This window comes from Bidens hawaiensis, unplaced genomic scaffold, assembly GCF_021521415.1.
Source record: "Bidens hawaiensis isolate Kalapana, Puna unplaced genomic scaffold, B.hawaiensis_p1.1 tig00026613_1, whole genome shotgun sequence".
NCBI classification, from domain to species: Eukaryota; Viridiplantae; Streptophyta; class Magnoliopsida; order Asterales; family Asteraceae; genus Bidens; species Bidens hawaiensis.
Genome location: NW_027494278.1, coordinates 122,546 through 194,634, shown reverse-complemented (window position 1 = coordinate 194,634; position 72,089 = coordinate 122,546). Strand labels below are relative to the sequence as shown.

The following is a 72,089-nucleotide window of genomic DNA, read 5'->3' as shown; positions in this document are numbered from 1 at the left end:
AATTAGAAGATTTATATTAGGTTTAAACAACTTATTAGTTAAAATGGGTAAAAATATAATACGTGTTTATTATAAATTATTGAGAAATTTAGTGACATTACAAATTAAAAAAAAAATGAACATACATAACCAAATTTAAAACGGTGAATATAAAAGAAAATTATGCTTCGGGTGTGGAATCTCATAATCAATTGAATCTACTATAAATAATAAAAATAAGAAATTAATATGTGATTAATTTAATTTTTGAAAAACAAAGTGAAATGTATATTAATAATTCATTGAAATAACTTACATGGTTGTAGCGAAAATATTGAAATTTGGATGGTTATGATGGAATATCAATGAATAATACGATATCGAATGGTAAACTTATAAGTGACCGAAATTTAAGTTTAAATTTGGTCTTCCATGTAAACATAGAAATAATTTGAAATATCTTGATTCGTGGGAATAATAATATTAATAAATTATGAAAAAGTGTAATGTTTAATATTATTCACTAAATCATATGTGCCGAATAATATTTAAAAATGATGATAAAGCGGTTATTTAATTTATGATATATTAAATATTGATTATTAGAAATTATGTCAATTTGAATATTGTGTTCTAAAATAACGCGGTTATTATTTTAGTATTAATTAATAATTAATATTCACGTAAATTAAAGTAAGATTACATTACAATTATGGTAAGTATTTTTAGTTTAACAATCAGTTTTTTGAATATTAAAATGATAACTTATTCTAGTTAATGCCAAATCACAAAAATTAAAATCAAATCGGTTTTAATTTTACTAATATGACTAATTAATTTAGAAATAATTACAAAAATGAAAACCAAATCGATTAATTTGAAAACTTCAAAAAATCATGAAAAGATTTTGAAATGAGTTTAAAATTATGGAGAGTATTAAAACCTTTAAAAATTTGTTGAAAGATTGGTCAATTTCCGAATTTAAAAGGAGTTTAAAATGTTAATTAAATTTTGTAGTTTTAAGCTTAAATTTGGTATTCCATGTAAAGATAGAAATAATTTTAAATATCTTGATTAATGGGAATAATAATATTAATAAAATATTAAAAGTTGTCATGTTTAATAATATTCACTAAATCATGTGTGCCGAATAATATTTATAAATGATGATATAGCGGTTATTTAATTTATGATATATTAAGTGTTGATTATTAGAAATTATGTCAATTAGAATATTGGGTTCTAAAATAACGCGGTTATTTTTTTAGTATTAATTAGTAATTAATATTCACGTAAATTAATGTAAGATTACATTAAAATTATGGCAAGTATTTTTAGTTTGACAATCAGTTTTTTGAATATTAAAATGATAACTTATTCTAGTTAATGCCAAATCACAAAAATTAAAATCAAATTGGTTTTAATTTTACTAATATGACTAATTACTTATGGAAAATGAAAATCAAATCGGTTAATTTGAAAACTTCAAAAAATTATGTAAAGATTTTGAAATGAATTTAAAATTATGGAGAGTATTAAAACATTTTAAAACTTTGTTGAAAGATTGGTTAAATTTCGAATTTAGAAGCCATTTAAATGTGTTAATTATATTGTATTAAACCATTAATACAATTTATTGAGTTTTGACTATCCTTATTAGTTATTTAAACAAATAAGGATAGTCAAACTCAATAAATTGTATTAATTAGATACTTAAATGTGTAATTTATGTATACTAAGGCATGCCGGAATAAAAATATACATAAAGGTATCTCTGATATATATCAATATATTATTTTATCTATAAATAATGAATATAATTGAATATTCAAAAAAAGAAATATACATCAATATAAAAAATACATCTTATAAAGTAAATCTCAATCCATGAAAATTAGCTTGTATCAGTCGGGACATTAACCTGAAATTATAAAGTAGAATATTAATATTGATATTATAGAAAATTTAATAATTAATTTATAACCGGAAACACTGAATTTCTTACCGGAAAAAATAATATAATGATAATAACCATGGTATCTCACATTTAGATTTAGGAGGTAAACTGAAATATTACGTAAATCAATCGGATAAATAATCTGAAATATAAAGTTTTGTTATAACATTGATATTATGGAAGATTATAATTATAATTTATAACCGGATATATTAATTGTGTCTTACCGGAAAATTGAAATAATGATATTTTCCATTGATGAAGGTGATTTTTATTTAGAACCTAGAAAAACAACATGTAAAACAAAAAAACAGGAAAGAAAAATATAAAACTTCATATAAATATAAAACAACCATTGTTATAGGTATAACAAATAACCGGAAAAACTTAACGGAAAAACGTAAATACGTCCACATATTAGCTTCATCGCCTTTTTTTGATTTACAACCTAAACTGATTTTAAAAAAATCAGTTAACAATGAAAATAAAGATAAAAAAATTAGATCTACAATAACCGGAAGAAAATATGATGTTGCCGGAAAAAGATATAACCTTGCCGGAAAATCATATAACATTGTTGGCTATTAGAGTATAATATATAACCTTACCTGAAAACGATTAATCTCGATATAAAATACCGAAATATAGAAGATGGTGGATGGTAGAGTTAGTAAGCCGAGATAGAGAGAGAGAGAGATTAAAATGATTAGGGTGGAAAATTTTAGGCTTTAAATAGTGTGTGAGATGACACATGGCAGAATATTAGAGCACATGAGAATGGAAACATGCTGACTGGATTGCACATGTGGACAGACTAGAAGAAGGCCATGTGTTCACATTGTATTGCTTTAATAGTATTTAAAGATCTGAGAATGAAAAATTTGCTGACTGGATTGCCTATGTGGACAGCCTAGTAGAAGGCCATGTGAAGGAATGGTATTGCTTTAATAGTATGTATAGATTTGTTTATTTTTATTTTTGTAATGCCTTTACCTTTAGACATACTCTTCTATTTGTTGTCACGTTAAAGATTACTATAGGGTCTAGCCTGTGTGACAATATTAATGACGTCACTAAAGAAATATGGATACGGAAATGAATCTGTGTTCCCCGACAAGAAAGCCATGGCTGAAGGATTAATCGATGAAATCAAGTTGACGGGGTATTTGTGGGTGAAAATTGATCTAGAATGCAAAGTTTAGAGTGAAAAGATCGACGCAACTTTAATATTTATGTACCTAAATATAGTTTGCTGTTCTCATCTAGCTTTGTTGCCAGCTTGTCCGCGTTTCATTAATAGAATTTTGTTGCCGTTAAATCCATAAATAAATCATTGTCGTAAATTATTATCCACAAATATGTCCTAAATAATCAGTGTTTTTTGGTACATACATATGGAAAAATATCAATTCAAATACCTAAATCCACAGTAACTTGTATAAAATTTTTAACCACGACCATTCCATTGTAAAGAACTTAAGACGATGCTAGCTAAGTTCAAACAAGATATAATTAGAGAAAGAAAAAAAGGGGATCGACACCATTATTAACCAACTCAAACAATAGAATTAGACTTAATTTTAATACAATTAAGCGACATGCGCTTGATTTTTTCCATTGTCTTTAACGGGAAGCGAGTACCTTTTCTGAATCATAAGTTAATCATAAAATCATGATTAGAGGAATCGTAGAGCAATGTTTAGGCTCCAAACACCCATCAAAATGAGAAAGAGATCCAATGTAACTTTCTTAATAATGGTTGTCAAAAGTCCCACCGCGAATCGTGGTTTATCTTTTTACGCGTACTTTTCATTTGTTTTAGCTTTCAAAGGCCATGTCGTAAAGTGTGGGTCCACAGAAGGTAAACTTGCCTCATCTACACACGTGTTCGATATTTACGTTGTAGCGTTACTTTTTTTAGTTAACCCTGACAGCACGTGAGACTTAATACTAGTTTGTAACAATTGCTAAAATATAGATAAGTAAACTATTCAAGATCGTGTACTCAAATGTTTACAAATATTGTATAATAAAATAAAAAAAAAAAACATAAAACAATGAAGACTTTAAAATAAAAGAGTCAATTCAATGTGATTTAGTAATTCAAGGGTGTTTATCGTAGGACCCATGTTGATATTGAATACCGGGATAAAAAATAATATCGACTTATACACTTATACGGTTATACCAAGTGATTTCAACACAAATAAATACAATATATTATATGATTATATTCAATCTACTTTAACATTCGATCATTTAAATTAATACCTTAATTTTTAAATCTACATCTTATCTTACTACTCTAACAAAAAACTACTATATTTTGTCACCTGTCATCCTCTCATCACTCCTCACTTTTTTAACCCATATTTACTAATTTAACCCATATTCACTAAAATGATATTAATTCAAATCAACCCGCCCAACTAATATTATCCGGATCCGTATATTTTTCAATCAATTTGTTTCCCCTTCCAAATAAAAAAACCCTACGCTACAGACCCTCAATCAGGCATCGTGACCCCTTCCTTGACAATCCACCATTACTTCGTTGCCTTCTCCCTTATCTAATTAAACCTACGGGACTGCTCATCTCCACCGCTGCTATCGTTCATCTCCGTCGTTGCTTCAGATTGTTCCATTGTCTCTTACTGTTAGGTAAATTTACACAACCCGACTTTATAACTGTTGGTGCCTACCGTGAATTATGGGGTGGGATTAAAAGAAGAGAAAAATGACATTTGAATTTGATTTGGTGGAGTTATCTAAATGTTTGGTTGATGTTGATTGTTATCGAATATGTTTTTAATTAATATATTATCTTCACATATCTTTTTAATTAATATGTATATAGTGTCCGTTCTGATGCTTTTTGTCATCATGATATCATGTTTGTTAATAATAAAGTTATTTAAATTATAACTATAATCAAGATTTCGGATGTTGGTGAGTGGACTATCCATCTGTGGATTCACAGCAATGGCAATTCACTATCAGATGCTGATCAGCTTCGTGGAGTATCCATTCCCGATATTCATTATGTTGGGTAACCTAACCACAACATTTTCTTATTTTTTAAGAGATAGGTTTACTTTTTTTCCCCTATGGTTTAACTACTTTAGTACCCAGCCTGATCAATAACCACTTGAATAACTCTGTTAGATTTTTCAATTAAGCAGAAGGGCATTGTTGTTATATTTATTATTTAAAGGAATGTTTGGGTTAAATATACTTAACTTTTATTATTATGATACTCAAGTAGTTAAACCTTAGATTTATGATTTCCGTTATCAAACGTGCAGTTGCTTTGAACTTCTCGATTGGGTCAACTGTCAACTCATGTTTGGATCGAAAAATTCGCGTTTGACGATAATTTATTTATGAAACTATATTCATCATTCACTCACAAACCAACCCAGCACGAGCCACTCATTTTTACCAGTTTATTAGTTCTTGATGTGTTGAGCTTTCATATTTTTGTTTCAATAATAACTAACTTCTTTTGATAAATTTTTAATTTCCATTTTGCATTATGCATCTACGTAAACATGATGATATTCATTTTATTTTTTATATTGTTTATGAGATTTAGTAGCGCAAGGTACATCAATATATAGATGTTCATCATTTTTGCAACTACACAATTTCCATGGAGATTACTTCAATGCAGATCCCAACAACACTTTGCGCAACATGATCTTCAAATGGTAGATAAGGTACACGAACTTATGGTTTCTAACCAATAAAAAAACTTATTTCTTACAAGCATTTAAAACTTCATACCAATGCATCAAAATATAATGATTTGTTTACTATGACTTTCAGTTATAGCTATATAACAACAATACTTTGCATACATGATCTTCAAATGGTAGATAAGGTATATGAACGATCTATTGATAATGGATCAATAGAATGATGACATGTATCCAAAAAGATGTTGTTTTAATAGTATAGGTAGATTTGTGTAATCTAAGTTATGTAATTCTGTAATTTTAATGTAAATTGCAACTGCATAAAATATATGATCATTTTGTTAACTATATTTCACTTAATGATTAAAGTATAAAGTTTTCATCAATTACCCGTGTAATACACGGGCCTCAAACTAGTTTACATATATTTATTTTATTCTAATAAAGTAAAATAATTATTACGCGTGTCAGTTTATGGATAATCCACACAATTTTTCCCTTCCAAAATTAACATATGACATATATCAATAATTATTCACTTTCCTTTTACACTCCATTTATATTATATCTAATTAAAATTATTCATTTTTCTTTAAACTCTATTTGTATTATATCTATACACATTTATACAAATAAGTATTTACATATTATACTAATGTACATTGTTAGAATATACTTCACAACATATTTGTTGAAATCTAAAAATCTACAACAAACCATGTTTATTAGATATTGAAAAGAATATAATTTTAAATTTTATCATTAACATATTATTGTAAGGCCCCGTTACCGGTGCCTCACTTTAACGTCGGATTTACTCATAAACACAGTTCTACAAATTAGAGTTAATTAAAACTTTCGCGGATATAAAACTTTAACCGTTTATTACAAAACATTTAATCTTTTCTTTAAAACCATAACATAAAATATCATATTTAAAACATCGCTCCTTCCATCTTCAGATGCCAGCCGTTCAATCCATTCCATGTGCCATCATCATACTAGCTCTTATACTCACCTGCGTGCATACTAAAAGTCAGCTACGCTGAGTGAGTTCTAGTTAATCAAGCAACTTATCATACAACCACTGCATGCATCATATACGTATCCGAAGACACGTAGCCCACTATCTGACCTGCTCACCTTACCACTTAACCTCTTATTTACCCCTACCACTTAGCCACTTTAATAACGAATAACGTTATGCCACTTTGCCACTTTAATAACGTACAATGTTATGCCACTTTGCCACTTTAATAACGAAGTCACGTATAGGCTTACCCTACCACGTACTATCGTCATGCCACTAACACTCTTACTAGTCTCTTACCACTTCTAACACACTCTAACTCTACTTATCTACATCACACTTCATATTATTACATCATTTACATAATAGCCAAGTTACATCATAACATTTACACACTTAATACCACTTAGAGACCATTTCCCTTGCCGACACGTGCAATATCCGAAGATCGTTCACGCCCCGGCAAGCATTTTTAATAGCTACCTCGTATAACATCTATAGCATACATTTACCACTTAAGGTAAATGTATTCACGCTTCACATCGAGTATGCACACAGCCCCGAAAACATAACAAAGAAAATGGGGCTAGAAACTCACCTGAATGCGGTTACGTTCACCGTTAATCGAAATCCCTTTCTTGAGTTGTGCACGGCTAACTGTATAATATTTACATGTATCAATTTACTATTACTACTCATATACTACTCATATCGTAATTCTATCTTTATATAACCCACAACGAACGGGGGTCCGGGGCAGCGCCCCTGGCAGCGGGTTCTAGGGGCGGCAGCCCCTAGCAGGGTCCAAGGGCAGAGCCCCTGGCTGGGGTTAAGCTGCCAGGTCAGCTTGGAAAAATTTTATTTTCGTTAACTGTCTTAACGTATTTTTCATTAGGATTTTAAGTTATTATTTTAACTCTCCTGTATTCGCAAGCGGTCATAAATATAAGCGGACATATGTGTAAGCGAACTTAACTTAAGCGAACTTATACATAAGCGAACTTACATATTGAGCGAACTTATATATGGCGAAGTTATCTCGACGAACTTGGCCGCAAGCGAAGTTGCTTTGACGAACATGCTGGCCGGCGAACTTGTCGCAGCGAACTGTTGCTGTGCAGGTTCGTTTATCGGTCCAAAACGCACATTTAGCGACCCTAAATCCCCTTATTATAGTTCGGCCTTAACCACAAGCGTTCCCTTGTCCGTTTGCGGTGAAAACTTGGCCCGTTTGTAACATAAAACATGAACCTTTAAGGCTAAACGTTTAAAACTAGATCTAGGGTTCGTTTTAAACGAGTCGTACCTTGTTTGCAGGTGCATTATGTTCGTTTTAGCATCAAGTTTACAACTTTACTTTTCGTTTATACCCGATCTATCCTCACTTTAAGTTTCAAGACTATACGTTAATAGAAATGTAAACTTTAAGATCAAAACATACCTTCGTTTGGACCTCGCTTAGCTTGACTATGATCTTTAAAGCTTGTATCTATTTTGCTTATCAAGGATCTATTAATATTCAACGTGCCCTAGACCTCAGATCTTCTTCTTCTCGGCCGTAAATGTATATGGTGGTTTTGTGTGTGTTTTAAGGTGTGGAGAGAATAAGATGAAAAATATTGATGGAATTGGAAAGGATTAAGGTTTAAGGGGTATTTATACTCCCTTAAGGCCCATCATTCCTTTTGGTCCATAACTAATCCCATCTAATTATCCTACTTACTCTTCATATTTTATTATTATTATTATTATTATTATTATTATTATTATTATCGTTCCACTAACTCGTTTATTTCACACGACGCAAATAATATATTAAATATTATTTTAGAAATTTCTGGATGTTACAATTATACTATGTATATTGCTGAAGATTGTAAATTAAAAAAAAACACTAAAATGCTTTCAGTTTACAAAGTAATTTTTAATCATTAAATTATCATATAAATTTATCAATTGGTTTTTTTTGTACATTGTCATATAAATTTATAAATTAAAAATATATTTTTTAAATCTATCTATTTAATTTTTCGGTTAATTTAGTAACTATACATATATGTGTTAAATTATAAGTATCATATATACCAATCACTTTCAAATATAATAAAGTTTATCATATTTAGTTTCTTGGGGTTTTTTTATCAATGATTGCTTCGAGTTTTTGGTGAAACTTAAATTCGTTTGTTACGGGTTAAATGTTGATAAATAGATCATTTAGTACAAATTAAAAACATTTGGCTCAAATTTGTTACGTGTAAAAAAGTGGTAATCTGAATATTTTAAAAATTTTGAGAATGCAAATATATTTATCGTCAAACTTGTTACGGGTTCAAATTTTTGACTTGAAAATGTAAAACAAATGAAAGTTAGAATTTTAAAAGTGACTGAGTTTCGAATTTATTTTTAATAACATTTTTGGAAATAGTCAAAAGTTTCAGGATTTTGCACATTGAATATTTTTCACATGACTATCAATACTTATAACTTTTATCAATATTTTTAGAAACATTTGTGTCAGCATTGACTTTTTCTTGAATATTGATCAGAATGTTGTATGTGAAGCATGTCGTACAAAATTATGATTAAATAAAACAAAACATTCACAAAATTGAACGGGTTAACCTGTTATTTTTTTTGTCAATTGGTAAAGTCGAGAAGTCTCTCAAACTTATCAAAATATTTTTAATGGTGTAGCTCAAAACTATTATTATATGAGAAGTATTCTCCGAAATTGGTTCATAACCAAATTTCTTTCAATTATACATACATGATACTGAGAATAAATTTTCAATAGACAGAATATTCTTGTGTATGTTTTTGCACGTGCATTATTTTTTTTATTAAGTTGAATTTTTTTTAGAAAAATAATTTTATGATATAAATAAAATCAATTTATGTATAATGATACAAGCATAGATGTAATACATTTTTCTATATACATTATGTATTGTTTTATTTGTAACTTAATTATTTAGATCATCCTGTGTGTTATACGGGCACTAAAGCTAGTGATTATAATATTAGAAATAAGCTACCAAATCTACGAATAAAACTTTTTTTAACTACTAAAGTTTTTTCCACCCATTTAACCTCATGTCTTAAATAAGCATAGAAATCACAATCATTTAATTGTAAGTCACATATCTTTGTCACTAGACTAAACTAGTAAAACAAACCTTTAATATAAGTTCATAACTAATGAAAACATATATTTTATAATAATAAGTCTGGAGACTCAAAATAACTAAAGCATTTATAAACTTATTTATTTTAGTGTATTTAGGGAGTACTTAGATATGATAAAATATAAAGAAAATTAATTTTGTTTGATATTATATATTTGTTAAAACTTAAAATGTCGTTAAAACTTAAAATCCATTCTTTTGAAGTATTATATGTCTTACGTATTTATTTAATAGAAAACAATAGAAGCAATATTAATAATAATTAATTAATAAAAGGTGATAATATATAATTAATCATGGCTTTTATTTTATCGTATGTTACGTTAAAGAGTGTTGTTATCGTGACAACACGATGAATGTTAAGTGGTAGCCAACAATATGGGTTGACAGGGAAACACCCAAAACATACTATGAAATCAACGTGCGCCTGATTAACACAACATGGTCTAACCTTGATGGAGGCATCGTGACTCTCTAATCTGGGGGGTGTTGTGGCTTAAAAAACACAAGAAATTTGCCGGTCTAAAAAATAATATTATATATATATATATTGGTGATTTAACATACAATAGGTACGCTAGTATGTTCAAGTTCAAAAAAAAAAAAAACAAATTCGTTCAAATCAAATTCCAAAACCTAAAACGTTTAATGATAAACCCCACTACTTTTAAGGTTAAAAACCTAAAGCGTTCAAGGTTAAAACCTAAAACGTTTAAGCTTAAAACCTTATACTTTCAAGGTTAAAACCAATTATTCTCAAGTCAAAAATTAATTCGATTGAAGATCCAGATGTGTTTGTTCGGATGAATTGATTAATTTTACATATATTGATGATTCCGAGATCATGTGATGTGATTCATGGATCAGTAGCAAAAGGTTTACGTGTCGTTTACCATTCTGATGTGAGGCACACATCGAACATCACTGAAACATAAACTGATATGGAAAATAGATCAATTACTTGGAGAATTAGTTCAAAGCTTGAACGATGATGAATTTCAACCCCAGGTGATGAGACAATGATGATGATGAAGTTTAGGGTCACGTGGTTTTTAGCATCGAAGGGTGTTGGTAGTTGCGCACGTTATGTATGATAAGGGATTATTGTATTGGATCTTATATATATGGTGAGGCTACTGTACAATAATTGTTTAATGTACGGTAGGTACGCGAGACGCTCAAAGACAAAAATTCTAAAACGCTCAGCCAAAACTAAAACGTTCAGCAAAAAACCTAACATCCTCAAAAACGATTTTGGCGAAAAAAAGTAAAAAATTGATCGATTAACAATCCAAAATTGTTTTTTATTTCTGTGAACCAATGATTAAATGGATATGAGTTGACGATTCCGAGATGTTGCGATGTGATTTCTGGATTGATTTTGTGAATATAGGGTATTTACATACCTATTGTACATTAATGTATTATTGTATTCTATCCTCTCTCTCTCTCTCTCTATATATATATATATATATATATATATATAACTAATATTTGATCGCCGCGTTGCGGGGGTGTTTAAAATTGTTTATTCACACATCCACTTTACTCGAAAACATGAAGACGTCACCACCACCATCGTCATCCCTCATCGTCTCCTCTCGCACGACAAGTACTTTTCATTAACCATTAAGAAAACCGAATGAAAAGTAAATGTAAAACGTTGCACCGTGCACGAAGTGTCATATTGACCAATAACATAAGAAAAACAATCTGGAAAAAAAAAACTAAATTTATTATAGTTTTTATACCGTATTAACTTTTATAAAGAAAGTTCAAAGAAAACAAAATGAATTTAATAAAATTTAATAGATGTTATATTGAACATTTGCATTTAGAAATAACACACATAAACCAAACTATCAAAGGGTCAAACTTGAGACATACAACTTCACATTTGATTAAGGGGGTGTTTGGGAATCCTTAATTTTATCAACTTATAACTTATAAACATTTTGAAAAGTTAATAAGGTGTATAAGGTGTTTGGCAAATCATAAGGCCTTATGGGTTTTAACTTATGGGCAAGACAAAATAAAGGGGTTTTGAAAAGTTAGGAATCTCTAACTTATTAACTTAACATGTTTGATTTACCTATTACACCCTTCTAACTCTCAAAACCTATTACACTTCTTTTAAAAAAAGTGTCATTTTTAGTCATTTAGGTTTTCTCCAACATATAAGCTGATCAAAACATTTTTTTAAGACTTCTTATAAAAAATTCATAAGTTAATAAGGTTTTTTAATAAGAAGTCTTTTTTCATTTAAGTAAGGAATCCCAAACACACCCTAACCGGCAAAATCAGGTATACCCTAACCGGTATATACTATTTATGTGTTATTTAATAATGAATATGTGAATTATGATGCGTTTATACGAGTATGTATGATTCATAGTACGAATTATACTCGATTATACAGTAAATCGTATTGGAAATACGATTAACCGATTAACGGTTATTGAAGCCCGAACGATCGGGGATTGCATTATAGACGAAATATATATTATTTAGTGATGTTTACGAAGTATTAAAGCTTCGGGATAAGTGAATTAAAGCACAGAAAAAGGATTTCGATTTAATGATACGTCGGTACGTTAAACGAAACCTTTAATACCAAACCAAGCAAGAGACGATCGATCAAGCCGAAAAAGATGCACAATTATTAATACTATGATGTTTTAAGTTAATAAATGTCATGGTTTAAGTTTTAAATCGGTTTTATATAAATTTCATTTTTAAGCCGAAAAACGACCGTTTTAGCCTCGTTTTAAGCCGAATTAAACGTTTAACCGAAAAACGAACTGAACCAGATTATCCAAAACATTATCCAGATTACAAGAATCTGAATATGTGGCCACAAATGAAGTTGTGAGCCCCACCCCACCCATCCATTAGGTCCGATCGGACCATCTAACCCCAACAACACTTCATTTTCTTTTTTTCATAACACAATTCAACAATATTCATATTCTCTCAAGATCTAGAACCAAAAACCAAGCTTTTTAACAAGAAAAACCGAGGTAAAATCTTGTTATGTACGTGTTTAAGTTCGTTTCTTGAGTGTTCTTGCAAGGAAATGAGGTTTCCAAGTGAAAAAGGGTTAAAACCCGAGATGGAACCGATTCTTGCACGATCAAGTGATGTATACGGGTTATACAAGGGATCTTGGTCCAAGAAAGGAGTTAAACGAACCAAAAACGAATTTTTACGGTTAAATCGTTGTTTTTATATCGTAACCGAAACCATGAAAGAAATGGCTTGATTGTGGGTGTAACTTGCTTGGTGTGGTGTTATTGTGCTTGTAGGTGTTGTATCTAGTTGCTTGCAAGGGCTAGAAAGCGAGATTCTTGCGGTTTGAAGCTAGAAACTCAAGGTAGTTCGGTTTTTGTATAAGGGTTGTGATTTGGACAGATTGTGTTTCGTGTAGAGTTATGTCATGAAATTTTACAGAGATGATCTACACATGAAAATATGAGTTCTGTGAATTTTTGGTAATTTTTGGATAAAGGATGAATATTTGGTGAATTTAATGCTCGGTTTTGGCCAAAAATGGTGAAAAATAGTTAAATATCATGAAAAATTCATGAAAATTTCAGATAAGCGTTTTATAACATGTATAAGTCACACAAAAAATTTGAGGTCATTTGGAGAAGTCTAAGTAGGCTTTTCGGTTAAACGAGTTCTAGAGTTTTCTAGCTCGGTTTTAGTGAAAATGGCATTTAAAAAGGGATTTTGTTCTGGAAAAATTACAGGGGACTATGGAGATGGCAGGGGTCATCCAGGAAAAATTTGGTATTTTTCTAAGATTGTTTGGTATTTACGACATATTTAGTGTTTAAATGGTGTTTAAAAATAGATAAATAAATGTTAAATATAAAAATTAATTCTGGAAATATTTTTATAAAATTCCCCACTGTCAAAAAGTGATTTGTGCAAAATTTCAAGATCCGAGGCTAAACGGATAATTATTTGTGCTAAAACAAACTTTTAAAGCTTAAAACGCGTAAACCGGTAAAGTTCGCATAAGCGAGCTGACTGATGTATAAAAACCCTAAAAATGAACTATTTTCATATAATTGAGTTAATCAAGTAAAAATGAATCATCCGAAAATAATTCGGATGATTTGAGTGTTTTTAACCTATTTAACAGTTTCCGGTACGATAATGACGGAAACGGGTCCCGCGGCCAATCGGGACATCTAAACCGAGCCCTAATTTCACAACTTAGTTAAATTATCAATTAACAACTATTTTCGGGTCGTGTGTGACCAAACTAATTTTTGAAACATAAAAATGGATAACCGTGCTAGACACGCAAAACGGGAAAAATGACTAATAGTAAATCTGACTAGTGAACTCTAAACGATATCACAATCTGAGTCCGGTGAAGTGTTTCTGGGTTAACATTGCCCCCAGAACGGGTACAGTTTGGGTTAACTGTGTCCCCAGATGTACCGGTTAACACGGTTAAAGTTATGTTAATAGTGATTGTATAGTAACGAACTTAGGGATCGTATTACAGATTTGGACTAGTAGCTGGAGTATTGTATTACTAAATTGCCTACGATAAGGTGAGTTTCACGAGCCCCTTTTTCTGAATTGTTTTCAAATATTTTCCCGGGGTGGAAAGCATGTTATTATTTAAATGTTTAAGTACATACTGAACGCATGGATTTGCGTGTATTTATAAATATTTGATTGTACGGGAATCGTATGGAATGGGTACATTACTAGGTTAACAGTGTCCCCAGATGTCCCTGAAAGTGTTTCTGGGTTAACATTGCCCCCGGAATGGGTACATTACTGGGTTAACAGTGTCCCCAGATGTCCCTGAAAGTGTTTCTGGGTTAACATTGCCCCCGGAATGGATACAGTACTGGGTTAACAGTGTCCCCAGATGTCTCTAGAAGTGTTTCTGGGTTAACATTGCCCCCGGAATGGGTACAGTACTGGGTTAACAGTGTCCCCAGATGTCTCTAATATATGATTATCATAATGATTTATCACTGTTTATTTAAATTAGTGAAACTCACCAACTATTCGTAGTTGACCCGTTTTCTTTACATGCTTTCTAGGTACTCCCAAACTGGAGTAAGTGCTACATGCTTGATGATGCTTGCTATTTGTGGAAGTTTAGTGATCATTTTGTATTAAATATGATAATGTAATGTTGGTAAAACTTACGTGCTATCGCCTAGACGGGAACTAAACTCGGAACAATGTAATATGATGTAAATTAATGTAGTGGTTTTTCTTTATAAGCAATGCTGTTGATATCAGATGTGTCTGTTGCATCCCGTTTACGTTTCCGCTGCGGTTACGGGGTGTTACAGAACTTGGTATCAGAGCCATTGGTTATAAATGAATTAGGATGTCTTTAAAAGATACCTAAAATATAACCGGTAGCTCAAGTATTATAGGATCTGAATATCAACTAATAATATATAGTGACGAGATCTGGATGAACTTGGATGGACAAGTGAGTTATTATGGTCCGAAACATAATAACAGACTTGTCTGCACGAGGGAATTCAGGGGAAGTCACGGGGAACATTAATAGGTAAAATCGGCAACATATGTGTAAGTATATGATAGTATTTTTATGTGACAAGGTTGTATAAATGTGTGTATATTAATTTAATTATGATTTACATTATGGAAGGAACTATATGTTTGCTAACTTGTGTACAGGTAAGGATGTCAAGATCTCGAAGGTTATCAGTAGAGGAGGACCCGAAGGAGGCCAGTTCCGGGGACTCTAGGAGTGTACGTTTAGCTTCCAGCACAGAGCCTACTGAGACTAGCCATAGGAGTGCTAGCTTGTCCTCCCCTGCTAGGGTTACCAGATCCCCCACCCCACTCGCACCACAGGTCACCCTCACCCCTCCCAGACCCGGTCCCCCCCTCACGGCGCGGATCAGTGTCCCTTACGTCCCACCTACCTTTACCCCACCCAGATCCACTTACTATAGGGGCGAGTCCTCCCGCCCCCAGCCCGGGCCTGTGCCTCCACCCGTGTGGGGTACCCCCAGGCCGGTGAGGGATGAGCGTCCCTCCGCCGAGGCTGCGTGGCTCCGAGTGCTCACCGAGCAGATGAATGAGCACACCACCGCCTTGACAGTGGGTATTCAGAGGAGGAATCACTTGGCGGATTGCATACTGGACAGCTAGCATGCGATCGCTCAGCTGAGGAGGGAGGACGCATACTCCCAGTGGATGATTGACCGGATGGAAACACGGATCCGGGGTTTGATGGCAGTGTTAGTGGGGATGGTGGCAGTGTTGGTGTGGTTGGTATACCACCGTGTTTAGATCATGTTAGGGTGGTAGTAGTCATGGGCCGCTTTTTGATACTCTGTGTTAGCAGTTAGTGACGATGCTAACATAGAGTGAATCTTGGGTAGTTATAGTACAGTCACTAGACCATAGGGGGTCTTTTTTTTTTGGGGATACCATTGTAGATATTTTGATGTATCATTCAAGCACTGACCCATAGCGGGTTATGTCGAAATGATGCCGATGTAGGACTGATGTATGAAAACTTAATCTATGGGCTGACGTTAATGTAATGTGTACTGATGATTATGTAAAATGTACTAATGTTTAGTAATGAATGGAATATGTGTTGTGTATCGAGATTGGAATTTGTATTAATTATATATATTTTTCTTAATGTTGTGTAGAATGGCACCTAAACGGTCAGCTCAAATGTCAGAAGTGGATGTGAGTCGTCTGATTGCTCGACAGTTAGAGGCGGCGATACCGGATATAGTATCACGCATCGCCGCCAGTATTAACAATACGACCAATCCAGACCCTGCGAGCAATCAAACGACCACCAATAATGCTGGGGAACAAAATGTTAATCCTCCACCGAATGGTAACTCGATTCCGAATAATGACGCGCCGCCTAGGGTGGTCGTTACAGACAGTAATGGCCCTATACCCAGTGTAGAAACGAACCGCACTGAACCGACTCCTGCAACAAGGGGATGTTCAATTAAAGATTTTATGTTGTGCAAGCCCCTAGAATTTAGCGGGTCTGAGGGACCCAATGGGTTGGTTAAGTGGATTGAGAAAATAGAGTCGGTTGTGAACATCAGTAACTGCCCTGAGGAATACATTGTTAAGTATGCTACCTGCACGTTCACGGACCATGCCTTGACATGGTGGAACACAATAGTGCAAACTCGCGGTCAGGCAGCGACAAACCGCATGACTTGGACAGAACTCAAAGCCCTTGTACTGGAACATTTCTGCCCGAAAAACGAACTGCAGAAGTTAGAAAACGAGTTGTGGAACTTGGAGATGCAGGGGGCAGACCACTTGGGTTATACAAATCGATTTAATGAATTGTCGCGATTGGTGCCGTGGTTGGTCACCCCTGAGTCAAAGAGGGTGGAGCGTTATATATGGGGACTAACTCCAGTAGTAAGGAGTATAGTCAACGCTGGGGGACACCAGACGTTTGAGGGTGCGGTGACGCAAGCTGGTATTGTCACATACGATTTCGTGAGGAGTGGGTCACTGAAGGTGGCAGGAGAGTCTGCCGGAGGAAAGCGAGGTACGTATGATAATAGGACCCCGGGGAAGCAGCAAGACAAACGTGCTAGGCCCGCTGCCCAGAACTACGCCATGACTAGTTCAGGCGGAAGGCAAGAAGGGAACGTTTCCTAAGTGTGGGAAATGCGGTTACCAGCATGGTGGCGAGTGCAAGGGGGTAGTGTGCCACCGGTGTGGCAGGATTGGGCACTACGCACCGAGTTGTAGGACAAACCTGAACAACCTGAACCGACAACCGCAACCTATCCGTGCGCAGCCATTTAGGACCCAACCAACCCGACAACAAAACCCACAAGGAAACCAAATGATGACCACTAGCCGTGCTTGCTTTGAATGCGGCAGCACAGATCACTTCAAGAGATACTGTCCGAGACTGAACCAGGGAGGAATTGGGAGGCAAACCATGGGTCAGGCATCGTCGTCCAATCCGGCGAGAGGCCGAGCTTTTGTGATGGGGGCGAACGAAGCACGCCAGGACCCCAGCGTAGTGACAGGTACATTCCTCGTCTCTGATCATTACGCTTCTATATTATTTGATACAGGCGCCGATAGAAGTTTTGTTTCTGTTAAATTCCTATCGATAGCAAACCTTCCGATTAGTGAACCCATAGAACCTTATACCGTAGAAGTCGCTAACGGTAAAACCATGATAGTTAATCAGATAGTTCGGAATTGCCCTTTTATTCTGAACGATCAATCCTTTCTGATTGACTTATTACCGGTAGAATTAGGTAGTTTTGACGTGATAGTGGGAATGGATTGGTTAGCACGTAACAAAGTGGAAATAAACTGTGAAAAGAAAATCTTCAAGATCCGGGTATCGGATGACGAAGAGGTGTTAGTGCAAGGAGAGAAGTCGGGCACAATGATACCATTTATATCCCACCTCAAGGTGTTAAAATATATACGCCAGGGATGCGTGGCGTATCTAGCAAGCTTGACGGCCACAGATTCTGATGAGAAACGGGTGGATGATATCCCGGTAGTACGCGAGTTTCCACAAGTATTTCCAGAAGAACTTCCTGGATTACCGCCAACCCGACATGTCGAATTCAGAATCGATCTATTACCTCAAGCTGGCCCTATTGCTAAAGCACCCTACCGACTTGCACCGTCCGAGATGCAAGAATTATCCAATCAGTTGCAGGAATTATTGGATAAAGGATTTATACGTCCTAGTTATTCCCCGTGTGGTGCACCTGTATTATTCGTGAAAAAGAAGGACGGGAGCCTTAGAATGTGCATTGATTACAGGGAGTTGAACAAGTTAACAATCAAAAATAGGTACCCTCTTCCTCGAATTGATGACCTGTTTGACCAGCTGCAAGGTGCGAGCTATTTCTCAAAAATCGATCTTAGATCGGGATACCACCAGGTTAGAATTCAGGAATAAGATATCCCAAAAACCGCATTCCGGACTCGCTACGGCCATTACGAGTTCTTAGTTATGCCTTTCGGGCTAACAAATGCGCCGGCAGTGTTCATGGACCTCATGAATCGAGTCTGTAAACCCTACCTCGACAAATTCGTCATCGTGTTTATTGACGACATTCTGATCTACTCGAAAAGTAAAGAAGAGCACGAGCAACACTTAAGAATAATTTTAGAGCTTCTGGATCAGGAGAAGTTGTATGCAAAATTCTCCAAGTGTAACTTCTGGTTACAGGAAGTGCAGTTCCTCGGTCACGTTGTAAACCATCAAGGAATACACGTTGATCCGAGTAAAATTGAAGCAATTAAGAATTGGCAAGCGCCTAAAACGCCAAAGGAAATCCGCCAATTCTTAGGCTTAGCTGGATATTATCGTCGATTTATAGAGAACTTTTCCAGCATCGCGCAACCTTTAACTCTCCTGACTCAAAAGGATCGAAAGTATGAATGGGGAGAAGAGCAGGAAACGGCGTTTCAAACGTTAAAGCAAAATTTGTGCCAAGCGCCAATTTTAAGTCTCCCTGATGGAGACGATGGTTTTGTCGCATATTGTGACGCATCGCGTAGAGGGTTAGGATGCGTGTTGATGCAGAATAATAAGGTTATAGCCTATGCTTCCCGACAGTTTAAAGTACACGGGAAAAATTACACTACTCATGACTTAGAACTGGGAGCGGTTATCTTCGCACTTAAAATCTGGAGACATTATCTCTACGGTACAAAGTGCACCATCTTCACCGATCATAAAAGTTTGCAACACATATTTGATCAGAAAGAACTAAATATGAGGCAACGAAGATGGGTCGAGTTGTTGAGCGATTATGACTGTGACATCCGTTATCACCCCGGCAAGGCTAACGTTGTAGCCGATGCCTTGAGTAGGAAAGATCGGGTTAAACCATTGCGAGTGCGAGCGTTGGGGTTGATAGTCCAGTCGAACCTTTCGGACCTGGTTCGAGTCGCTCAACGTGAGGCGTTGAAAGAGGAACAATTGGAAAAGGAGGGACTTTACGGCAATGAGAAGAATTTCGAACAGCGCGTGGACGAAATTCTCTATTTCGAAAGTCGGATTTGGATCCCGACCCTCCATGATCTTCGTGAATTAATCATGGACGAAGCACATAGATCAAAATATTCCATACATCCGGGATCGGATAAGATGTACAAGGATGTGAAGGAGTTCTACTGGTGGCCGGGTATGAAAAAGGATATCGCAACGTATGTCGGTAAATGTACGACTTGTGCGAGAGTTAAGGCAGAGCACCAGAAACCCTCGGGAATGTTACAACAACCGGAAATTCCCGAATGGAAGTGGGAGCAAATCACGATGGATTTTGTGACACATCTTCCTAAAACGTCCCGAGGACATGATGCAATTTGGGTAATCGTGGATCGATTAACCAAATCGGCACATTTTATCCCGATTAGAAATAATTATAACACAGAGAGACTTGCGCAGATTTATATAAATGAAATTGTGTCTCGTCATGGGATACCCATCTCAATCATCTCCGATCGGGATAGCCATTTCACCTCCAAGCTTTGGCAAGCTGTGCAAGAAGCGCTGGGAACACGTATTGATCTAAGCACAGCTTACCACCCTCAGACCGATGGTCAATCTGAGAGGACCATCCAAACCCTGGAGGATTTGCTTCGTGCATGCGTACTGGATTTTAAGGGAAATTGGGATCAACATCTCCCAGTCGTTGAATTTTCCTATAATAACAGTTACCATAGCAGTATAAAGGCAGCGCCTTACGAAGCATTGTATGGTCGGAAGTGCCGATCACCACTCTGTTGGACTGAAGTGGGCGACACTCAGGTAATTAGATCAGACCTGGTCCAGGAAACGACCAGCAAAATCCTTGAAATTAGGAGCAATCTGAAGGCCGCGCGGGATCGGCAAAAGAGTTATGCCGATACCCGTAGAAAACCGTTGTCATTTGAGAAAGGTGATAAAGTGTATTTGAAAGTATCACCTTGGAAGGGCGTAGTCAGATTTGGAAAGGCGGGGAAGTTAGCCCCGAGATATATTGGACCCTTCAATATTACTGCAAAAATCGGTCCCCGTAGCGTACCGATTAGAACTACCCGATGAATTGAGTGCAGTTCACAACGTGTTTCACGTATCGAACTTGAAAAGATGTCTGGCGGATGAGACATCGGTGTTACCTTTAGAGGGTGTCCAAATAAATGATAAACTCAATTTCGTAGAGGAACCCGTAGAAATACTAGACGGAAAAATCAAGCAACTTAGACACAACAAGATTTCGTTGGTCAAAGTTAGATGGAATTCGCAACGAGGCCCAGAATATACCTGGGAGCGAAAGGACGAATTCCGGAAGAAATACCCCCATCTATTTCCTCAAAAAGAAGTAGTCGTCGCGTAAAAATTTCGAAGACGAAATTTCTTTTACGGGGGGAGAATGTAACAATTCCGGCAAAATCAGGTATACCCTAACCGGTATATACTATTTATGTGTTATTTAATAATGAATATGTGAATTATGATGCGTTTATACGAGTATGTATGATTCATAGTACGAATTATACTCGATTATACAGTAAATCGTATTGGAAATACGATTAACCGATTAACGGTTATTGAAGCCCGAACGATCGGGGATTGCATTATAGACGAAATATATATTATTTAGTGATGTTTACGAAGTATTAAAGCTTCGGGATAAGTGAATTAAAGCACAGAAAAAGGATTTCGATTTAATGATACGTCGGTACGTTAAACGAAACCTTTAATACCAAACCAAGCAAGAGACGATCGATCAAGCCGAAAAAGATGCACAATTATTAATACTATGATGTTTTAAGTTAATAAATGTCATGGTTTAAGTTTTAAATCGGTTTTATATAAATTTCATTTTTAAGCCGAAAAACGACCGTTTTAGCCTCGTTTTAAGCCGAATTAAACGTTTAACCGAAAAAACGAACTGAACCAGATTATCCAAAACATTATCCAGATTACAAGAATCTGAATATGTGGCCACAAATGAAGTTGTGGGCCCCACCCCACCCATCCATTAGGTCCGATCGGACCATCTAACCCCAACAACACTTCATTTTCTTTTTTTCATAACACAATTCAACAATATTCATATTCTCTCAAGATCTAGAACCAAAAACCAAGCTTTTTAACAAGAAAAACCGAGGAAAAATCTTGTTATGTACGTGTTTAAGTTCGTTTCTTGAGTGTTCTTGCAAGGAAATGAGGTTTCCAAGTGAAAAAGGGTTAAAACCCGAGATGGAACCGATTCTTGCACGATCAAGTGATGTATACGGGTTATACAAGGGATCTTGGTCCAAGAAAGGAGTTAAACGAACCAAAAACGAATTTTTACGGTTAAATCGTTGTTTTTATATCATAACCGAAACCATGAAAGAAATGGCTTGATTGTGGGTGTAACTTGCTTGGTGTGGTGTTATTGTGCTTGTAGGTGTTGTATCTAGTTGCTAGCAAGGGCTAGAAAGCGAGATTCTTGCGGTTTGAAGCTAGAAACTCAAGGTAGTTCGGTTTTTGTATAAGGGTTGTGATTTGGACAGATTGTGTTTCGTGTAGAGTTAGGTTATGAAATTTTACAGGGATGATCTACACATGAAAATATGAGTTCTGTGAATTTTTGGTAATTTTTGGATAAAGGATGAATATTTGGTGAATTTAATGCTCGGTTTTGGCAAAAACTGGTGAAAAATAGTTAAATATCATGAAAAATTCATGAAAATTTCAGATAAGCGTTTTATAACATGTATAAGTCACACACAAAATTTGAGGTCATTTGGAGAAGTCTAAGTAGGCTTTTCGGTTAAACGAGTTCTAGAGTTTTCTAGCTCGGTTTTAGTGAAAATGGCATTTAAAAAGGGATTTTGGTTCTGAAAAAATTACAGGGGACTATGGAGATGGGAGGGGTCATTCAGGGAAAATTTGGGATTTTTCTAAGATTGTTTGGTATTTACGACATATTTAGTGTTTAAATGGTGTTTAAAAATAGATAAATAAATGTTAAATATAAAAATTAATTCTGGAAATATTTTTATAAAATTCCCCACTGTCAAAAAGTGATTTTTGCAAAATTTCAAGATCCGAGGCTAAACGGATAATTATTTGTGCTAAAACAAACTTTTAAAGCTTAAAACGCGTAAACCGGTAAAGTTCGCATAAGCGAGCTGACTGATGTATAAAAACCCTAAAAATGAACTATTTTCATATAATTGAGTTAATCAAGTAAAAATGAATCATCCGAAAATAATTCGGATGATTTGAGTGTTTTTAACCTATTTAACAGTTTCCGGTACGATAATGACGGAAACGGGTCCCGCGGCCAATCGGGACATCTAAACCGAGCCCTAATTTCACAACTTAGTTAAATTATCAATTAACAACTATTTTCGGGTCGTGTGTGACCAAACTCATTTTTGAAACATAAAAATGGATAACCGTGCTAGGCACGCAAAACGGGAAAATGACTAATAGTAAATCTGACTAGTGAACTCTAAACGATATCACAATCTGAGTCCGGTGAAGTGTTTCTGGGTTAACATTGCCCCCAGAACGGGTACAGTACTGGGTTAACTGTGTCCCCAGATGTACCGGTTAACACGGTTAAAGTTATGTTAATAGTGATTGTATAGTAACGAACTTAGGGATCGTATTACAGATTTGGACTAGTAGCTGGAGTATTGTATTACTAAATTGCCTACGATAAGGTGAGTTTCACGAGCCCCTTTTTCTGAATTGTTTTCAAATATTTTCCCGAGGCGGAAAGCATGTTATTATTTAAATGTTTAAGTACATACTGAACGCATGGATTTGCGTGTATTTATAAATATTTGATTGTACGGGAATCGTATGGAATGGGTACATTACTGGGTTAACAGTGTCCCCAGATGTCCCTGAAAGTGTTTCTGGGTTAACATTGCCCTCGGAATGGGTACATTACTGGGTTAACAGTGTCCCCAGATGTCCCTGAAAGTGTTTCTGGGTTAACATTGCCCCCGGAATGGATACAGTACTGGGTTAACAGTGTCCCCAGATGTCTCTAGAAGTGTTTCTGGGTTAACATTGCCCCTGGAATGGGTACAGTACTGGGTTAACAGTGTCCCCAGATGTCTCTAATATATGATTATCATAATGATTTATCACTGTTTATTTAAATTAGTGAAACTCACCAACTATTCGTAGTTGACCTGTTTTCTTTACATGCATTCTAGGTACTCCCAAACTGGAGTAAGTGCTACATGCTTGATGATGCTTGCTATTTGTGGAAGTTTAGTGATCATTTTGTATTAAATATGATAATGTAATGTTGGTAAAACTTATGTGCTATCGCCTAGACGGGAACTAAACTCGGAACAATGTAATATGATGTAAATTAATGTAGTGGTGTTTTCTTTATAAGCAATGCTGTTGATATCAGATGTGTCTGTTGCATCCCGTTTACGTTTCCGCTGCGGTTACGGGGTGTTACAGGTGTTTAAAATTGTTTATTCACACATCCACTTTACTCGAAAACATGAAGACGTCACCACCACCATCGTCATCCCTCATCGTCTCCTCTCGCACGACAAGTACTTTTCATTAACCATTAAGAAAACCGAATGAAAAGTAAATGTAAAACGTTGCACCGTGCACGAAGTGTCATATTGACCAATAACATAAGAAAAACAATTTGGAAAAAAAAAACTAAATTTATTATAGTTTTTATACCGTATTAACTTTTATAAAAAAAGTTCAAAGAAAACAAAATGAATTTAATAAAATTTAATAGATGTTATATTGAACATTTGCATTTAGAAATAACACACATAAACCAAACTATCAAAGGGTCAAACTTGAGACATACAACTTCACATTTGATTAAGGGGGTGTTTGGGAATCCTTAATTTTATCAACTTATAACCTATAAACTTTTTGAAAAGTTAACAAGGTGTATAAGGTGTTTGGCAAATCATAAGGCCTTATGGGTTTTAACTTATGGGCAAGACAAAATAAAGGGGTTTTGAAAAGTTAGGAATCTCTAACTTATTAACTTAATGTGTTTGATTTACCTATTACACCCTTCTAACTCTCAAAACCTATTACACTTCTTTTAAAAAAAGTGTCATTTTTAGTCATTTAGGTTTTCTCCAACACATAAGCTGATCAAAACATTTTTTTAAGACTTCTTATAAAAAATTCATAAGTTAATAAGGTTTTTTAATAAGAAGTCTTTTTTCATTTAAGTAAGGAATCCCAAACACACCCTAAACTTGCCACCACATCAATTGAATTCTTCATTAAAAGCTCGTTTGTGTTTTTATACATATTAGAATCACTTATGTTGAACAAACAATAATAATTAAAATTAGTGGAGATAATGATGCACAAAAGTTGAAGCAAATGTTACATACAATACACAACACTTTCAAAAGTTTTATAAAATTGTATATATATAATAATATAAAAATATAAATTAAGCATGGTTAGTATTAAGTTTGACCATTAGTCTGGTCTGGCAGGCGGTGTGATGTATCATGTATGTTAACAAATGTCAATGCCTCTCACTCTCCATCCTCCTTAAAACCCCCACGTATCTATCTCTCAACTCAACTCAACACCCCAAACACCTTAACTTAACCTAGAGAGAGAAAATAAATAACTCATTTCAACTAATTTTATCAATTCAATCGCCGGCCAATTGGATTCAACGATGCCGCCGGCGTTGACTATGCTTTTCGAGAACCATGACCTGCTGCTCTTACTCACCACGTCAGCTGCCGTGCTTGTAGGCTGCTTCGTTTATCTGGTCTTCAACAGATCCAAGTCCGCTAAGCAGCTCCAACCGCCCAAGATCGTTGTGCCCAAGCGACACGTGGAGGAGGTGGATGACGGTAAGAAGAAGGTTACCATATTCTTCGGTACTCAAACCGGAACCGCTGAAGGCTTCGCTAAGGTAAGTCGTCAATATATAACACAATTATTACTTTTATTTTATTTTATATTCAATTTGACCTCTCTTCCTTTTCTTTTGCAGGCTCTTTTCGAAGAGGCGAAAGCAAGATACGAAAAGGCTGTCTTTAAAGCTGTTGATCTGGTCAGTCTTCACTTTAATCGGTTAAGTTTATGATAATAGGAATCCAATTGAATTGAATTAATGTGTAGGATGATTATGCCGCTGATGATGATGAGTATGCGGAGAAGCTTAAGAAGGAGACTTACGCCTTCTTCTTCCTCGCCACGTAACCTTCTTTCTTTCTTTCTTTTAGACTGTAGATCCATCCAATTAGCTGACATCTGTTTAGACCTAGCGGGTGATGGATTACTGATTGAATGAAATTTCTGTGGTGCAGATATGGAGATGGTGAGCCCACAGATAATGCTGCAAGGTTTTATAAATGGTTTACTGAGGTAACTTTTAAATGTTGTGGATTGAAGTTATGTCTTTAAGATCTAGGGTTTGATTCGAAATTTGATGCTGTCTGTGTAGGGAGATGAGAAAGGCGTTTGGCTTGAAAAACTTAACTACGGTGTGTTTGGTCTTGGTAACAGACAATATGAGCATTTCAACAAGGTGAATGATATATCATAAATATGAATGATGCTGCTGCCTTTTTGATGATTGTATTTAAACTAATTTGTGGATTCCTGTCATTGTGTGCCGTGTATGCAGATTGCCATAGTGGTTGATGAGGGTCTCACAGAGCAGGGTGTGTTTATTTGCATACTGTTTTATCAAATATTCAATTCATGCTGATTTGATTTTCATTGATCTGATGCTTATTGTTTTCGCCATTTTCAGGCGCAAAGCGGTTTGTTCCAGTAGGCCTCGGTGATGATGATCAATCAATTGAAGATGATTTCACTGCATGGTATTACTAAGAAATGGTAATAATATATTGATAAAAAATGTGAATTTATATAACATTTTATCAAATGTTCTTCTTCAGGAAAGAGTTAGTGTGGCCAGAATTGGATCTGTTGCTTCGTGATGAAGATGACAAAACCGCTGCTACTCCTTACACAGCCGCCATTCCTGAATATCGGGTCGTGTTTCATGACAAACCTTCTGAAGATCATAGTCAAACTAATGGCCATGCTGTTCATGATGCTCAACATCCGTGCAGGTATATCACAAATGCTTATAACTTTATGTTGTGCTCTAACCTTATCACATATTCACATCCATATAACCTAACTTTGTAATTCTAATTTGTTTTAAAGATCCGATGTGGCTGTTAAAAAAGAGCTTCATACCCCTGAATCTGATCGGTCATGCACTCATCTAGAATTTGACATCTCTCACACTGGACTCTCGTAAGTTATTGACTTTTACAATATTAATATTCCCATTTTACCTACTAAATATTAATATTTTTGTATAATTTTTAGATATGAAACTGGGGATCATGTTGGTGTGTACTGTGAAAACCTAACTGAAGTAGTGGAGGAAGCTGAGAGACTGATTGGATTACCAGCAGATACTTATTTCTCTTTACACACAGATAATGAAGATGGAACACCACTCGCTGGGCCCACATTACAACCGCCTTTCCCTCCTTGCACTTTAAGAAAAGCATTGACCAATTATGCAGATCTGTTGTCTTCTCCCAAAAAGTCAACTTTGCTTGCTCTAGCTGCTCATGCTTCTGATCCCACTGAGGCTGATCGCCTTAGATTTCTTGCATCTCGGGAGGGCAAGGTCTGTAATTTCCTTCATATCATTATTCATCATCACTCCTTAACTTGGTATTATTTATTTATTTATATTTCTGTTTAGGATGAATATGCTGACTGGATTATTGCAAAGCAAAGAAGTCTTCTTGAAGTCATGGAAGCTTTTCCGTCAGCCCGGCCTCCGCTCGGGGTTTTCTTTGCTGCTATTGCTCCACGCTTGCAGCCTCGATACTACTCTATTTCATCTTCTCCAAAGTGAGTAAATTTATAAATTGCAATCTATATGCTAAAAAGATTAATCAAATTAATTTCATGTGGTTAATGAATTATTATTATTACAGGATGTCACCCAACAGGATTCATGTTACTTGTGCATTAGTTTACGAGAAAACACCTGCAGGCCGTATCCACAAGGGAATCTGTTCAACCTGGATGAAGGTATTTCAACAATTTTAAAAGCTTGAAATTGTTAATAAAATTTTAGTTTGTTGACTAAGTTTGGTGGTTTAATTTAATTATTTCAGAATGCTGTGCCTTTGACCGAAAGTCAAGATTGCAGTTGGGCGCCTATTTTTGTTAGAACATCAAACTTCAGACTTCCAGCTGACCCAAAAGTCCCGGTTATCATGATTGGTCCTGGAACGGGATTGGCTCCGTTTAGAGGTTTTCTTCAAGAAAGATTAGCTCTCAAGGAAGCTGGAACTGAACTTGGGTCATCTATTTTGTTCTTTGGTTGTAGAAACCGTAAAGTGGTAATTTCAAAATTCAAACTATATATAAGCTTTTTATTCCTTAACTAAATCTTAACCTGTATAATATTTTTTTTTTTAAATTAGGATTTCATATATGAGAATGAACTGAACAACTTTGTGGAGAACGGTGCGCTTTCTGAGCTTGATGTTGCTTTCTCGCGTGAGGGTCCAACTAAAGAATATGTGCAACATAAAATGACCCAAAAGGTAAAAAAAAAGAAAAAGATTGAGAAACTGCAATTTATGTACAGCATTCTTTTATTAATTAATATTAATTGTTATGGGACCTGCAGGCTTCGGATATATGGAACATGCTTTCCGGGGGAGCATACTTATACGTGTGTGGTGATGCTAAAGGCATGGCTAAAGATGTACACCGTACCCTTCACACCATTGTGCAAGAACAGGTACCATACATTTGTCTTTATTTCCATGAATATCTTTTTTTGTTTTTATATTATAATGGCAATTATTAGGAATGGGCTAATGTTGACTAATCAGATTTTAGATGTGCAAAGTTGACTTTTCTGGTTTCTATTATGTCAACAAGCCCGACGAATTGGAAAACAAAGAATGTGGAAGTTTGAAGTCCTAAATTACTTCTATGTAACTGCATGAATAATGAATCAAGATTAAAGAAAATTAGAAGTTGTTTGTTATAATTTTATTCAGTTTATGGGCTAAACATGATCGGTGTATAATTTGTTTCGTGCATTTTCAGGGAAGTATGGACTCGTCTAAAGCGGAGCTGTATGTGAAGAATCTACAAATGTCAGGAAGATACCTCCGTGATGTCTGGTAATGAATAAAAGCAAAGCAAAGCAAAGCAAAGCAAAATAAAGAAGAGTGAGGGGAATTTATGAACAACTATAATTTTGATCCTTTATAGTCAGTCGGTCAGAATTTGGAATTCTTTTTTCTGCATATTCTTTTCTTCTTGTAATTTATAAGGCTAAATATAGCTAGCTACTTATGTAATGTTGTTATACAAATCTTGTTTCTTGTTTATCCAAGTGTTTATCATGTTTATTTCAAGAATAATAATATACACGGGAAAGGGAGAAGAAAATAATAAAACGGTTTATGCATCAAAATTAAAATAAGTCTTCTACCCAAATAAAAAGCATGCTATCGTATCTTTAAAGACTATGCCTTTATAGAATTATTAGTTTGATCCTCCCGTGTTACGGAAGTTTATTTAAAGTTTTGTTTGTAATCGTTTTGCTATTTTATGATTATTTATTTTATTTTTTAGCGTAGTTTTGTTTTAATTTAATACATATATATTAGTTTGTTATTATATTTTTTAACGTTTGGGTTTTATCAGTTGAGATGTTTAGGTTTTTTAGATTTTTAACAAACAAGCATAAACGAACACGAGTATGTTGATTTTTTTAAATGTACAAACATGAACACAAATATTTGTCTAATGAAAAAATGGGCGTTGATGTAGTTGACGATAGTGGGTAGTATCGGAAGTTAACCGACAATGAAGATGATAGACCAGCAACGGAGAACATGTAAAACAGATAAATTAAAGGGATATTGATTTTTAATACTCTCAACTTTCACTCATTGGACAATAACACTCTCAACTTACGATTTGTCTCTCACCACTCCCAACTTGTAACTTGTTTTCTTCTATCACTCCCGAACTTAACAGACCCTAACCTCGTTAGTTTTTTTTGCTAACATGGCATGTATTCGCTGATTTGGCATGCTACGTGGAAAATACAGTATTTTAAAAAATCCCAAAAGCACAAATATTGTACACACACATACACATATATGTGTGTATACACACACAAATAGACATATATACACACTATTACAAATACCACCAACAAACCATCACCATCGTCTACACCACCACATCGGCCTCCACCACCGCCTCCAGCCTCCACTGCCTTCACCATCACCACCAAACCCTAGACCATACTTTGCTAAAATTAAATTCTTTTGTTTACGGTTTGAATACATTAGCATAGGGCTTTCAATCGGAATAAAGAAACAAGTAGAACACAATGTTTATCACCTCGAATTGCTACTCTATTATTATCGGCAGAACTTGCCGGAAAAACGTGGCGACGACACTTGAAGATTACTTGTTAGATTCACATGTAGTTGTTGGCGGTGCTTTTTTAACAACAAAGACACAAAGGACAATACAATTAAGTAACGGAACTGCATAATAAGATTAAGGAGACTGGCGAGTTCCGCCGCCACTGCCACCGCGTTTTTTCGGCGGCAACCACTGCTGGTAATGAAGGAAATGAGGATGACGGTGGTGTGAAGCTGGCAATAGACGCCGGAAGTGGTAGAGTTTTGTTGTGGTGATGATGTAGACAGTGGCGGTGTACACGGTGGCGGTGGCGGTGGCGGTGTTTGTGTCTGCATATGTGTGTGCGTGTGTACATAGACATTTGTGTGTGTATAATACCTAGTATTTGTGTTTTTGGGTTTTGTATTTTTTTTTAAATAATGGATTTTCCACATAGCATGCCAAATCAACAAAAACATGCCACATCAGCAAAAAAAACTAACGGAGTTAGGGTCCGTTAAGTTCGGGAGTGTTAGAAGAGAACAAGTTACAAGTTGGGAGTGGTGAGAGACAAATCGTAAGTTGGGAGTGTTATTGTCCAATGAGTGAAAGTTAATAGTATTAAAAACCAATATCCTTAAATTAAATTAGGATTTGATGATGAAAGTGTTTATCAATAAATGGGATCTTATAACTCATTTGAGGGCTATTAGAGTTTGGTAAAATCCATAACACGTGAAAAATTATTCTTTGATAATTAAAGGGTTATCTCACAAAAAAAATGAGATGTTATAACCCGTTTAATGGTTATCCGGGTTTGGTGAGACCCATGACCCGCGGAAAATATTGTTTGATTATGAAATAGTTTTACAAATAAATGAGATGTTATAACTCATTTAAAGATTATCCGGGTTTGGTAAGATCCATATCCGTGAATTCGGGTCAAATGCATGAGAATCCTCCATTTATAAATCAAACAATCTGGTGTCTCTAGAGAATGAGGGGAACAATCTGAGAGCGACACCTAGGATTTTATAATAGGTAATTATATAGATAGTTAAATTGCTGTCTTCAAACTAAACTATATTTAGATCAAAAAAACAACAATGAAACTAATTTACAATTTTGTAAAAGCAAATTCTTGTTAGTATAGTAGCACTGGTGAGGTTTATATGTTATCTTTTTTTGATTATGAAACTTTATGCTTAAAGTCAGTTTAGTAAAGTAAATATTTTACAATATGAAAGGAATCGATTTATGTAATCACTCTTATATAACTCGTTTGAGAAACTCCAAACTAACAATCGCCTGTCGCCACCCAATTCGGAGAGTGAGACTACACTAGAGGGAGTGGCACCACCGTTAATCTATGTGTCCATAGTTTCATTTTGTTACTAACTCATCAGATGGGTGACCACACACCTGACCAGTGCAAACACTTTACTTGCACGGCTTTTCTTCCTTGCCCATTGGGACACTTAAATGAGATACTAGAGTAACCAAAAACTCGAAACGGTTCAACACAATTTGAAAAACATTTGGCACATCCCATCATTTCTAATGCTTATAAGTTCTAAACTTATGGGACGGTCATTTTCTCTTAATTCATATAAATATACCTAAATACCGGGACTTCACTGGGTATGATCCCTACTTATAGCTTCGCTGTCGGTGGGACTTCACTGGGTATGATTGATTGATTGATATACCTAAATACTGTTTTAAAAGTTATTTATTGAAAACTGATGTCTTGAGAATTAAACAACTGTCTTAAGAAGTCAAAAGTTGTGGTAAAACATCATAGGAGAACCAAATTATCAACGCACGTTCACATACTTACCAACAACATGAGTCGTACTTTGAAAATCATCAAAAATAGCAGCAACATAATTTCCATTTTTTGACAATTATAGCAATGTACTTAAAAGTTTACCTCATGGTTATGAATGTCAAATTAACAAAGGTGCCGGTCAGCAAACAATACCGTCCACTGTATCCAACAATAAAATATGATACAACAATAACTAAGACACAATTTCAATCACCTTAAAACACGCCCTAGGTTGATTTTGCTGCATCGGTAAACGGAGGAAGACCCCATTCAGCCGGGTCAAAATCCAACAATGAACTCAAAACCTTATCTGCAGTTTCATGGAAAGAGCTATCCAGTCTCGGATCTGGAACCATGACCACAGACCTGCATTGTATTTACAGACTTGGGATTAACATACTAACATACTTTAGTCATTTAAAAGCACTTACATTCCAGCATTCTTAGCTGCAAGCACTCCCGAGGGTGCATCTTCAAAAACAAGAATCTTGGAAGGATGTACTGGTTCACCCTGTTTCATCCACATAATTTGAAACAAGTTTGTCAACAACTAAACTATTATTATTTTAATAAAAAAAAATACCAACAGTTTTGGAAATAGATTTACCTCAAATCTTCTGGCAGCTGCAAGAAATATATCAGGTGATGGCTTCCCTTGTTTAACTTCCGGATCATCTCCCATCACAATATGATGCATCAAAGAAAATATTTCACTGTGTCTTTGTGTTTTCAGTGCAAAGTGTCGTTTATGAGTGCTGAAATCGCATATACGGTAGGTTATTGATTGTTTAAAAATTTAAAATTAATATTTTGTCATACCCTGTTGCAACACAGATTGGGACTCCCGAAGCATGCAGATGTTTGATTAAACGACTTGCACCTACAATTCGTAGATAAAACTTTTATATATTGAACTAAGATACTGATTATAATTTATAATGAAGAATATGACACCTGGCATGAGTTCACTTGTGGGAAACATTTCCTCAAGCATAGATTCACGCTCAATTAAAAAGTCTTCAGCGGTGAGTGAATCGCTTATTCCAGTTTCTTCAACAAACACGCGTGCAGCCTCGATTGCTTTTTTTCCCATCATCTTTGCCTTTAGTGACCAATCAAAAGTTTTGTTGAATCTTGAAAGTATAATCTCTTGAACTTCCGTATAGAATTTCTCAGTATCTGCCAACACAGCATTCTGTATTATTCTTTTTGATATCTAAAACATTAAAATTTGTAAATACAGATGACCAGAAATAAGTTGTTGGTTTCGAATATGAGAAACATTTTTTTTTCTATTAGGAGACAAATGTATTTTAGTTTTGATCTTATCAGTTAAGAAACAATCAGGTGTTTCTAACAGAGATGATCTTTTAACTCATAGGCATGTGAGGATACAAGAAAAGAATATTAGACGATCAAGTTGTGAACTTGACGAAGATGATGATGCCAGCATCAGTTTGTAGGTTAAAAGCCATCAGGATTATGTGTTCTTTTACAAGGGTCTTAGTGATAATGATCCGTTTTTGTTGGATCTTCAAACAGAATGGCAATTGCAGCAAATGATTCAATTTGAAAATTGACGACTTCTTGCTTTAGATTCGATGTTTGGTACATATAAACTACAGGTATGTTTGGCCCATTTATTTATAAATGGGTTGAGTTGAGTTTTGTTTGATCTTAAACGAGTCAAATCCAAAAAGGTTAGCTAAAAGGGAAAACTGGCCTAACTGGTTGAAAGTCCCTTAAAGTCTGCAATTCTGTACTTATGGCATGCAACCTCCTGTATCACTTTGTTCAAAGATTTTAATTTTCACTGAAATAATGTTTTTGTAATCATAGGTAACGCATTATTTACTTAAAAAATGGAGAAGAAGTTTTTTTTGGTCAATGTTGGCCCGTTTCAACCCAATTGTATCATACATTCATATCACCACGTCAAATGAACTTGTTTCCCCCTTTATTGTAATAATGCTGTATTTTCTTTTTCAATATTGAATTATATTAGTTTATGCTTTGCATTTTACTTGTTACATACTTACATCACTACATGTTGAACAATTAAACATCTTCTACTTTGTATTACTGACGTTTATATCATTGCGTTATTTAAACAACTCTTTCAGAAAAGAAAAAAATTCATAAGTTGCCACTTTTTGTCATTTAGAACTTTTCTAAAACATGAGCAATGATAGTCACTTACTTATTGTGCTTAAGTCAACCTCCTAAAATATGATGATGAAAAATGCTTGCCTTCTTATTCCCACTCCTCATCTACTCTATTGATTTTATTTGTTACTGTTAACTCGCCATCATATTCTTAAAAACATTTATACTTTCTAGGCTTAAGGCTGGCTGTCCTGTACAGCTGCACCCATCTCCTCTCTTTGACTTCAACTAAAACCTAGGTCTAAACAAAGGCCCACGAACCCATCAATTCAGATTGTTAATATAACAAACAAACAATAGTACTACTTGGTCCATACATACCTCATCTATCCAAAAGGGCTATGGGTTCAAAATGTAAAGGTGACTGTCTCAAACCGTAATTCACCCTCCAATTCTAAGGAAAGTCTATAACTCAAGATCCAATCAACTAACTTTCAAGACATTATTATGGACTTGGTCAAACCAACTAACTTCCAACACATTGTTATGGACTTGTACACATGTATGAGGAAAATTGACACATTCTAAACATCATAACAAAGAGTACAGATAAGCATAAATGTTTTTGAGAATTCGTATCAAAGCAATATGAATTTGATTTTGTTAAGACCTAAGGTTGACCTCAACATGCAAAAAAGCTGATTATAAATTGCATGGCATTTGTTCTAGCAATGAAGCGTTAGAGCTTGCAGTGCCAAAGTGTAACAATTAATAGAAAAAAATGCAAAACACACTTAAATGTACAGAGACATAACTAGAAGCAATCAGCTAAATCCTAACTATTAGATCTTGTCAACATCCGCATAAGTTGCCAATAATATGTAGCATGATTTCTTGTACGATAATAACTTGTCAGATCATAAAAATCAGACACGGGGAAAATTACTTGGCATCAAGAAGATAACCTATTTATTTGAAATCAGCCTTCAAAGTTCCCCAATGCCATCAAAATTACAACGATTTGTGCTCGCAATTACAAACAGAGACATACAGTATATATGATTTGCATTAATAGATCTGAACCGAGACATGCAAGACAAACAAGATAAAAGAAACATCAAGGGACCCTAAAAATTAAAGATGGCAACAAATGTAAACGAGTTCATGTTCAGTACAAATTTTTCACTAACATTACTACGTAGAAGTCAATTTTGTAGTCAGGGCAGGCAGTAAGACTGGTTATAATTGGCAAAAGATAAAGGGGGGGTTTTTGTTTTCAACTAAATCCAGAAGGCAAGACTTGACTGGAAATTGATATCGTTAAGGCTAACTTTGACCTCAACATCAGAGTGCTTTGTACTATTAGATCTTGTCAACAATACATGACTGATTGCAGCCTTGCAGGTAACTAAGTGAAACTGATAATGACAAAAAATAAATCGCATTGGCGTCAAGAAGATAAGATATTTATTTAAGATCAATCTATCTTCAATTTCATGAAAATTACAAGTGGCAATTAATAGATCTGAATGTATATATTAAGTAACTAACTGACCGAGCAAAAGGCCGTCCATGTCAAAGATGACGTGAGTGACTGACTTCTTCTCTGCCATTTGTAGTAATACAGAAGACCACCGCGATTGAAACTGAAACTGAAACTGAAACTGGAGCTTTGTTGCGGTGGTGGATGTAACCAAACTGAAACTCAAGGCCTGCCAGTAATTAGGTTTTATAATCATTTCCAGATTCTCGTTTTATAAAAACAAGTCACAACTCATTTTTATCATCATGCGTGCCATAATCTGTATCTCTACTATACGCTAGCCAGGCGACCAATGTTAGTACGCTCGTAACCTCGGTACATGCGTAACCCGACGATGGTATGCGTTTAACGTGGCATCAGACGTGTAACCGGTGTCGGTAAGCGCATCACACAATCCCTAAACGCGAGCAACCCGATATGTATATACAATATCATCCGTGTAACGGATGCCTCAACGTGCATTACCGGTGACAAAAATCAAGAACCAAATATGAAATGTAAAGTAATTTCAAATAAACCGTTTTTTAACACAATTTGTGTTGACGTGAAACTCGTTCCGACTTAGTTTTAACCTGAAGCCCGTTTTGATCTGAACCCACTAATGTATATTAAATTATACATCTTTTCAGCATCAAATAATCTTTAAAAAAACCGCAACTTCTATCAAATAACATAGCTCAGAAGGTTACTTATCATAATAAAATGCAAATTCAGGTAAATCCAAGCCTCAAACGAAGAAACAAGCAAAAAGACAAAGAAAAACGAAAGAAAACACAAGAAAAACAAGAAACACGCCCCCGTGCCCCATGAACCACGCCCCCATGCTTTCGAACACAAGAAAAGATAAAAATCTACAAGAAAAGACAAATACTGAAGACCAAAAGCACGGGCCCGTGTCACACAACCACGAGGCCGTGGTCACCTTCAGATAAGACAAAATGGAATTAAGCACATGTTGTTAAAAAGCATGGGGGCGTGCCTCAGAAGCAACCCCCCCCGGTGGTGTGTCATCATGTACGATTTGACAACATGCATCTGGGACACGTAGACACGGGGCCGTGCCTCATTAAGCACGGGGTCGTGCCCCTCTCTCCAGACAGCCTATAAATAGAGGCTTAAGTTGCACTCGCTTGGTGTGCTTGTAGTAGATCTCTAAACGAGTTTCTCTTATAAAAACACCCACATTACACTCATATTGAAGATCTTGTGAGGAGTTTGAAGGCTTGTAGGTTACCATCATCATCCATCATCATCAACATCATCATTATCCATCATCATCATTAAGAAGGAAGATTCATCCACATTTGGTTAGATTGTTCTAGTTTAATCATGTGTTTGTTATTATCATCTCTTTTAATGTTTACAACAATGCTCATTATGAGCTAAACTCCATTTACCATCTAAAATCTATGAAGAAGCTTTGTTTTACTTGATGATTATATGAAACATGTGGTTTAGCTTGGTAAAATACATGGTTATTTTGCAATTATCTATTGATGAAGAAATGTTTTATCGCTTTAACCTAATACATCAAGGTTGATGACTAAAAATCATTCATGATCACTCATGTTCTTGGAAACTAGAATTGGTAAAAAGAATACTTTGATAATTATTCAAGATAAAACATGGATCTCTATGTTGCACTTAGAAATGATGAGATATAAGTTATGATCTATTTCTCTAGTTTTGATAATTATAAAATAACATTGTTAAAATGATTGCTTAGGTTATCATGCTAGTTAAAGAAATCATATGTTAATGGAATGTGTAATTATAACATAATCTAATCAACCATGGGGAGGTTGTGTGAGTTAACTACAACCACTCGAAGTTGTTAGGATTGGTATTTGAGAAATCAAAGTCAATCCTAATCGTTCTACTTTACCAACTGCTTGTCTACTTAAATTGACATTCTCGGGGTAGCATGCTATTAAGCATAGGACGGACTTGAAAATAAGCATGCTATTTACCATTATGTCATAGAATATGTTCACTCAAAAATGAGGAACATAGTCAATCATATATTATTAGGGCAAGTTTATCACATGTTTACTTAATAATCATCAAGGAACAATGGGGTGGATTCTTGATCTTAGATGGTAACCTTCGTATAATTGAACTACTTGTTTAGAATTTCTCTTCTTATCACCTATATATTATATATAAGTATTTATATTTTATAAAAAGTTCAAAAATCAACCCAAAATGATTAAAACTCTCCGATTACATTAAAACGAAGATTCATTATTAGAAAGCTTTGTGTACACGGATCGATACTTGGTTCTTACCAATACTATTCTACATATACGATAGGTACACTTGCCTATTTTGTGTGTGTTTAGTTTGAGTAGAAATCACTTTTATAAATTTAAAACACGATCTTGTGCAAAGCTTAAATCTCCAACTCATTATATATTTTACAAGCACACGCACAACAAGCATCAAGTTTTTGGCGCCGTTGCCGGGGACACGGTACCTTTTAAGAACGATCCAAGTTTTAATTTAATCATTGTTTATAATTGTACAAATTTTTAACTTTTTTTATTTTCTTTCACTTGTTACTATATTAGAATTAATTATTTTAAGGCTAGCCTAACCTTAACCTTTAATTACCTTTATTCTAGTTTAATTAACTTATACCTTAGTTTAGTTTTAAAATAGCTTAGCCTAACTTTTAGCTTAACTTTAGCCTAACCCTTAGATTAATCTAAATAGTTTAAATTTTGATTTAATCCCGTGTATGTACTCTACATTCGGACCTGAGCTTGTTTCTCCAATTTCTGAACCAGAACGACTCTTTCGTTGACGAATGCGTAAACGGACTGCAGAAACCGCCGAAACAATCAAAGACGAGACAGTAGACGCCACGACATCAGGAGAAAATCAAACCAAAGAAATGATGGAAGCACAAAACCATGAACCAAACATGAGCCAGTATGCCAAGCCAACTCTCGAAGGCTACGACACTGGAGTGGCTCCACCCGATATCACCGAACATTTCGAATTCAAATCAAGCACCATTTATATGGTGGAAAATTCAGTTCAATTTCATGGTCTCCTCGACGAAGACCCTCTTTCTTATATATCTCGATTCTTACGAATATGCGGAACCTTTAAAATTCAAAACTGTTCAGAAGATCAAATCAAACTCAAACTCTTTCCTTTCTCTCTAAGGGGTCAAGCCTTAGAATGGATAGAATCCCTTCCTTCTGGTTCCATCACTAATTGGGACCAGATGGTTGAACAGTTTCTCCTCAAATACTTTTCGCCCGATAAAACTGCCAAATACCGAGCCAGCATCACCGGATTCCGGACCGATGATGATAAGTCATTACACGCAGCATGGGGGAGATACAAAAGTCTTCTGAGAATATGCCCACACCATGGACTGAGCGTATGGTTGCAAGTACAAACTTTCTTTGTCGCACAATCCAGTCAAAACAAACAGGCCATCGACCAAGTCGCCAGTGGAGACCAGGGATCCAAATCACCTAACGAAGCATTTGAAATTATGGAGAAGGCAGCAAAAAAAAGTTTTGCTTATAACCCACCAAGATCTACACCAACACATAAGGGATTGCACCACGTCGATTCCAACACTCTTGTCACCGCATAACTTGAAGCCCTTTCTAAAAAATTCGAACAACTTCAAGCCGAACTTTCAAAAACCAGAATCATCTGTGACACTTGTGGAGGAACTCATAAGACGAGTGACTGCAAACAAGTCATTATGGCCATGGAAGAAGTCGACTTCATCGTTCGTCAAAACAACACTTTTAGCAAAAACTACAACCCGGGATGGAGAAACCACCTGAATTTCAGTTGGAAGGACGGATGTAACACTCAAACCCTACCCGGATTCGAAAAAAGACCGATGAATAAATCTTTCCATCCTAAAACACAATTCCAAGACCAAAGTTTCAGTAGCCATCAGAATCAGATCTACTAAAAAATTGAAGAAATGTTGATCCAAATCATGACCAAAATAAATGAAGCAGAAAAAAAGGCCGACTCAAGAGCTGTTGATATCAGCGGAGTATTGTTGAAACATGAAGCTGACCTAAAAAGTCAGCAAGCATCACTACAAAATCTAGGAAATTTGTCTGATAGCAATGCCCTGGCCGACCGACCTAGGAGCTAGGGATAGGAGAACCAAAACCCACCTGCATGAGCATTCAATTAGCTGACCGATCCGTTAAATATCCTTGGGGCATTGTTGAAAACATGTTTGTCAAAATTGACAAATTTGTTTTCCCAGTAGGTTTTGTAATTCTAGATATAGAAGAAGACAAAAAGTGTATCTGATTTTAGGAAGACCCTTTCTAGCCACTGCAAAGGCTATCATTGATGTTTGCACCGACAAACTCACTCTCAGGGTTAATGAAGAGGCTATCACTTTTGACATAGGGAAATCTATGAAACATCTGCAACATCACAACGATACATTATATTGTGTCGACATCATCGATTCCATCGTAAGTTGCTATGTGCGGAAATCTTCCATTAACACCCCATTAGAAACACAGATCTTAACTGATATAAACATTAAACCCACCTTAGAACACGATAATCTCAATACTATCAATAACTATCACGAAACATCAGAAATAGTATGTGAGATCACCGAACATAATGAAAAATCAAAAACATCAATCGAAGAACCACCAGCCTTAGAACTAGAAGAACTCCCGAAGCATATCGAATATGCCTTTCTAGAAAAAGACTCTCAACTCACAGTAATTATTTCATCTCACATTTCTAAAAAAGAGAAAGACGAACTTCTTGAGGTTCTGAAAACCATAAGAAGGCTATTGCATGGAAGATCATGGATATCAAAGGCATCAGCCCTTTCTTTTGTACTCACAAAATTCTCATGGAGGAAGAATAAAAACTCGTGGTCCAACATCAAAGTCGTCTCAGTCCTAACATGCAAGATGTGGTGAAAAAGAAGTAATCAAACTCCTTGATGCCGGATTGATCTACCCAATCTCGGATTCACCTTGGGTTAGTCCAGTTCAAGTAGTGACAAAGAAGGGAGGAATGGTAGTTGTAATGAAAGAGAATGAAGAGCTAATCCCGATGAGGACCATCACAGGCTGGCGAGTTTGCATTGATTACCGAAAGCTTAATGACGCCACAAGAAAAGATCATTTTCCACTTCCTCTTATCGATCAAATGCTTGAACGTTTATCTGGAAAAATGTTCTACTGTTTTCTTGATGGATTTTACGGATACTTTCAAATTCACATTGCTCCTGAAGATCAGGAGAAAACCACCTTTACATGTCTGTATGGAACCTTCGCCTACCGAAGAATGCCATTTGGACTATGTAATGCTCCAGCCACCTTCCAACGTTACATGGTGACCATTTTTAATGAAATGATCGAAAACTCTATGGAAGAATTCATGGACGACTTCTCAGTATTTGGAGACTCATTCGATCATTGTCTAAAAAACCTAGACAGAATGTTAGCTAGGTGCGAAGAAGTGAATTTAGTACTCAACTGGGAAAAGTGCCACTTTATGGTCAAAGAAGGCATTGTTCTCGGTCATATGATATCTCAAGAAGGATTAGAAGTTGATAGGGCAAAAATAGAAACCATCTCTAAACTTCCGCCACCAACTTCAGTCAAAGCCATTAGAAGTTTCCTAGGTCATGCAGGATTCTATCGTCGTTTCATAAAAGACTTCTCCAAAATTGCTAAACCTATGACTAAACTTCTAGAGAAATTCGCACCATTCGTCTTCTCTGAATAATGTGTTGAATAATTTAACACATTAAAAGACAAACTTGTCAACACACCAATCATGACTACACCCGATTGGAACCTTCCTTTCGAAATCATGTACGATGCAAGTGACTTTGCAGTTGGAGCCATACTCGGACAACGCAAAGAAAAACACTTTCACCCAATTTACTATGCTAGTAAAACTCTTAACGATGCACAAGAAAATTATACCACGACAGAAAAAGAATTACTAGCAGTAGTTTTTGCCTTTGAAAAGTTTAGATCCTACCTAGTTCTTTCCAAAACCATAGGTTACACCGACCATGCCGCCATACGATACCTCTTCAACAAGCAAGATGCCAAACCCAGACTCATCCGATGGATTCTCTTACTCCAGCAGTTCGACATAGAAGTCAAGGACAAGAAAGGAATAGAAAATGCAGCCGCATACCATCTTTCACGCTTAGAATGCTCAGCTTCAGAAGAACCTCAGAAAGAAATTATCAACGATAATTCCCACATGAAGTTCTTATGCATATCCAAGTAGTCATGCAAGAGGAGGATGAAAGTTATTGGTTTGCCGATTTCGCAAACTACTTGGCTTGTAAAATCCTAAAAAAAGGGCTAACTCATCAACAGCGAAATAAGTTCTTTTCTGACCTTAAGTTCTATTTCTGGGAAGATCCATACTTGTTTAGGATAGGTGCCGATCAGGTTGTTCATAGGTGTGTATTTAGAAAGGAATCCCTAGATATCCTCAAACACTGCCATGAAGGACCTATTGGTGGTCACCACAGTACTGCCACCACGGTTAGGAATGTGTTTGATGCAGGATTTTTCTGGCCCACCATATATAAAGACACATATGCTTTGATTCAAGCAGGCGATTCTTGTCAAAGAACCGGGTACATCTTAGCCAAAAATGAGATGACTCAAAAAGACATTCAGATATGTGAAGACTTTGATGTATGGGGAATAGATTTCATGGGCCCATTTCCTAACTCATTCGGAAACAAGTACATACTTGTAGCAGTCGATTACGTATCTAAATGGGTAGAAGCACAAGTTCTTCCCACAAATGATGCTCGAGTATTTGTGCGTTTTCTGAAAAATTTATTTTCTCTCTTTGGTACTCCGAAAGCCTTAATTAGCGGCAGAGGTACTTACTTCTATAACACACTAATGGACAAAGTCTTAGCAAGATATTGAGTCTACCACCGACTGGCAACACCATATCACCATCAGACTTGTGGGCAAGTATAAGTCACGAATCGGGGAATTAAGAGAATCCTTGAAAGAACTATAGGAATGAATCGCAAAAATCGGGTGGAAAAGTTAGATGACGCTTTGTGGGCCCTTAGGACAGCCTACAAAACCCCCATAGTAACGACACCTTTCAAACTCGTTTATGGAAAAGCATGTCATCTACCCGTAGAATTAAAACACAAAGCTTATTCTCTCCGAGCAGTGCATTTTGATTTAAAATCCGCCAGTAAAAACCAGGAAGATCAGATTCACGAGCTAGAGGAGTTAAGAGCACTTGCCTATGAAAACTCCTGGTCTTAGAAAGAAAAGACTAAACGTTTACACGACGCACATTTGAAATGAAACAAGAAGTTTCAAATTGGCGATCGAGTACTGTTATACAACACACGTCTACGTCTTTTCCCAGGAAAACTGAAATCTCGCTGGACAGGTCCATACATAGTTGAATAAGTTTTTGACTATAGAACAGTTAAGATCTCAAATTCTAATGGTCACAAGTTCAAAGTCAATGGACATCGGTTAATACCATACGTCGACGGGCCATTCAAAGAAGTTTCGGAGGTACTAATCATCCGCCCAAGCCAATAAATACCGTTAGAAGGGTCTGGCCAAGACCCTAGTTAAACTAGCCTTGTAAATATGTTCCTATATTTTACTTGTTTTACTAAATATATATATATATATATTTACCAAAAACACAGGGGCGTGCTCCTAGAAGCACGGTCCCGTGCCACAAAGTGCGGGCCGGAATCTTCGCTGCAAAAATCCAGTCAGACTGGTTTGTAACAATTTTTCTCAGATCAAAAACACGGGTCCGTGCTTCTAAAAGCACGGGGCCGTGCCTAGCAACTGGTTGGCTATAAAAGGCACCCTTTGCCAATGCATTTCTTGCACCAACCCAAATACAAAATACTCTCCCTTGAGATCACAACATGCCTACTGAGATGAGCTAAGCAATCCCCGTCCCTCGCCAACCGAGGAACGAAACCCGACACGTATCCAAAACCGAGCTTTTGATGAAACTTCAAGAACTCGTCAAAGAACTCACCAAAATGAATCTCCTTGCAGAAATGTGTCTTGTTCAACTCACCGAATCGGTGGAGAACATGAAAATGGAGCTTCGAGACATTAATGAACAACTCCAGTTTCAAGTTCTCGGTTTCACTTACTTTCCGCCACTAGGTTCATTCGGCGGAGGAGAACCCTTCAGAGAGATCTAGGAACCTTAATTTCCTTTTTTCATGTGTAAACAAATGCACTAGGCACATTGTGCTAGGAACCTCGTGCTTAACTCGCTTATTTTTCATTTATAGGAAAACCGGGCTTATCCTATAATTGTTTTAGGACTTTTAATTATCATGAAAAGTAATTTTTAGAATGATCAAACTCTTTAAAATACATGTTAGAACATCATTCAAAAATTCCAGCTCTCGCGTTTGGCTGAAAAATCAAAGAAAATTTCAGTGATAAAAAGCATGGGGTCGTGCTTCTTGAAGCACGGGGCCGTGGTCACCCTAGAATCTTCAGCTTAATATGCGCTGACTCCGTACAATTATCTGAATCAGAAACATTTATTCCCCTAGCAGCACGGGGCCATGCTTCAAAAAGCATGGAGACGTGCTCGATGTTACAGAATCTATATAATGCATGCAAAACTCACTATTCCATCCATACCAAACACAAGTTTACTGAAATGGAAAGTAAGAAAATGGAATGGAGACCAGTGAGAAGGGGAAAGCATGGTGATTCTTCCTCAAACCTTGAGGAAGAAATCATGAGGCTCCAATGCATTGTGAGAGACCAAGTCGAAAGTAACATCCAAACGGAGGCTCGCCTAATCGAGCTGACCAACAAAGTCAAACTACTGCGGTTTGAGAATTTCCATGTTGTCGATAGCCACAACAAGGATGCGGATTTCAAGTTCAATTATCTTAACCGTGAGATCGCGAAGCTTGATAAAAAGCTTTCCGAGCTCTTGGAAGCTAAAAGAGCCCCACCACATATTCAAGACTTGTTCGGGAATGGTGGTCATTAGAAGTCCAGACTTTTTCATGTTAGGAGTTACTCGTGCTAGCTTTATGTTTCATGATTTGGGATTGTTGTTTACCTTTCCTTTCTAATTATGTTTAATTATGCGTTTTATATTCAATGAAGATTATGAATTTTAATTTCTATCTTAATTTCTAACCCTTATAGAAAATCCGTTAAAAACGAACCAGTTAGAAAAATAAACAACAAATAAAAAGTAAACTGACTGCGTCTTGCAGCACGGTACCGTGCCTCATAAAGCACGGGGCCGTGCTTTTGTGTCCAGTATAGCTACGATTTTTATTTCAATAAAATAACATTTCCAAACACTTAACCCTAACACCACTTTGTTCTAACACCGAAACCGCCAACCCTTCACCAATTTTTCAAATCTTTGCCTCAAATCTTCGATTTCCAACAAAAGGTATGTTAATTTATCGAATCTAATGTTCAAATTCATCTTTTTTAGGTCTAAATTAAACCCCAAATCTCACCAATTGATAGAATTGGGTACAGACCCGGAAATTAGATGGGTTAATTGCTTAGATCTAGGATAATGAATTGTTAGATAGGTTTACACTTGTTGTTTGTTAAAAGATTTGGGTTCAGATCTTGGATAATTTGTTAAATACTTGAAACCCGAATAACTTGACAAAACCGGTTGGAATCGTAAGTTCAAGTATTGTTTGTAGATTTAGGATTAAAAACACGGGCTGTGCTTTACAAAACACGACCCGTGGTCACGTGCTGGTCAACCAAAAGTCAAAATCAGATTCTAGGTTAAACTGCCAAAGATCTGCAGCATGGGGCCGTGCTTTCTGAAAATATGGGGCCGTGCTTCAAGAAGCACGACATCGTGGTTAACACACTATTCCAAATTTTTTGACCAATCTTTGATAAGAAATAGACTTAACTGAGTATAATTTGCAAATGGCTGAATACGATGATGATCAACACGCATTCCTGTTATTTCCCGAACAAACCACCAGAGATATACATGCCCGACAATGACTGGGCTACTTCAATAACCGCGGCCCGAAGCACATTTCTATGCTTGCAAGCACACACTAACGCAAGTGAATCAGTGGGAGCGGTACAAACAGTTCATGAAAGGACTGTGGATGCGTGTGTTGAATCAAAAGGGTAAGGCTTTGACATTATTGACCAAGGAATTTCTAGCCTCGTTCTCTTTCAAGACGAGGAACTTAAGTATGTGGGATGAAGAGGCTGTGGAATTCAGGTGTGGGGGAGAATGGTACACGACATCAATGACCCAGTTGGGTATTGATTTGGGGATATACACGAGTGATGAAACTGACAAACCCATCTGGTATTGATTTGGGTGACACCAGAAGGCAAGCTTGGGAACTACTGAGTTTTTGGGATGAAGCAACCTATGCCAACAGCTCAAAAGAGCACCGCCTGACGAGACCCACTCATGAGATATATTCACCGACTGTTGAGCCACACGGTAACAGCACGCGGTAGGAGTAAAGGAGTGGTGAATCTGAGGGATTTATGGGCACTTTATTGCATAAAAAATAAAACTACTTGCAATATTACTTATCTGTTCTGCCAACTTTTCAGAACGAATGCAAACGCAAAAAGCCCGAATACCCCAATTTTTGGCGGTGCATGGATCTATAAGCTTTACGAGGCCTATCATGCGGACAAAAAAGGAACACAAAGCCCTGACCCGGTTGCTCTTGACCTCAGTTATTGCATCAGGATGCAAATAGTCCTACAGGTAAACATAAGGCCGAAGATATGGAGGTGCATTGACAGCTAGGGCCAGATTTGGGATCCGGAAAGCCAATTGGAAATGGCGATGGATTACAAACAGAAGAAGAGAATGGACGCATAACGAGCAGCAGAATACGCGGAAACGAGGCGAGAGATTGACCGTTTAGGATATCGTATGGACAGGCAGTGGGGACCATTCGACCCAGACACGGGTAACTGACGAGCAGCGGCAATGGTAGGTCTGGCTTGGGTATGGGCTCAGGTGGTGGTATTTTCATGACATTATTATTATGCTTGTTTGAACAATTTACATTCTGTCGTTTGTTTGTTGGGTTGGATACTTTTTCGCAGGTACTTATTTAGCCCGTGTGGGCAGGGTATGGATGATTCCATACCCAATTTTTCGTAGAATTACGCTTGGTTGTTTGTAGTTGTTTGCAGTTTTATTTTATATAGGTACAAAATAGGAAAACGGACAAAAAACAGGGGACGCTCTGTCAAAATTTCGTTAACCCATAGGGAAGTACCTCTCCGTTTTACCCACCATACTTCATTCGAATTTTAATCTTTTTACTGAATATTGTCACATTGAGGACAATGTGAGATTCAAGTGTGGGGAGGGGAATCACTTGACCAATTGCTTGATCAACTAATTATAGAATTCTCTATTAAACTAAAATTTTTGTAGCAAACAAAGACTATTTTTCATAATCAAATCAAAAGAAAATCTAGGAAATTTTTTTGCAAATAACCAAACTAAAAATCAATTATAACCAAAAAGTGAAAAAGTAAAAAGAAATTTTGTAATATTGAGAATAAATGTATGCAAAATATGGCGTTTATACCCAGTCCCTCCGTTACCGTTATAAACCTCATGCCATAAATATTTTTTCGGAAGCTTTTAGTGAGTCATATGTTTCGTGTGAATTAGAACTTGTCACAAATAGTCATTTCAAGAACGCACGAAGCGTTATATAAGGAAGAAGGTAATATCACTACAAACCTCTCAAACCATTATCCAAATTACAAAACCCTAAACCAAAACTTTACCACTTTACCCCTTACAAACCGGTAAAATACAACACTAGTCTTTTACCGGCAGACCCTAAAGAACTGGAAACGCATTCTTTCGATTTCAATTTCCTTTGCTGCATACATTTCGCAAAACCTTGGTTGCCTCCAGAACTTAAGGAGAGAATCTTTCTCTTAAGCAATGAGGTGAGGAAAAAGTGGCGCCGAAACGAACAAAGGCCACCATTTTGTAGAGTTTGCAAAATCGCAATGAAAAGAAGAGCAAAAAGATATGAATGATGCTTTGGTTGCGGAAACTGGTCCCATGAAGGAAGATGTAGAAAAAGTCAAACTTAGTCTCAATATAAATATACAGAACTAATTAGGGTGGGGGCTATTAGGATCAAAGCCGAAGGATCCATTAGAGTTGGGAGTTATGTTCAGAGCAGGATTGAGGAAGAACTAATTCACATCCTCGACAAAACTGGTCTTGACGATCTGACCTTAAAAGAGTCACTAGGTTTGTTTAAGAAAATAATAAATAGATAAAAAATAATAATTTTTCACAAATGGGAGGACCCGAGAAATTAACAGAAGTTGTATTTACCTTCCTCATTAACCAAAACCCTTGAACCACCATAAAACACCAAATCCCGATTCAGACAAAACCAACCAAAATTACCTTCTGATCTATACAACCCTTCACATAGGTGGAGATTTGAACTTATTACAAGCTTATTCATGATTAAGAGTGTTCAGATACATACATCACAGGTATGATCAGATATATAAACAGAGTGATAGTGAACATTGTGAGAACGTGATGTTTTGCATAAACAGAAGCTCATAAAAACAAATCATCTTTTTATATATCACTACATATATTACTATGATTTAAGGATGGTTATTTTGTTCCCATTTTTCTTAGAACTCTTTTGGGGAAGATTAATCATAATCCATATATTACCACTACATATATTACCATCATCATCCATCATCATCAACATCATCATAATCCATCATCATCATTAAGAAGAAAGATTCATCCACATTTGGTTAGATTGTTCTTGTTTAATAATGTGTTTGTTATTATCATCTCTTTTAATGTTTACAACAATGCCCATTATAAGGTAAACTCCATTTACCATCTAAAATCTATGAAGAAGCTTTGTTTTACTTGATGATTATGTGAAACATGTGTTTTAGCTTGGCAAAGTACATGGTTATTTTTCAATTATCCATTGATGAAGAAATTATTTATCAATTTAACTCAATACATCAAGGTTGATGACAGAAATCATTCATGATCACTCATGTTCTTGGAAACTAGTAATGGTAAAAAGAATAATGTATTCAAGATAAAACATGGATCTTTATGTTGCACTTAGAAATGATGAGATATAGGTTATGATCTATTTCTCTAGTTTTGATAATTCTAAAATAACATTGTTAACACGATTGATTAGGTTATCATGCTAGTTAAAGAAATCATACGTTAATGAACTGTGTAATTATAACCTAATCTAATCAACCAAGGGGAGGTTGTGTGAGTTAACTACAACCACTCGAAGTTGTTAGGATTGGTATTTGAGAAATCAAATTCCATCCTAATCGTTCTACTTTACCAACTGCTTGTCTACTTAAATTGACATTCTTGGGGTAGCACGCTATTAAGATTAGGATGGACTTGAAAATATGCATGCTATTTACCATTATGTCATAGAATATGTTCACTTAAAAATGAGGAACATAGTCTATCATATATTATTAGGGCAAGTTTATCACATGTTTACTTAATAATCATCAAGGAACAATGGAGTGGATTCTTGATCTTAGATGGTAACCTTCGTGTAATTGAACTACTTGTTTAGAATTTCTCTTCTTGTCACCTATATATTATATATAAGTATTTATATTTTATAAAAAGTTCAAAAATCAACCCAAAATGATTAAAACTCTCCGATTACATTAAAACTAAGATTCATTATTAGAAAGCTTTGTGTCCACGGATCGATACTTGGTTCTTATGAATACTATCCTACATATACAATAGGTACACTTGCATATTTTGTGTGTGTGTTTAGTTTTAGTAAAAATCACTTTTATAAATTTAAAACAAGATCTTGTGCAAAGCTTAAATCTCCAACTCATTATATATTTTACAACAACACGCACAACAAACATCACCCACCCCGACCCGAACCAAATTTGCCATCAGCCGAACCCGCCCAACTCATTGCTGGTACAAACTGGTAATCACGTAATATGTTAGTTTTAAAACTAATACACTATAACAATATCATACTCAAATTAACGAGAATAAAATGCTCGTTTTTATGGTGTAATTGTTTTTTTAAAAAAATATTAATGTGTGAAAAAGTTATGGTCGTTTTAAAGTCATCGGGGTAGTTTGTTTAGAATAAGGGGAAAAAGTGTAACTATTATTAAAATTAACAAAAGTTGACCAAAATTAAAGGGTAAAAACTGTAACTATTTAAATAAAACTAAAAATATCCATGATATTTAGAGTTATAAAGACTATTTTTCCCTTCTTTAAGGTGGTACCATATGCTTTGTGGGTTATAAAACTCTTAAAAATTTGCTTTTAATTTTGCCCATGGGATTCTCTTTATATATAATATAGATAAATATATAAAGAGAAAGTGTAAATTAGGTATAAATTATGATTCATAAAGTACAATATGTCCCCCTCAATTTTACCCAACTTTTGTAAATTTAAAATATAATTACAACTTCTACCCCTCATCTTTACCCATATATTTGACAAGTTTATTTAAAATTCTTATTCTTTATATATCTTTTGATATACTATGTTTTAAATAAAACAGAATTTACCGTTACGACATGCTTATTTTTGTTAGCGTTTTGATATAAAATTTACTAAATATCGAGTTGTAGATTATAATGTACAACTCATGGAGCATTAATGTACATGTTAATAAAGCATTTTTGTAATTATGATTATATGGTAACCAAAAGCCAAATGCCAAACCGTTCCCTCCACTTTATAGATAAAATCAGTTTCTCCTTTTCAAACCATCATCCTACACAAGCGTCAAGTCCCTGATTTTGAATATGCCCCTATAGCATTTTCTGATTTACAATTTCTCTTCATCGATAACTCACTTCTTTGCTACGATTGAAGCCCTGAAACAGGTTAGAATCACTCTTAACATTCATCTTCTATTTGATTGAGTTACAATTCACCATTGATGTTTTATCAGGAAGATTTAGGACGCCTATAATTTGATTATCAAGAAGATGTTATGATTTCCACAAATTGGAGAAAACTTTGCTTAATTGATATTATTATTTATTTGCTAATTATTCTTTTTTCTTGCTTCTCAAATTTCTCCACCTCTCTCTCTCTCTCTCTCTCTCTCGATTATCCACTGTTGCAGGTCTGTGACTGTGTTCTCTTATGGGTTTGGTCGGAGGAGTTAATCCTATTCGGCATTGGTGGGTGGTTCACCTGCTTCATCATGCGGTATTCTTGAGTCTAATCGGTAAGGGTGTTATTGGTTTCTAGCTATTTGTTTCTCTCATGATAAATCTCTAACCGGTGAGTTGATCTAAACATTTTTTCCAGATCTCAATATTATACTTCGTGTTACCTGATGGCGGCGACCTCGATTGGCCTGGGACGTGCTTGATCCTGATCATGCGCCTTCTCTAAAGGTTTATTTTATATAATTTTGTTAGGTTTTGATTTATTTTGATATAAACGGTGAATTGTTTTTATTTGAATTACTTTTCGATATGGTTAGTATCCTCCAAAATATAAACTTGTTGTAATTTAACTGATTAACTTGCTATGAATTGATTAATTTAATTTACATAACATCTTATATAGTGATATATGGTTTTTAATGTTTAGATGTGAAGTTTGTAAAACATAATGACTATATTCAGAAAACATGGATCTCTTTTTGCATCATCATACGGAGTTACGGGTATCAACGAGCCGAGCCCGAGCTTAACTAGGTTCGAGCTCTTCTCTTTTCAAGTCCTTTTTGTAAAGCTCAAGCTCAGCTCATAAGTTGTTTTTCAAGCTCGAGCTCGGCTCATTTATTATTTATTAATTAATTTATAATTTTATACTCATTATTATTATTATTTCTATATACTGAGAAAAGTCTTTCACGAGCCTAAACTCAGCTTCAGCTTGTGGCAGTATTTTAAATGAGCCAAAGCTTGGCTCGAGCTCGGCAGTGCAGTGTGAAGTTAATACTATAAGTTCAAAATAGTTGAAACTCTATAATATACAGGGATAATCAAGGCTCATCGAGCCAAAATGATCTTTTTATGTAATGCTTGAGCTCGATATTTGAATTAGCTTTTCTGACTTATTTTACTTAACTTAACTCTATTGATATGTATATTCTTTTTGGTTACAGACTTAATAGAGGGTTAAAGGTACTTGAAGAGGTTAAACGAAGGCCATATAACCGCTCTTCTTAAGGTGACATGCCCCCCTCCCCAAAAGAAAGAGAGGGTGAAATTATCAAGGTCTTTATTTTTTGTTTCAATATTTTGTTTTAGTGTCAATTTCAATCTATTTTCTAATGTTTGCACCTATGTTGTGCTTAAAATTTGCATACTGCTAGACACAATATGTATGGATAAGATCCTTATGCTAAGGAATTTGAGATTAAAACCAACACACAACTGGCGTCTATTGAGGTTCGAATCTTACCTCCCTTAAAGGACCAATGTTTGTTGATGTCACTAGAGCCGGCGTGGCAATGTAACTTAGTTTCAGAGATGCGTTTTCTAAAAGCGAACGATCACCTGTGTAGTGTGAAGATATCCTTTAAACCTTATGTATTTTCATAAGCATACTATGCATTCAACCATTCATGGTATAATTTGTGCTTATTATTTAAGTATTATTAATATTAATATTATTTACTTAAATTTTTGTTACTTTATGTTTTGATGCAGATATGAAGAAAATGAAGCAATAAAGGGTCTATTTGGTGGTTCCATGTTTAAGAAAAATGATAGCTTTAATGATCTGCGAACGAATTGTGGCACATTCAACTAGAGATACACAAAAAAAGTAGGTATGTTCTTGGTAAACCAGTTTCTAACCTGCCTTACTTCACCAAAAAGTTCAGTTTGTGCAAAACCAGTTTTCACCGTACTCAACCTGTAGGTTCGTATATGTCACACCCTGACCAAAGGCGGCGGAACATGGCGGGGTGCAACGGTTTGCCCATGAACACAAGACACTATTAAAGTGACAATATTTAAACAACTCATTCATTTCATTAAATCATCCAAAGAACACATACTTGTTCATACAAATAACTGAATAGATAATCAAACCAATAAATTGTTCATTTATATCTAATAACCTAAACGGTCACAAGATAATTGTTCTTCAAGTCTCCAAATCAACCAAATAATAAACCTGTAACATTGCATAAAATAAACTTTGTCAACACGAATGTTGGTAAGCAATTTTCATAGATTTGAACGATAAGTATATAATAGAGAAAATCCACAACTTGTATATGGAACAATAAATAATAGCAACAATTTAGATATGCAAATAGTAGATAGTTTGAGGCACCTTTCTATATGGTAACAACAAAATATACTCGGATTAGTTGCCCTATTCTACTAGCAATTAAGCTAAGTAGTTAGGGGAGCGTATGATCATACTTAATAGTTTCATAGAGGCCAACCCGCCTAAAGCAATAAACATATAGCATGAAATCATGTAAAGCATATAACACCAAATCGAGCATTTATTTAAGTAACATATACTAAAGAGTTTGTGGTTTGAGACACAAGTATAAATAATTTGAGTTTGAATAAGTATGCAATGCCACCACCAAAACGTAAGATGGAAAACGAGGGATGAAAAGTACTCACGTTAACAAAGTAACTTGAAAGATTGATTCGTGAATAATTGGAGATCGGTTTAACGAGCAAGGCCTAGATTAAACGGGTCTTAAGTTAGTAGGTAGTCTTGAAAGGGTTTAAAGTAAAATATATGACAAGTAAGGTAAATAAATGAATTTTATGGTTTAAAATGTAAATATTGGAGAAATTAAAGACATGTTTATTGAAAAATAAGTTTACCCGAAACCGGGTTTTGGTATTCCATTCATAAATATTACTCAAACTATGTCAAGTAATTATATGGGTTATAATGCACTATTGCAAGACCCTTTGTGATATAAATATCAAAACGAGGTTTTAATCGAGTGCTCAGATTTGTTGATTTGAGTCCTAATAATTAACCGAACTCAAAGTCAACTTTCCAAAGTGATAAATTTTATGAGATAACTCAATAAAACTCAAAAGACTTAACCAAGTATATAGTTCTATTGCGAAGAACCTTAACATCCGTTAAACGAGTATTTTGGTTTTACCGGTCCAAACTTGTTATAAGATCAAGTTGAATTCCGACACACCAAGTATGTTGAGAAAATAATTTAAAATTAGTTTTAAATACATTCTTGAAGTAAAGATGAGTTTCGGTAGCCCAAAACACACTTGTGTGTCTTAAGCGAGTGAACTAGGTTTAGTTTGGTTTTGGTTCGGTCCTTGACTCGCAATGATACCGAGGATGGTTTCCACATACCCAAATACCATAAAACTTATAAAAATGATTTTAGAAGTTATCATAAACATGTTTATTTAACTATTTAAAACAAAACTAGTATACAAGAGTTCGGTTTTGGTTCAGTTCTCAACTCGGGATAAAACCGAGGCTATTGAATTCATACCCAAAACCATGGAACTCTTAAACATGAATCAGAAAATAAACTTCTTACAATATAAACAAGACTAGTAAGCATTAAAGGAAATATAGTATAATCAAGGAATATAATGAGTCCTCCACGTACCCTTGCCTTGTAGCATATCACCTCAACCGACCATGGCCGGAGAAGATGAAAGCCGAAGGAAACAAGGGGTGCATATTATATATATGTTGTTCCACAAGCTTCAGTTAGTAAGTAACAAAACAAGATTAAAGAATGGTTGTTGTTTGATTATTAAGAAACCTTGTAGAGATGGAGATATAATCATTGTTTGGGAGAGAAAAGAATTGAATGAGCAAGGATGATATGAGGGAGATGAGCTTGAATATATAGGGTAGTGGTCAAAGTTATTTCCATGTTTTATATGAAGACTTGCATGTGTTTTAATTGGTTAAAAGTCAAATAATACAAACAACCAACCAAAATTCGTCCAAAGTTGCTGCAACATTCACTAGGCGCCACACGACCAGCCTGGCCTCACTGGTCGCGTGGCGCGGCGCGCTAGGGGGTCAGGTTTGGTTGTTTGGTAGCTTTAGTCCATGCAGTTCGTTTTGAGGAATTTTTAGCGTTTTAAAGTGTTTTAAAAGCCGTAAAAAGGTGTTTTCGAAATCCGACAATATTGAGATGATTATGTAACATAAAAAAACCCATTATTTTATATTATCAAAAGATCCGGGTTACAAACGGGCCGGTTTACAGTCCAATCGTACAAACAAGTTAACCCAAAATTGACGAATGTCACGATATCGCCTAGTTTAGGGAATTTCGTCCCGAAATTAAGATGATGTTGAAGCAAACAAGTGTGGATACTTCTCTTTCATAGTGTCTTCTCATTCCCTGTCAGGTCCCCGATTTCAGCCGGATCTTACTCAAATCATGTCATAACTCACACAAATAAATGTGCCGACAAGAGAGTTAATGACGGGTTGCTATATTTAGAAAGATTACTGTTTGTTAAAGGCGGAATCAATAACAAACAGGGTAGTTGCAATTAATAATCAGAGTTAGAAAACACAAAAAAGATTCACTCAAAAGATTTCAATTTATATAATATTCATCATACAAAAGGTAATCGATTTAGGGTTTCTTTTAGGAAAACGACAGTAGCTCAATAAAGATTATCGTATTCAGCCGCCTATTTTTTCGTGTTGTGTCTCTGTCCTCAGGTGTGCCCTAATTATTCCTTTTATAGGCCTGACACCCTTGGACAGCTGTCATTCCTTCTAGAAACCCTAAATGATAAGACATATTCAAATTACATATTCAGAAATAATCCTAAGTGTAAAACAAGTCTTCCGGGTAGGCTTTGCATCAATCTTGTCTTTCCGAGTATGCTCTGCCATCCTTTAGGACTTGGTAATATAGAAGTGTGCTCGGGATCAGTTTCCGGGTAGACTTTACTTGAAGAGTATTTTACCAAGTAAAATACTCACCGGGTAGACTTCAATCTTCTTGACTTTGTCAGACTTTGCCCGACAAACTCTTACGAGCAACCTTGTTCTTCAATGGTCCCTTCAACCCTTTGCTAGAGAATAGCTTATTAGCAAAGTGTGCTTGGTAGCACTGTTCATTGCTTGAGTTGAACCTTGCCCGATGATACTTGAGATATATCATTAAATCATCAAGCCTACTTGGACCATACTTATTAATGAATACCTTGCCCGGTCTTCCAATTACTTGGCTTCTTGAGCTTGGTTAGCCTAAAACTTACTCGGAAGTGAACTTTACTGGGCTATGAAGAACAAACCTACTTGATACAGTGCACCATGCCCGGACTTGCATAAAATAGTGAACCTTGCCCGGTAATACACTAATTTGCAAACCCTGCTCGGATTTCCACTAAAGAAGACTTCAAGAAGATAACCCTGCCTGATAGACAAAATATCGTACCCGGCTAAGTAAAAGCTTGCTCGGAAGTCTAAGGTGTGCCCGGATCCATACTTAGCAAATTATGAGGAGGTTGAGAAGATTCCAATCTTCCATATGTTCCATAGAACAAGTCTTTGACTTAACAATCTCCCCCTTAGGTCAATTTCTTGACTCAACAATCTCCCCCTAGATTGGAACACCTCAGCTGAAACACATCTATAGTTACTTACACAGGATTAAAATACACATCAAATTAAAGTCAAAGTTACATAATCAAATTACATAAACAGGTATATATTCAAAAGCTGTCAACCGACATTACAAATCAAATCCTACTTTATGAATCTTGTCTCCTTCTTTCATTGTAGGCAGCTTGTCTTCTGTTTGTTATCACTGATGTAGCTCTCATTTTAAAGATATCAAGGGCTCGGTAATGAGTATGATCTTCTGGTATGACTAAGTTCCTTATATCCATTAGATCTTCATTATGCAAGCTATTCAAGTCTTCATCCTTCTTGATTATCCCAGTACTTTTCCATCAGAATTTTTCAGTAAGTAATAGTCAGCATTTTCTTTGTATTCAACTTCAGTAATGATGCCATTTCTTTGGACTGTGTAGTTGGGGCGTGTCATTCTTCTTCCAAGGCTTAAGCATGCATTCAAGTTTGACACTGGATTCCTGTCTCTGACATTCATTTGGTAGTACAGTTCAGCTTTGTCCATTTTCAATAACTTCTCTGACCTTTTCGATCTGTGAAGTTGAATCATTCTCCAACTTCTCTTTTCTTTTAAGAACCGGAATCCCTAGTCAGCTTCTTTCTTCAAAAACTTTGAGAGATCATTCATTTGCCTTCCTGCCATCTTGTTTCTGTCTCTATAATCATACAGGTCAAGTGTGGCCATTCTTTCTAGTTGTTCTTGAGTATACTCATAAAAGTCACTTATCACAACTATCTCTCTTAGCTTTCTGCTTTCCAAAATCACTCTTAAGCATTCAGATACAAAATCATAGTAGAGTTCTCTGGGAAGATCCACATCTAATTGTGGTCTTGATGTTCTTTGTAGTGCAGACCTACTTGATTCACCTCTTCCACCTTCACCTCTTCCACCTTGCGGATGTCTTCTTGAAATTGGAGGCCTAAATGGAATAGACTTCATGGGTTTTCTCGGCCCCAGATTGAAAGTTTTGATGTAGATTGCCTCCACCATCTCAGGTGGAAGGTTAGCCAGTTCAACTACATCTTGTCCAGCTTGTTCTTTCAGAGTGAGCAACATTTTTGCCATACCAGGTCTGTTTGACAGACCAGCAGGTACAAATTTTCTATCCACAAAGCTTCTAGGATTTTCTCCTTCCCTTAGAGCTTTCTCCCAATCAGCCTTTTGAATGTAGAAAAGATTTTTCAAATCTTCCTTTTCTAATGCATCAAAAGAGGCTTCATCCATTCCCCTTTGGTTTATCATTATCCCCCTTAGAATATTTATCATTTCTTCATTCTCCCAAGGAACAATTAGTTCATCTTCAGGATCAGGCTTATCTTCTTGAGGAGTTGGGGTTTCAACAACAGGTACCTCCTTTGACTTTTCCTTTTCACCCTGAATTCTCTGTTTCTCCCCCAGAGTCATCATCTTTCTTTTCTTTATTGGAGGCTCAACAGATGTTTCAGATTGTTTAGCTGAGCTCTCAGTTTGGACCATCTTTAGTTTTTCTTTTCTTTTCAGTTTGTTGTATTGGTCCAACACTGATTCTCTAGATAGGTTCTCAACTATTTCAGGCTTCAAACCTTTCTCCAGCAGGTACCCACACATCCCTCCAAACTTCTCTTTCAAAGTTTCCAACTTTTAAATCTTCTCATTCTCCTTTACACATTTCTTAATCACCTTTTCTCTTTCACTGTTGTAAAGGTCTTGGAGTTTACCATGATTGAAATGGCTCAAATCTTTTTCAGAGTATCCATGCCTTCTCAGATAATCTCTGTGTTTCTGAGCATTTTTATTGTTTTGTTACATGGCTCGTTTGATCTTTTCATTTTCTTCTTCAAGCCTCTGATTCAACTCACTATCATTCATATGAGCCACACTTTCAAAGTTCTCACCAAGTGCCCTTAGCTTCTTAATCAAAGGATTGTTCATTTTAGCTCTCAACAAACTCTGCTCAATGTTTGCTCTCTGCTCATCAGTCATTACTACTTGTGGAGTCTCAACATTTGCAGTCTTGGCACTCTTTCCTTGATCATCATCATCCGAATCCTTAGATTCATCCTCCTCTTCAGTTAAGTCATTTACATCATCATCATCAGGAGTGGAATTGCCCTGATTGGACTAGCATCATTATCATCATCATCATCAGGAGTCTCAATATAGCATTTATTTCTTTCATCCCATCTCCCTTTCTTTGCAGACTCAGTACCTTCAGCTGGCATAAATGTTTCTGGTCTATCCCTTTTTCTTGAATATTTCTTTCCATACTTGGGATCATCCATATACTCCCATTCATCAGGATTTTGTCTAATGTCATCTTTAATCTGTTGGGCCCATTTCTTTGCAGCCATTGAGGCAATGGACTCACCAATTTCCTCTTCATTCATCATTTCAGTATTCAGATTTGTAGGTTCAGCAGATCTGTTGATTTACCTTGAGATTGAAACATGCTAACCACTATAGCTAAGGAATTGTCAACTTCCTCATCTCTTTTTAAGTTAATCAAGGCCTCAATCACCTCTTGATCAGCCACTTCTTCAAAAACTTCTTTTGCAAACTTGGCTTGGTTGATCAAGGTTTCCTGCTCTGCCAACTCTACAGGGTCCATGGTTTGGGCCAGTATCTCTCTGTCCCTTGTTTCTTTTAAAATATTTTCTTGTTCCCTTAAAGCAGCAGCAGCAGCTTCAGCATCTTCTGTGAACAAAACATCTTTTTCTGGATAGGCCTTAACAGGCTCTTCTTCTGTGACTTTTTCTTTGCCTTTATCCATCCTTTTAGGCACTACTTCCTCCTCATCATCAGATTGTCTATAGTCATCAATCTCCTTCTCAAGTGCTTCGAATTCAGGGTCATACTCTATCCTCTTGGAGCTTTCAGGTTGTTCACCTTTAGTAATGATTGGCTCCTTAGTAGCAGTTATCCCTTGAATAACTTCATCAGTTTGAGTTTCTTTCAGCACATCAATGACCATATCAGTGGTAGTCACTATTTCTTCATCATTTATCTTTTCACTCTCATCCACTGTCCCAACATTCTCTTCAACATCCTCTTTATCTCTTTCCACATTCACTATTTCATCATTGTAATCATAATCTTGTTCTCCAACATCTGATCTATCACCTTCATACTCATCATCTTCAGCTCTCCTCTCCTCACTACTCTCCTCTCTATCATCATATGCATTCATAATTAGTTTCAAACTATCTACAGTCTCTACACCTGTTCCAGTTACAGTTTCAACATTCACACCAGAGTCAGTTGGTATTATTTTATTCTCCCCCTGTTTTGGGGCAGCTGAGGTCTTCTCAACCTCCTACTCCAGGGATTTAATTCTCATTTCAGCTCGTACCAACTTGTCAATCAACATAACATTGACAAACTTAGATAAAACCAACTAAGTGTGCCTGGAAAGGTTATACAGCATATACCTTACCAAAAAAACTTATTTAATAATAAACAATCAGGCTTGCCCGGAAAGTAACTAAAATAGTATCTCTACCCGAAAAGTATCAAATACTTCAAAACATGTCCGAAAATAGTAAACTTAGATAAAAATATCTAAGTGTACTCAGAAAGATTATAAAACATTAAACCTTACCCGAAAATACATATTCAACTGTTTTTGTGCCCGGAAAGATTTGAGAACATCAAACCTTACCCGAACTTACATATTTAACCTATTAAAGGCAAAATGTAACACTGTTTGACTTAAACCACTTGTCAGAGACATTTCTAAGTTATGTATCATTACAGATCATAGTTTAAGAGCAAATGGTGCATTTAGAGATCAAATTTCAGTTATGTTTCAATTCAAAACAATTTCTTTTGTAAACTTAAAAGATCTTAGGAATGAGATCATATTGACTAAGTAGCTTTCTCAATACTTCATTCTCAGCATTATTATGACTACAAAGATAGGTCAACAGCAGGTCCAGACTTAACATGATTTTCATTTCTTTGGTGATATGATTTAGTTTCAATTAGGTTGCAGAAAATTTAATGGATAACACATATTGTTTTCTGATGCTCCTTATCTATCCTCAAGGCTTATTCGGCTTTCTCCAGATCACCCCACTTTGACTTTGACCCCCTGGTTTTGGTTAAAAACTTTAATGACAGAACATATTTTTAAAAATTTATAAGATATTTCTTTTCAAATCTACAAACATACGTGAGGTTGAACGTTGGACTTTCATGCCACGCAAGTCGGACTTACAGGCCTTTTATTCAGGATGTTTAAAGGACTTATATGATTGCCTCCACCCTTGTAGTTCTGGAACTAACCATCATGTTTGTATTTTCTTAATAAAAATTTGTGAACAAGTATCAACTTTTGGTTGACAAAATTTTGAAATTAAAGTAGTTCACAACTGTTCTTTGTCATTCTTTAAAAGATGTTTCATTTTGGGTAACCAAAGACCAACAGGCTTGTGTTTGACTGGATAATCACTTTTCTCCCTATAATTTGAAAAGATTTATCTAGGAACATGCCTAGACAACAATGTAACTCCACATAAATCTTAGCATTTTCTTTATGTTTATATCACCTTAGATTTTACATATCATGAGAAAGCAACTATACATGTCAATGACTGTACTAAGAGTCCTTTTAGCCTAATAAATCCATATGATTGGCTAAGTAGTCAATGTACTATCATTTCCCATTATATACAGTTTAATATTCAATCACCCCAATGTCTCTTAATTGGCAGGCAAATGGCTGTTCTATTTGACCACAGGTGGTCAACATGACCAAACATACATTGTGAATATATGTCCTTTCAAAGTCAGAGCTATTGACATAGTTTTAACTGAATGAGTAGAAACAAGTTATAATTGCCCCAAATGCTTTCAGTTTTCTGGTTAATGGCTATCCTTTTAATCTTTTCAGATTGCAGGACCAAACATACACAAGTGTATGTCCTTCCAACTGGGCAAATGACATAATTTTCAGCAAAGATAACTACCTGAGACTTTTCATTGAAAAATCCTTCTTTTAAGCTTCTTTAAAGCTTGAACTGAATAGTATTATCATATCTCTACACCATTAACAACTTGCTCATGTTTTGATCACAATTTGTGATTATGCACAAAATTCATTTGAAAAATTCATTTGAAACCTTTAAATTTGACATAAAGACATATTTTGACACAAACAGTTGTAACATTTCCAAATCTTAATCATTCTTAACATCATCAGAACAAGCAGACATTTCTAACATTCATAGTCTATCCTATCCTAATAACATCAAGATGATCAGATAACACACATATACAAGCAATCATAATCAAGTGATTACTCATGACATCATATACGCATTTAATCAGTTTAATCAATCCAAACTACTTATCATAATGTCAAAACAGTTAACTGACCAACAATCATTAGCATCAATGACACATAAATATCACAGATAATCAGTTAAGCACAAAACAGTTAATAGTAAACAAGTAACACATTTATAGCATATTCATTCAACATTCAAAGTATGTGATCTCAAGTAGGAATAGTCAATTAGCATATTGAGACACACACTAAGCACATATCCTCAATCAGACCTCATCTGAGTTGATCATACCCAGAGCTTTCAGAAGACAGTTGAATTTGGTTCTGTCAAGTGGCTTGGTGAATAGGTCAGCCAAGTTGTCACTTGTGTCAACTCTCTGCATTTCAATCAAACCTTTTTCATTACAGTCTCTAATGACGTGATGTCTGATTTCAATATGCTTAGTCTTTGAGTGTTGGACTGGATTCTTTACAGTAAAGTATGCAGCAGTATTATCAATGAAAATAGGGGTATTCAGAAAATTCAAACCATAATCCAGCATCTGGTTCTGAATCCATAGAACTTGTGCACAACAGGCAGATGCAGCAACATATTCAGCTTCTGCAGTTGAGATGGAGACAGTTGTTTGCTTCTTGCATTGCTATGACACTAGCCTTTCTCCCAAGAATTGACATCCTCTTGAGGTTGACTTTCTGCTCATGTTGCAGCCATCATAATCACTGTCTGTGTAGGCAATTAGATCAAATGATTGATTCTTTGGATACCAAATCCCCAAATCTGGTCTTCCCTTCAAATATCTGAATATTCTTTTAACAACATCATGTGGGAGACTTTTGGACTTGCTTGGAATCTTGCACAGACACACACAGCAAACATAATGTTAGGTCTTGTAGCAGTCAGGTACATCAGAGATCCAATTTTGGCTCTATATTCATGTTCATCTACAGGCTCCCCCTTTTCATCTGCAATCATCTTTTCTTTGGTGTCAATTGGAGTTGAAGCAGTTTTGTATTCATGACAGTTGAACTTTTTCAAGATGTCCTGCACATATTTAGTTTGGTGAATGAAGATCCCCTCATCTTTTGCTGAACTTTCAGTCCCAGAAAGAAGTTCATTTCTCCCATAGAGCTCATGCTATATTTGGATTTCATCACCCCTTCAAACTCCAAACACATTTGTTCATTTGTTGAACCAAAGATAATATCATCAACATAGACTTGTAACAGCAGCAAGTGTGATCCCTTTCTTTTGTAGAAGAGTGTCTTGTCAATGGCTCCCCTCTGAAAACCATTTTCAATAAGATGATTTGACAGCTCATCATACCATGCTCTAGGAGCCTGATGCAATCCATAAAGGGATTTGTTTAGCTTATACACCCTGTTTGGATACATAGGATCCTCAAAACATGGAGGTTGAGCAACATACACCTCTTCATCAATCTTTCCATTTAGAAATGCAGACTTTACATCAAGCTGTAATACTCTAATGTTCTTTGAGGCAGCATATGCAAAAAAAATCTTGATAGCTTCAAGTATTGCCACAGGAGCAAAGACTTCCTTAAAGTCTATTCCTTCCTCTTGAAGGCATCCCAATGCCACAAGCCTAGCTTTATTCTTAATCACCAAACCCCTCTCATCCCTTTTGTTTCTGAAAACCCATTTGGTTCCTATTGCATATCTGTCAATTGGTCTATCAACAAGATCCCACACATGTAGATCTCTGAATTGTGCCAGTTCTTCCTGCATTGCTTCTACCCAACTATTGTCTTTTAGTGCTTGATCAATGTTCTTAGGCTCTATTTGGGATTGAAAGCAGGAATAAAGACAGATGTTAGCAATTTCTGAATGACTTCTTGTGACTCTTTCATGTAAATCTCCAATGATGTTTTCAGAAGGATGATTCTTTTCCACATAAGGAGTTTGAACAATCATATCTGTAGACACAGTTGTGTCAAGATTTGACTCATTGAATTCTGGTTCTTCAATGATCAAATCAGTCTCTGCATCATGAAATTCTGGTGCTTCATCATTATGTTGTCCTGAAGTAGATGCACCATTGTTTCCAATATTAAAGCTTTCAAACAAATGCTGAAATCTTGCAGTAGTTACATATTCTTCAGTTGTTTGGTTGCTTGGATTCTCTTCAGTCTGAACCTGATCATTCTCTATTTCTTGATTGTCTTGATTAACCTCTGCATGATCATTTTCAGACATGTGATTGTTTTCTTGATCAATAATATCACTTGAGGAGTTCTTCACAAAAGTATATTCCTTTTCTTTTTTAGCAACCTTTTTCCACAATTTTTCTGAGTCCAGTGGTTCCTTCTTTTTCTCTTCAATTACACTGGTCTTGTAGAATGAGTCATCAAAGTCTTCAGGGTAAATCTTGAAAGACCTTATCAACTTTTCATGATTAAACAGCCAAGCTGCACCATCAACTGTGTTGAATTGATTCTCATTAAAGATGATGTCAGATGATTCTATGACACTCAAATGGTCTTTCACATATACTCTGTACGCCTTTGAGTGTGTAGAATATCCAACAAAGAAACAATCTAGAGATTTTGTTTGAAACTTGTTCAAATAATCCCTTGTGTTCAGAAGAAAGCATTTGCATCCAAAGGGCTTGAAAAACTTGACATAAGGCTTTCTGTTGAGGAATATTTCATATGGAGTCTTGTTATGCCGTTTATTGAAAAGCACCCTGTTCTGAACATAGTAAGCTGTATTTATGGCTTCAGCCCAAAAAGTAACAGGCAAGTTAGCATCTGCTAACATGGTTCTTGCAGCTTCAATTAAAGTTCTATTTCTTCTTTCTGCAACACCATTTTGTTCAGGAGTTCTAGGAGTTGAGAATTGTTGAAGTATTCCCTTTTCTGCACAAAATTCTTGTATAACTCCATTCTTGAACTCAGTACCATTGTCACTTCTCATCATTTTAACCTTCTTATTCAATCTGTTCTCAATCATTGTTACACATCCCTTAATCAACTCTGCAGTCTCATCTTTGGTACTTAGGAAATAAACCCAAGATATATCTTGAATAGTCATCAATGATCACAAGACAGTATCTTTTCTTTCCTATAATTGGCACACTTACAGGACCAAAAAGATCCATGTAAAGTAATTCAAGTATTTGATCAATTGAATTGATGAGCTTTGACTTATGAGAAGATTTGTGTTGTTTTCCTTTATGACATGAATTACAATGATCTTCCAATTTGAATTCTCTTGTAGGTAATCCAATCACATGCTCACCTTTCACAAGTCTGTTCATGTTCTTCAAGTTCACATGACACAGTTTCCTATGCCACAATTTTGACTCATTTTCAGTGGCTTTGGAGACAAAACAAGTACCACCTATTGAAACAACTTCTTTCATGTTGAGCTCATATAGGTTGCCATTTCTAGGTGACATCATCATAATCATTTCAGGTGGAACCACAAACTCAGGTTTTAAGATGAAACAGTGAGAATCATCAAAACTGACTTTGTAACCCTTATCACACATTTGTGATATGCTCAGTAGATTATACTGAAGACCTTCAACATGAAATACATTATCAAATGAGACTTTTCCATTTGTTAAAATTCCTTTCCCCACAATCTTTCCACCATTTTCATCACTTCCAAATGCTACAAGACCTTCATACTTTTCTTCATAATTGACAAATGATCTTTTGTCACAAGTCATGTGCCTATAACAACCACTATCCATATACCATATGTCATTCAGTGGAGTGGACTGTTCCTGCACAAAAGAAAATTTGATTAGTTGAGTGATGCAGTGCATGTTGTATCAACTTGCAACTCATCAGATTCAGTTTCAGAGGCAGCTTGGGAAGTGAGTGTTGTTGGTTCAGGATCTTCATGTGTAACTTCTATATTGTCTGAATTGTCTATTTCATACCCACATTCTCTTGGAGATTTAACAAATGAGGTTGAACCTAGACAACCTTCTGATGCTATGTCACACTCTTTTACTACATAGTCTTTCTTTTCAGAGTAGTATCTCACATCAAGGACTGTCTCAACCTTGGTTTCAACCTTAGGTTTCCAAAGGAATCCTTCAGGTTCAAATCCATGTTTCATCAGAAACTTTTCATCACCAGTGAGTTTTATTGGTTTCTTTCTAGGAAATGCTCCTCTATTTCTTATCTTCTCACTGCTTGATGATTCCTGAGACCTATCAGATTTAACAGATTGAGTATCCTTATCAGGAATGATTCTTAAGGATTGAGTGTTCTGTTTATCCTTCCTTTCACTCTTCACAGGAGATTTACTCCTTTGAGCATGCTTATCCACGGGTTTCTTTGATTTCATTTGATCCTTTTGGGTTTCTTTCTTCAATACTCCCTTTTCACAAACTTTTCCCTTTCCCAGGTATTCATCATACTTTTGCTTGTACAAAACAAAGTCTTATCCATACTTTGTTTCATCAGGGACATGAAAAGGCTTGAATTTGAGTCTTTCATTACAGGAGTCTGTGTGATGACCATACTCATCACACTTTCTGCACCAAACCTTTCCTTTGAAAATTTCATGTTCTTTTGGTTTCTTGAACCTTTCACTTGGTTTAAGTGTCTTGACTCCAAGAGTCTTCTGAGTCTTCAGACTATCAAAATCAATAGAGAAAGGCACAAATTCTTCAATTTTGATGTTTTATCTTTCAATTTTGCTTTTAAAAAAGACAACTTTCTCCATTTTTATAGGTTCCTCATCACTGCTTTCTTTGTGTATTGACTGTCTTTTCTCATATTCTTCCATGGTTTCCACTTCTCCAACATCAAGTACTTCATGACTGGAAAAGATTGGATAAACAGGGATAAAATTTTCTAAATCAACTTCTTCAGTTACTCTCTTCTTTTTATTTTGTTTTATCCTTTCCAACACAGCCTTGCTTGGTGGCTTGACTGCATTGTAGCTTACCTTTCTCTTTTCATAACTGTCATAAGACACATGCTCTCTTCTCATTTTCACATTCTGCTTCTTCATTCTAGGTGTTACAGGTGGATACTTAGGAAGTTTGTCAATGGATTCTGGTTTCTTGTATCTTCTTCCTCTTTCAGCTTCTTTGATCTGTTCATATGTGATCTGATCACTCAAATCACTCAAATCATCTTGATTGAGATCATTAGAATCAAAGTCATCCTCAGAGACTTGAACTCCAATTGACTTATCTTCTTCCATTTCTTCTTTCACAACAAATTCACCTTCTTCATTTACTTCAACATTTTATATAGATCAACAAGATCTTCTTTATCTTGAAAGACATCTCTGAACTGTTGCAGGTATGCATCTCTTTTCTCTTTGTCAACTTTGGGCATAAAATTGTTGTTGAATGGAGGTGGAACTGCTTTGTATTTGTCTTTGTCCTTTACTTGATTTAGTATACCACATATGTTTCCTGTAGAGATCAAGTTCTTCAGGAATTCAACTTCAACTTGCAGTTTTGTGTTCTTCACCTTTCTTCAACTAACATCTTCTTTAGTCAGTCTATCTCAGTGATATATCTGGTTTGGGTTTTATAACTGATCATGCAGTCATCTTCCAGACTTTTAATCTTTTCTTCACTGATCATCTCACTGGCTTCATACCCATTGATGATACTCTGTTTCCTAAAACATTCACTTTCCAGCTTGCGTACTTTTGTTTTCAATTCATTAATAATTTCATTTAAATCAACAGTAGGAGCAGAGTGTACCTGAGATGATGAACCAACTTCTTTTTCAATCAAGGCCATGAAAGCCACATTTTCCCTCTTGATGTCATTTGCAATGTCTTCTTCATGATTACTCCAATCAAAGTTACCCTCATGCTGTGATGTTACAGCCACATTCCCTTGATTTCTTGGTTGAATTTGGTTGGATGGAACTGAATTGTTTGGAATAGTTTGATTATTCTGATAGTTGTTCCTTTGAAATCCTTGATTCTGTGGCATAACTTGTTGATTATTGTTCATTGGAGGCTGTTGGAAGTTGTTGAAGTTGGGGTTATAGTTATTAGAGTTGTTGTTATTGAAGTTGTTCCTTGGCTGAGTATGTTATTGAAACTGATGCTGCTGGTTTCTTGGTTGGTTTTGAAATTGGTTCACTTGATAGTTCCTTGGCATGTTGCATTCTCTAGCAAAATTACCTGGCTGTTGGCAGTTGTAACAGATGGCCCTTGACTTGTCAAACCCAATTCTTTCATTTGGCCTTGATAGAAGTGATCTACCAGTTCTGTTATACAGCCTCTTGCTTCTGAGTGCCAACATGGCAGCTTGCCATTTTAAATCCATGTCCTCCAAATCATCTGCATCAATTTGCTCCAAATCATCTTGAACAATGCTTGTATGAACCATGTTCTTTGCAACAAAAGCATTATAAGATTCAGTGAACATTGAGAATAAACCATGATAGTCTGATCCATGATTTCCATTTCCACCAACAAAAGGTGTATGTCCACTAGCCATTGAGGCTGAATCATGTTCTTCTAGGAGTTGGATATTAAACCTTTGCTGATTTTGTGAGTTGCTTGAACTACCACCAACAAAAGCCTTAGGTGTATCAACACCATGCTCATTTGGTTCTTCAATGATGGGAATCTGTTGTTAGTTTTTGGTTGACAAGTTCCCCATAGGTGCAATGAGAGCATTGGTTACTTGAAAACATGGATTCTCTTCTTTGATCATTTCATTCTCAATCATTTCTATTTCTGCAGCTTGAAGGAAACATACTACATCATCCACATTCAACTCATTGAAATTGGGCTTTTGAAGGATGAATTTGCAGGCAGTGTACCATTCTTTGGGCATTGAGTTGAGCAACTTGGTATTTAGGTCAAAATCAGTCATGATATAATCAGTTGTCCTCAACTCATTCACAATAGCTAAAAAACGTTCTAGTATTGATTTCAATCTTTCTCCCTCCTTATACTTGAGCCTTTCCAACTGTTTCTTCAATCTTTGTTTCTTTATATTCTTCCAGCTCAGTATTCCCCTCATACATCTCAAGTATGGCATCATAAATTTGTTTGGCAGTTGTATGATGTGCCACCTTGGTTAAAATCTCCCAAGACAGTCCTAGCTTAATCATAGCTAAGGCCCTGTCATCCACCTTTCTCATTCTTTCTCTTATAGCAGTATTTCCAGCTGTATTTGCACCTTCCTCAACTGCAGCTTGTGGACCATTCTTGATGGAGTTCCACATATCAAAATCATTGTAGCATACGGCTGCTTCAAAAATCACTTTCCACTTGGTAAAGTTTTCCTGTCCATACAATCTTGGTATCTTGTTAGTAGACACCTCTTGTTCCTCATATCCAGACATTTTCAAAGACTTAAAATCAGTTTCTTTGTAGAAAGCAAAGTTTTAAAATAATCAGATTTGAAAACAGGTTGTCCAGATCTGATGTGTCTGATACGATTAGGGCAAGATTTATATGTAAAGATTAAAGCTTTGATTGAAATAATGAAGAGAAAACACCAGTAGATTATAGATCTGGAAGTAAAATGAAGAACATAGCTGCCGACGTCACGAATCAATGGAACAGTGGTCTGCTTACGTCATCTTTCTTCAAATCTTCAATCAGCAACAAGAATCTTACTAAAATAGCAGCAACTAGCTCTGATATCACTTGTCAGGTCCCCGATTTCAGCTTGATCTTACTCAAATCATGTCATAACTCACACAAATAAATGTGCCGACAAGAGAGTTAATGATGGGTTGCTATATTTAGAAAGAATACTGTTTGTTAAAGGTGGAATCAATAACAAACAGGGTAGTTGCAATTAATAATCAGAGTTAGAAAACACAAACAAGATTCACTCAAAAGATTTCCATTTATATAATATTCATCATACAAAAGGTAATCGATTTAGGGTTTCTTTTAGGAAAACGGTAGTAGCTCAATAAAGATTATCGTATTCAGCCGCCTATTTTTCCGTGTTGTGTCTCTGTCCTCAGGTGTGCCCTAATTATTCCTCTTATAAGCCTGACACCCTTGGACAGCTGTCATTCCTTCTAGAAACCTAAATGATAAGACATATTCAAGTTACATATTCAGAAATAATCCTAAGTGTAAAACAAGTCTTCCGGGTAGGCTTTGCATCAATCTTGTCTTTCCGAGTACGCTCTGCCATCCTTTAGGACTTGGTAATATAGAAGTGTGCTCGGGATCAGTTTCCGGGTAGACTTTACTTGAAGAGTATTTTACCAAGTAAATACTCACCGGGTAGACTTCAATCTTCTTGACTTTGTCAGACTTTGCCCGACAAACCCTTACGAGCAACCTTGTTCTTCAATGGTCCCTTCAACCCTTTGCTAGAGAATAGCTTATTAGCAAAGTGTGCTTGGTAGCACTGTTCCTTGCTTGAGTTGAACCTTGCCCGATGATACTTGAGATATATCATTAAATCATCAAGCCTACTTGGACCATACTTATTAATGACTACCTTGCCTGGTCTTCCAATTACTTGGCTTCATGAGCTTGCTTAGCCTAAAGCTTACTCGGAAGTGAACTTTACTTGGCTATGAAGAACAAACCTGCTTGATACAGTGCACCATGCCCGGACTTGCATAAAATAGTGAACCTTGCCCGGTAATACACTAATTTGCAAACCCTGCTCGGATTTCCACTAAGAAGACTTCAAGAAGATAACCCTGCCCGATAGACAAAATATCGTACCCGGCTAAGTAAAAGCTTGCTCGGAAGTCTAAGGTGTGCCGGATCCATACTTAGCAAATTCTGAGGAGGTTGAGAAGATTCCAATCTTCCATATGTTCCATAGAACAAGTCTTTGACTTAACAATCTCCCCCTTAGGTCAATTTCTTGACTCAACATTCCCAAGTAAATTCCGCGCCACGCCGTGATTCCCAACGGACTTTAACTAAACGGATACGGCTACGTTTGGTTTTCTTTTCGTTGCAGTCCATGATTTCCATAGGTTTTTCGACCATGATCATTGTTTCATTGATATGTACTTCATCGAGAGGTATATGGAAATTACCTTTTTAAGGTTTGTGACATGAAAGATTGGATGAACACCGGGAAGTTCTTACGGTAAATCGAGCATATAAGCCACTTTTCCAATCATTTCGAGAATTTTGAATGGGCCTACGAAATGGGGAGCTAGCTTTCCTTTTTTTTCCAAAACGGACTACCCCTTTCTAAGGGATACTTTGAGAAGGACAGAGTCGCCAACATTGAACTCGAGGGGTTTTCGGCGTTTGTTGGCATAGCTCTTTTGACGACTTCTAGCAGCGAGGAGAGTTTTACGGATTTGATCGATACGATAGGTACCCATCTCGGGACCAGTGATTTGTGTAACACCGCGTAAATAGGCTTATTAGAATTAGCCAAAAATACTAACTTATAAAGTATAGGGAGTAAAAATGAACGTTATGAAAATCTATACTCATCGCGATACGCGACGGGGGAGACCAATTCACCCATCGCGTATAGCGATGGACTTGCACAAAAACCCAAATCTGGGTGGCATAGCGATACTCTACGGCTTAATCGACAAGGTCATCGCGTATCGCGATGACATGCTGAGTCATTGGACACATGTCCAACCACGTGTCAACACGTGGCACAATATGACAGGCCACGTGTCACGAACTAGTAAGGCGGCTACACATTACGGCGTCGCGATACGCGACGGGATTGATAGGAACCCATCGCATATCGCGATGGGCACCAGAAACGTCTATAAAAGGGGGAGACCGTTATGAGGCCTTCTCATCCCAATTTCACCTCCCTTTACACACACATAACATAGAAAGGCGTGCCTTGTTGCCGTAGTGAACCGACGTGCCATTTTCTCAAAGTTCATGCAAGTTTTGAAGTCATAATTGAGTAACAATCACATAAGCGAGTTGATCAAGATCCTGCCTTTTTCTTATTATCATTCTAAGTCTCCGTATTAAGGTAGGAGTTACGTTTAAGTTATTCAATTTATAGCTTAGACAATCAATCGAGGCTATGGCCTTTAACCTTGAAAGTATTTTAAACATTCACATTCATAAACGAGTTTTCATAAACGTTACTTCATAGCAAAGTAATGTTAACCAAAGATATATTTTGACGGACATGTAGTAACTGTAAGGTTAATATCACTAGTAGTAAGTTTCTTGCCAAAGGAAAAGTAATTCATACAAATCCCAATAAACCGAGGGACCCGTTTACTTACCTGGAGAAACTTACCAACACGTTATAACCTATTAAGCCAAAGCATGCTACATCAAACGTAACCTAAAAACTAAGTGTTTTCATTCACAATTAAAGATAAGCGATTTCATGGTTAAGCTTAAGAGTTATAGCTTAATCAAAACACCATTAAGATATTATACAAACCTATTTATGTATAGGTTAAATATCATTCTAATCATTCA

At 35.9% G+C, this 72,089-nt stretch overlaps 2 protein-coding genes across 2 annotated transcripts; one reads left to right on the top strand and one right to left on the bottom strand.

Moving 5' to 3' along the window:
- Nucleotides 1-25,517: 25,517 nt before the first annotated feature.
- LOC143573703 (NADPH--cytochrome P450 reductase 2-like) lies at nt 25,518-29,174 on the top strand. Its single transcript, XM_077058510.1, has 16 exons — nt 25,518-25,787; nt 25,869-25,928; nt 25,997-26,073; nt 26,185-26,242; nt 26,322-26,405; nt 26,505-26,541; nt 26,634-26,703; nt 26,782-26,958; nt 27,056-27,148; nt 27,224-27,533; nt 27,612-27,763; nt 27,850-27,946; nt 28,033-28,260; nt 28,345-28,467; nt 28,554-28,667; nt 28,982-29,174. Exons 1-16 carry the CDS (start codon nt 25,545-25,547, stop codon nt 29,060-29,062), a joined length of 2,004 nt encoding a protein of 667 aa, XP_076914625.1. The 5' UTR covers nt 25,518-25,544; the 3' UTR covers nt 29,063-29,174.
- A 3,064-nt stretch (nt 29,175-32,238) lies between these two features.
- On the bottom strand, nt 32,239-35,851 carry LOC143573706 ((DL)-glycerol-3-phosphatase 2-like). The gene is made up of 6 exons (XM_077058512.1): nt 35,794-35,851; nt 33,087-33,311; nt 32,952-33,012; nt 32,740-32,887; nt 32,564-32,643; nt 32,239-32,498 (listed from the first exon to the last, which is right to left on the bottom strand). Exons 1-6 carry the CDS (start codon nt 35,849-35,851, stop codon nt 32,360-32,362), a joined length of 711 nt encoding a protein of 236 aa, XP_076914627.1. The 3' UTR covers nt 32,239-32,359.
- Nucleotides 35,852-72,089: the final 36,238 nt, after the last annotated feature.

What these genes read in the sequence shown, in the direction of transcription:
- LOC143573703 (XM_077058510.1), top strand. Translation starts at nt 25,545, where the DNA reads ATGCCGCCGGCGTTGACTATGCTTTTCGAGAACCATGACCTGCTGCTC. An exon ending in GCCTTCTTCTTCCTCGCCAC is followed by an intron (nt 26,074 to 26,184) that starts GTAACCTTCTTT and finishes TCTGTGGTGCAG; the next exon opens with ATATGGAGATGGTGAGCCCA. An exon ending in GATGCTCAACATCCGTGCAG is followed by an intron (nt 26,959 to 27,055) that starts GTATATCACAAA and finishes TTTGTTTTAAAG; the next exon opens with ATCCGATGTGGCTGTTAAAA.
- LOC143573706 (XM_077058512.1), bottom strand. Translation starts at nt 35,851, where the DNA reads ATGGCAGAGAAGAAGTCAGTCACTCACGTCATCTTTGACATGGACGGC. An exon ending in CACAAGTGAACTCATGCCAG is followed by an intron (nt 33,013 to 33,086) that starts GTGTCATATTCT and finishes TACGAATTGTAG; the next exon opens with GTGCAAGTCGTTTAATCAAA. An exon ending in CAGCTGCCAGAAGATTTGAG is followed by an intron (nt 32,644 to 32,739) that starts GTAAATCTATTT and finishes TGGATGAAACAG; the next exon opens with GGTGAACCAGTACATCCTTC.